The 52,090-nt window shown below is 37.1% G+C and overlaps 1 protein-coding gene across 1 annotated transcript; it reads left to right on the forward strand.

The window, feature by feature from the left end:
• Window positions 1-1,173: 1,173 nt before the first annotated feature.
• Window positions 1,174-32,279, forward strand: LOC104507209 (A-kinase anchor protein 6-like). The gene is given in 4 exon segments (XM_010148418.1): window positions 1,174-1,281; window positions 23,159-26,070; window positions 26,072-26,614; window positions 31,761-32,279. Coding segments are annotated over 3 exon segments (3,522 nt in total). The 3' UTR covers window positions 26,574-26,614; window positions 31,761-32,279.
• The last annotated feature ends 19,811 nt before the right edge of the window (window positions 32,280-52,090 follow it).

Raw genomic sequence — 52,090 nt, forward strand, 5'->3', positions numbered from 1 at the left:
GTGCCTCACTCATGTTCTGGAGAAAAGCCATGTCAAATTGTTCATCCCGTTTAGATACGAGAGCAGCAACTTTTCTGGCAGAGTCCCCACTAGTAGATCTTTTTCCTTTCAGTTCACTTACTCCTTCCTCCAGGAGAGAGGCAGGTTTTTCATCCCACTTCCTCATGTACTGGCTATGGTCTCTCAGATAAAACCACAGGGTACCCCATGAGGGATACCTGTTGTATTCCCTTCTTGGAGGAGAGGAGCACTTGCTTTTGATAGCCAAGACACTGGCCTATGGAGTTGGGGAGCAGAACATCTACTCATGAAGTTACTTAAACTCCTGAGACAGTCTCTCCACAGCTGAGACATAAGCCTGTATGGGGGAGGAGAGATTTTGCTCATACTCTCGGAATCGGCGAATCGTCTCATCTACAGTTGGTGCCTCATCCTCTCTCTAAGTTATTACTGAGAGCACGCTAGAATATGAGGGTGGTGCACTCCACATATCAACTTTTGCCACATGGGTCTAGTGTAGTAAACTTCTTCTGGGTCAGTAGATGCTCCTGGGTTGTTTGGGTCTCGGTAAACAATCTCCAGCACCGCTAGTTCTCTTAGATACTGGCTGCTTTTCTCCATGCTAGTCCATCTGTGTAGCTGTTGTGGCACACTATCTCTAAAAGGTTACCTCTTCTTCACACGGGTTAGGAGTCGTTTCCAGAGGCTGATGTTTTGTGGCCTACATCCAATTGCTTTATCAGTGCCTCCTTCTCCGGCAAGTGATCCCAGCTTTTTAGCTTCTCTCCCCTCCAGCTCCATACTACTGGCTCCATTATCCCAGCAGCAGAGCAGCCAGGTCATATGTTCAGCTGGGCAGCAGCTGAAGTGTCTATGGATGTCCTGTAGCTCCCTCAGGGATAAAGACTGTGTGGTCACAATGGCTTCATCCTCCATCTCTGACTCTTGAGACGGCCTAGCTCCCATCCCCTTATTATTTGTTTCTGTCACCCGGGATGTCCCTGCTACCTCTTATCCTTGACTATGAGGGCTGATTTACATGTGTATTTCCTTTTCTGAACTGCAGCCACTGACAGTAGTTGACCCTGGCAATAGCACACAAAAGTCTGGGGAAGTGAAGCTGCTGTGGGAGAGAGTCTGGCCGTAGTGGGAGGCGGTGACATTGATGCAGGCATGGTGGAGGGTGATGCAGGCATTGAGGGTGATGATTCAGGCATTGGAGGCAGTGATGCAGGTGTGGTGGACTGTGATGCAGAACCTGGGGCCAACGTAGGTGTGGACGTAGGTTTGGTTGCAGCTGTGGTTGCAGCTGCGTGGGCTTGGGTTACCTGTGCTGGTCCGTGCTGCCCCCTTGAGCATTAAAGTGACTCGGGTGGCTGCACAAATTCTGCGACTGCCCTGGGCACTGGTAGTGGATGGGCAGCGTTTCCAAACATTTCCTTAACTTTACCCAAAGCCACTAGAACATTTACTAGCAAGCTGATCCCTCGCCACAGGTCACCCCAATGCCATGAAAAATTTCCAAAATACTCGTATGCCTTTGCCATTGGACCGAGAGGAGAGGGAAAAAATTGAAAAAATTTTCCCACATCCACCCCAGCACCAAATAACCTCTCCTCTATTGGCTGTGTCCCTGCGGTGAAAGAGGGAGAGGTGTAATTGTGGAAATCCTCCAGGAGATAAGTCACGATGTACCAGGGAGCTGACAGTATTAAGTACAGATAGAGTATCCCTGCCAGCATCAGCAGCACACAGAACAGCCTGACCAAAGCCCTAAGCCCAGCTCTCACATAAAAAGTCAACATAATCAGTAACACATAAGGTAGCAGATCCTGCTGTTCTGTCAGCAGCCTGGAAAGCCCCGAACTCAGTGCCTGGATCAGCCACTATCACATTGTTTTCCCAGGCTTGTCACGCACTGTGATCTGTTTCTTCTCTCAACTCTCTCAAGCCCCATGTTGGGTGCCAAAAAGAACTGCCATGGTTTAGCCCTGTCTGGCAATTAAGCACCACCAGTCACTCTTCTACTCGACAAACACCTCCCCGTACTCCCAGTGAGGAAGGGTCAGAGGGAGGTTTGTAAAAGTTGAGATAAGAACTATTTAATTATATAAATGAAACTTATGGAGTTACTGACAATGCTATTGCTAATAAGTAATTAAAAGAACAGAAAAATAGAACAAATGATACAGGATCTCACCACCCGTGGACAGACACAGCCAGGTTCCAGGCAAGGCAGAAAAATAAATCCAAAAACCTCGAGAAAGAAAATAAAACAAAATGGAGGGAGAAAAAAACCCAGGAGCTGAAAGCAGGGAGAAAAAAAAATACCTTCCAACCCATCTCCCTGACAAATGAGACTCCTTCTGTGCTAATCACCCACCACAAGGTCTGAACAAAGACCACGTTTTGCTGCTGGCTGGAACCCACAAGCCGAACCGCACACACCTTCTGGGTCATGCCCACCTTGCAAAAACTGTGCACCTTGCAAACTTCCCCTCCCTACCCCACCGGCTCCCAGTTCCGCTGGTACTGGGGTGATACCAACCACTCAGCTTGATGTATTATGGAGTGAAGCAAAATCTTATAGGCTGGCCCTGGGAGAGCAGCTCATCACTGCCTGGGACTAGGACAGGGGTGTACCATTCTTTCTGCTGAGAAACAGCAGCCATTTATAGCAATCACATTGCTCATCTGATTTTCACTGTGGACTGTTTGAGTTTGGAAACTCTCATCCTCTCATGCCCTCAAGGGCAACAAGAAGGGATTCTGTAGGTACACAGGTGATAAAAGGAAGATCAGAGAAAATATGGGCCCTCTACAGAAGAAAATGGGAGAGCTGGCTTCCCAGGACATCAAGATGGCCGAGGTGCTCAATGCTTTTTTTGCCTCAGTCTTCACTGGCAAGGGCACAAGCCATACCCCCAGAGTCATGGAAGACAAGGGCAGGGATTGGGAGAATGGAGAGCCACCCATGGTTAGAGAGGATTAGGAGCACTTAAGGAACTTAATGTTGCACAAGTCCATGGGACCTGATGAAATACAGTGTCAGGTCCTGAGAAAACTCGCGGATGAGGTTGCAAAACCTCTGTCCATCATATTCAAGAAGTTGTGGCAGTCTGATGAAGTTCCCACTGACTGGAAAAGGGGAAACATAACCCTCTTCATTAACAGGGAAAAAAGGGGGATGCAGGGAACTACAGGTCAGTCCATCTCACCTCTGTGCCTAGCAAGATCATGGAGCAGATCCTCCTGGAAACCATGCTGAGGCACATGGAGAATGAGGAGGTGATTGGTGACAGCCAACATGGCTTCACCAAGGGCAGATCATGCCTGATGAATCTAGTGGCCTTCTATGATGGGGTAATGACCTTGATGGATAAAAGATGGGCAACCGATGTCATCTACTGGGACTTGAGCAAAGAATTCGACACTGTTCCACACAATATCTTTGTCTCTGAATTGAAGAGGCAGGGATGTGACAGATGGACTGCTCAGTGGATTAAAAACTGGATGGATGATCACACTCAGAGAGTGGTGGTCAACTGTTCAATGTCTGAGTGGAGACCAGTGATAAGTGGTGTTCCTCAGGGGTTGGTGTTGGGACCAGTGCTGTTTAACATCTGTGTCAGCAAAATGAATGATGGGATGGAGTGCACCCTCAGCAAGTTTGCCGATTACACCAAGCTGTGTGCAACGATAGACATGCTGGAGGGAAGGGATGCCATCCAGGGGGACCTTGACAGGCTGGAGAGGTGGGCCTGTGCTAACGTCATGAAGTTCAACAAGGCCAAGTGCAAGGTCCTGCACCTGGGTTGGGGCAATCCCAAGCACAAGTACAGGCTGGGTGGAGAGTGGATAGACAGCAGCTCTGAGGAGAAGGACTTGGGAGTACTGGTGGATGAAAAGCTGAACAGAAGCTGGAAGTGTGCACTGGCAGCCCAGAAAGCCAATCGTATCCTGGGCTGTATCCAGAGAAGCATAGCCAGGAGATCAAGGGATATGATTGTCCCCTTTTACTCTGCTCTCATGAGACCCCACCTGGAGTACTGTGTCCAGCTGTGGAGCCCTCAACATAAGAAGGATATTGACCACTTGGAGCGAGTCCAGAGGAGGGTCACAAAGATGATCAGAGGGCTGAAGCACCTCTCCTGTGAAGAAAGGCTAGAGAATTGGGTTTGTTCAGCCTGGAGAAGGCTGCAGGATGACCTTATTGCAGCCTTCCACTACCTGAAGGGGACCTACAAGAAAGCTGGAGGGGGACTTTTTACAAAGACCTGTAGTGACAGGACAAGGGGCAACAGGTTTAAATCGAAAGTGGGAAGGTTTAGATTAGTTATCAGGAAGAAATTCTTCATGGAGAGGGTGGTGATACACTGGAACAGGTTGCCCAGAGAAGTTGTGGATGCCCCATTCCTGGAGGCCAAGCTGGACGAGGCTTTGAGCAACCTGATGTAGTGGAGGGTGTCACTGCCCATGGCAGGGAGGTTGGAACTAGATGATCTTTAAGGTCCCTTCCAACCTAAACCATTCTGTGATTCTACAATCCTAGGCTTGTTTATAATAATATGATTCTTTGAAGTATGTCAGTATCTACAAGTTTCTCCTGTTGATAAAATTGTCTGTATTTTCAGCATTTAAAAATGCCTCAGCCACTGCAGGATTCAGGTTTCTTTGTATTCCCTGGACTGATTTGGCATGTTCTAACCTTCCTTTTCACTCAGTTCCTGTGTAGTCATTTCTTGGGTAGGTACCAGGACTGTTTTTTTCTGGTTCCCTATCTTTCTGTATTTGATGATGTGCCAGTCTTGGCACATCATCAATATCCCTTGGTAACAGGTCTTTATTTGTTGTTGCCCAGAAATTACTGTAATTTATGAAAACAAATGAGATGGTTTTTATACCCTTGTGGCATCTTACTCATTCATGGCATCTGACTTGCTGACATAAGATAACCCAAATTATTATATTGCCTCATATAAGTACAAGAGTCACTTACATCTTCTACTGTCTTCCTAATTTGTGTACTGTGATCTTCTTTTGTCATGATCTGCCCTTGTTACATTCAGTCACTTATCTGGGTCACTTATAGAATTACAAAGGTATGCTGGAATTGAACCATAGAAGGCTTTTAGGTTTCTTTTAAATTTTTTTTCTTCATTGATGGTTTTCAGCAATGTTTACTTCTACTCAACTTTTGGAATAACGGGCACCATAGGTTTGCGAATAACAAGAAGATATTAACATGCACTACAAGCACCTAAAGTCTGGTAAAAGATGTCCTTCTCATAAACGGAAAGTTATGACTAGAATGTGAAATTATCAGTAAGAATCACTCCAGAAGGATGAAATGGGGTTAGATTCAGTAGGTTAATCTAGCTTTAAAGATTGAAGTATTCATACAATGAAAAAAATATTACTTTTAAAAAACAGTAGGACACTTGTCTGTTACTGGAAACAGTCCTAATCTATTTTAGTGAAGGAGGTTTTTACTTTCCTCATCTGTTATCATCCCATAGTTTGCTGATATGATGTTATATGTCACCTAAATTTTACCTTCAGAATTACACAGATGCCTTATTGTTTGCCTAACAAGACCCTGCTGGCAATCATCTCAAAAGAAAAAGAAGTCTGTCTGGCAATTGCAACAGCAATAACTACAATCTTCAGTCAACTAAACCCAAAATTGCAATCTAAAATTCCAGCTCAACAGCTGGAGAGGCCTTACCTCACTATGCACTTTCTGTTAGCAGGTCTAGTCTACTTGAAAGACTGGGCAATTAAAAAAGAATTTGGGACAGACTCAGTCATGGTCATGCCTGCAAATTTACAACAGTCAAAGTGAGAATATGTAGGTGGTTTTCTGTAAATTTTTTTGATCCTTGCTCAGCCAGTGGTATACACAGTGCAAGTTGTGTGTTTAGCCTTAGCTGATTATTCCACCAGGTACACAGTTTGGGGATGTCCTGCCCAGGTCAGATATGTCTCTGTATAGAAAGCTACAATGAGGTTACCATGGAAATTCACTTTTCTGGGACTGCTTTACCAATACTGGAGCATATAAAACTCTTGCACTGCCATGGCTGAGAGAGAGCAAATCTCTGGATTTTATTTCTTAAGTTGCAATTCAACATTCCTGCCCTTTTGGTGACTGGAGAAACTGCTTTTGCTCCAGACTGCTCATTGATTGAATGAGAATCGTATCTGTTTTATGGAGCAGACGCTCTCCTTTCTTATTCAACAGAGAGCACTAATTATTGAAGGGGCAGTATTAATCATGATTTTAAAATGGAGATTTTGAGCTAAGGCAATTTGGGTTAAGGTGCTTTAATTCTCACATTTCCCTGAAAATGCCTGAAGTACTTATTTGTCTGATCACTAAGCTCACTACTATGCTTCATGAACAAAACGCAATATTTTTATTTCTCTTGTTCTCCTGAGTCATCGCCTATGTACACTGCACTGTATGTCCAGCAAAACCCCCACCTGTATTGCCTTGAAAGTATGCTGTATATCCAGCCACATAATTGAAAATAATAAGGCCTCAATAAATGGGATGGCCGTGGGGTATAACACCCAAGGGATTCAATTGGTGTAGCTTTGCATCAATGTCCATGCATCATGGTAATTGAGGTAACATAACCAATTACCACATTTTAATTAGAGTTGTAAGGACTTGGGAAAACCTGCAATGGTGAGGCAGCTGTAATAAAAAAAAAAAAAAAAAGGCACCTCCCTCTTTTCCACAAGCTTGTTTCTTAGGAGGCAAAAAGCCTGCTTAAAGCTCTGCCTATGATTTTTTTCCAACTTCCTCTTGGTTTCATTCTTCATAAAACACTTTGAAAAACAAGTTCCCTAAAAATATTATATTGCTTCTTATCTTGTATCTTTATCCCTTTTCTCTATTTATCTGTTTCTGCAATACTTTCTGGAAAAGTAAACAGTTTTTAATAATGCTAGATATGTGGTCTCCTCTTCATTTCTCAAAATTTAATTCAATATTGGTGCAATATTTTTTCAAGCCATGGACTAACACTTATTCTAAGCTGAAAAAAAAAAGAAACAAAAAACCTGCTTTCAGAGGTAAAAAATTAATTTGTCATTGTTCAGTTAGTTAGATATAACTGAACAAAAACTTGGTTCCTAAAAGATTCTTATTTTACCACAAGCATTTTGTGGGGTGGGATCTAGCTATAATGCTTGCATAAACTTTAGAAGTTCATTAGAAGTACCTAATACAGCAGAGTACTGAGTGATGATTAATTTAATTGGCTGAGGAGGGCACACTACATATTGTAAGTTCTGAACATCTATTACATGATCTAGCCCTCACAATGTAATTTTTTAATGACTTACGTTTGAACCTTTACAAATTAGGTTTTTTTATTATCTATCAGAAGTAATTTTTGGTTTGATATTGGACATCTTTGTAGTATAGTGTATGATAGTAAAATCTCGATTGCTTGTATTTGTTTCTGTCAATCATTTTTATTTGCTCATATTTCAGTACTGAAGACTCCTCACTTTGGCACTTCCTTAAAATATGTAATTTTTTAAGTGAATGGATATTTGATTGTAGAGTCTGCAATGTGATGCACCATCCTTGTACTTGAGGTGCATGAGCTTCTGGGTTGCATTGCATGCCTATTTTTGTGACATGGAATAATTATCTAAAATGGTAAACATAGGTCTAAATTTTTCTTGGATTTAATTCAAGATAGGTGATATGCCCCACATTCTTGCAAGGAATTCTGTGTTTCTCATCGTTTTCTTGAGGACCAGCCATAGTTATGATGGCAGCCATCACGGCAGTATGCAGTCTGGATTGTATGGCAAAACTAAAGCTGGTAAATTCCTTTTTGTTGATTAGATCTTGGTAAAAAATTGCAGACCCAGTGGACTTTAGTAAAAATTAATTAAAAATTCAGATAAATGCTCTGTTAATTCTTGAGAAAAACTCCTGAGTGGTCATCTGATGTGGTAGCTTTTTAGAGCGAATAGAAAAAAATCCAAACATTTAAATCTTTGCACAGAGATATCTTTTTCGTCCTTAGAAACTGCAAAACTTTCTGTCAGAACTATCTAACAGTTTATGGCAACAATGCAGAGGTGAAATATTCTATGTGATGTTACCAGTCTGCTAAATTATTCAACTCTTACAGATGTTGTCATGTTTTGCCATGTCTTTGTAAAAGGATAGGAGGCCCAAAGAATATATTTAAACTCATAACCCCAGCCAAACCAGATCAAATTCCAGTTCTTTGGTAGAGCCAACCCTCAGAGGTGGTCTTCCAAGCTCACTGCCATCAAGTCAGACTTCTAGCTGTTGCTCTAATTTTTATCACCTTATGTGACTCTTTAGTTGTTGGTTGGATTAGACAAGAAGAGGTTATGGTTAATCCAGACTCCTGAGACTAAGGAGGCCCTATTTCACTATTTCACAACCTCTGTTAAACTGAAGTAAGTCTGAGCTCTCCCCCTGGAAAGGCTGGAAAGTCAAGGTACATACTCCTAACTTTGACTACAGTGCCAGAAGATGATTTAAGAGTAGGCTGAACTGTTAAGGTTGAGCATAAATGTACTCCCTGATTGTACCCTGTTGCTTGTGTGACCCTTGTTATTTTCTCTTAATGAAAAGTAAGCACTGCATAAAAAGTCTTCATGTGTAGCACAGTATCAATATGGACTATGCTAGCAATAGACCTTCCTGTGGAGCCTCTTTCAGTGGAGTTTATCTTTGCTCCATAAAGTGAACCACGTAGAACAGGAAGAGTAGTTCAGCATTCTTGTTCTTTCAATCATTTTCTCCACACTGAAATTTCCAGACATACAACATTTCCTGCTAATGTTGATGGTCTTGATTACATACGAATGTGCAGTTTCCAGTATAATAGAACCTACAAGGACATGTCTTGTAGCTTATTCAGCCACAGTCCTACAGTAGAAAGTGTCATTCACCATCCACCTCTAATGGACTGAACATGCTTCTTTGAGATGCATGTTTCTTTTCTGCTAATTCTGCAGACACATTTCGTTTCTTTGCCCTGCCTGGAGTACCCAGCAAACTTTGTAATGAGAGGTGAAAGTTACTTTCTTTGTTGTTGGAATGAGCACAGGAAGATAAATGAAATTACATTAAAAGTAAATAGTTATTTTAATGAGAAAATCAATTGCTGCAATACTTAATTACTCCGAGCCCCCTTTGATTTTTTTTCCCCTTGATGAAGCACGCAACATGTCAGTGTAGTGTTTGAAATTTACTTGCTTTTTTAGAAGATAGTTTTCTTTATGATACTTGGAAAGCTTTGTAATGGCTGATTGCAGTTTTCAACAAAAAGTCTACAAAAGGAAAATAAATAAAGCATATATTCCTCTATCATTTTTATACTAAACATGTCTGTTTGGTCATGTATAGCTACTACCCACAGCTCGTACTACAGTGTAAAACTGACTTCAGGTATCCAAAGCAGAAAATATCAGGATTGCAGTGTTACAAGGCTAGATTCCTGGTGTTATAATTATCTCAATGCATGATGTCTGAATTGGGTGTAAAATACTGTGTCTGTACTAATGATTTTAGTAGTATCCTGTGAGCAGTGTGTTTGAGTGACTGACAAGTCATGTCCTTAAATCACAGATACTTTGATTTTTTTTCTCTATTAGAGTCTATTATATTAGGGGAAGAATTACATAAACTTGCTGGTATAATGTCACAGATTTTTGTGTATACATCTATATATATTTATATTTTAAAAGGATTACTTCTTTGGGCTTCTTTTGTATTCCTTTTCTGGCTAATGTGTTTTATTCTGTTCAAATATATAAATTCAGATAGATGGAAAATCGATGTAGTTTAAAGTTGCTTAAACACTCTAAACACATCTCAGGATGTTTCAAGGCTGGTCAGCAGTGCTGTGTCACACAGTGAGAAGCTGCAAATCTTTTCTTTTGGGGATATACAAAGCTTCTGTGTTCACCCACGCAGCCGGAGGGTACTTCTGTTTCTCAGCTATCTACTGTTGACTGTGTTTCAGATGGGTGCTGTTTTGGAGTGGAGTGAGAGAATATCATAAATGGTAGAAAGCTGGCAATACTTCTCTGCTGTCTCATTTTTTAAATTGGTTGTTGTTTACAAACTCTCAAGAGATTTTGAATGCCAGGAAGGCCTTCAAAAGTGCCACTTTATCACACTTCCCTCTAATTCATCAGAAAACACTGTTCTATATCTTATGGATAATAGCATTTGACCTTCACTGGTGATGTATCTAACATTCTTAATTTCTTTGCATTTATAGATAACTACAATATTAGTAAATCAACTTGCCACAATTTTTTTAAGAAAGTATTCAATGAATAATTACAAAAAGTTAGGTTTGGGGACAACAAATTCAATCCTATAAAATCTAGGTATGTGAGCTTTATAATTTTAATGGGAAAAGCCAACAGCACAATAGCAGGTTTAGTTCTTTACAGCATGGTGGCAGATATTCTACCAACCATTTGTCAGTCTATTAATCTTTTTTTCTCTGCTACAAATTACGTAATGGTTGAAAGAGTTTGAGTAAAACATTTGGATAAAAAGACATCCTCTGCTCCTGAAACGTTCACTATAACTCTAAGAAGTGTAAAATCTTCAAGTGATTTCTCAAGAATCATCAGTAGGAAAATATGTAATATTCAGAAATTGGAAATCTGATGTCTCCACTGCATGCAGATCATGAAAGAAGTGTCAAACACCATTTAAATGACAAAACTAGCTCACTAGAAAGAAAGATAAAAAAAGGGGAAGGTTTTTTTTTTCAAGGACAGAGGCCTTATTTCTAAAGAACTCACTTCCTGTTTAGGCACTTAAGTATAGGGCCAGATATTTAAAAGTACTCAGCAGATAGTGACTCTCATTGCAGTGCATTGTGTTCAGATTGCAGGTTGAAGTCAATGTTTTATTCAGATTCTTAATATCCACTAATCATAAAATCATGACTCAGACCAGCATTTTTTAAAAATTAGAGTTAACAGAAATACAAAAGTCACAAACTTGTGATTTTTTAATTAATTTAATGACTTGTTGCAGTGCATCTCTAATGACCCCAGTTCTGCAAGGAATGATATGTGACTGTAATTGAAGCTAATTTTCTGATACTTTATTTCAAGAGTTCTCAAACAAAACAGTTTTTAGAAAGAGAGGAAGAAACCTTATTTTCTAACAGCTTGTACAGCAGTTATTTACATCTTGTAAGGGTCTTCTACATTGGATGATAGGGTTCCAGTCATCCAGCCATTATGAAAATGTATTTGCAGGATCTTCAGTAAGTATATGCATAATCAGTGTTTCATTGTTCAATAATATAGGATGTTCTAGGAGCTACATCATCTGTAAGCAGACAGGAATACAATAAAAAACTGTTTAAAAAATGCATGAAAATAAATAAGGTACAATTATTCACTGTTTTTCTTAACACACAAAGTAAATGGTACCGAATTAAATTATCATGCAGGAGATTTAAAACAATCAAAAGGGAATACTGTTTTCATGCAGTTGATCTCACCCAAAATGACAGATGCTTTTTGAAAACACCTGAACTTGCAGATTTGAAGGCCTAGCTTTAGTCTATTTTATGTACAGCAAGGCAGTTTTAATGAATGTCTAGAGAGTTTTCATTGTATTTGGAGTTTCTTTGCTATTTCCAAATAGTGAGATGTGGTCATTTTGGTAGTCTGCTTTTACCAGAAGAAAACTTTGAAAAATGTGCCCACTTGACAATTTTTCAAGATATTTCTAGCACCTTTTACAGTAAAATACACAGAAAATATAATACATACATCTACTTAATATTTAAATATGTACATAAATTTATGTGTCAGAAGTACTATAATATACATTAAATAATAAAATTATTTAATTAGAAATGATGATCTGAATTTCAGTTCTCCTTACATATAAGACATTTGTATCATTGTTGTAGCTCTAATCCATATTCAGGTCTTCATGTTTGGTGTGCTGTAATATGTAAATTACCTAGCCAGCTGCATTAAGCAGTGTTTGTTTATTCTATTTCTTTTGGCATAGCATATAACTGAATTTCTGCCAAAAATGTGGCTGCTTCAGGGAACACTGTTTGAGTAGAAGGAAGTTTTGAAAGGAAGTGCACATCAGAAATCTTTACTGTATGAAACAGTAAAATCAAAACAAACTTTCTGTTCATAAAAATATCTGTATTAATGTAAAATGATGGGCTTGTAAAATACGGTGAGTGAACTGAATATTTTTAGAATGCTCTGTTTACATTGGCTTTGTAAACAAGAATACAATACTAAAAGGCAGTGATTTTTTTAATATGTGGGAAGGGTGACTAAAACTGGTTAAACATGAAAATGGAAAGTTTAAGAGAAATTATTTTTAAATGGCATATTAATTTTCTCTAACACATAGCATTTAAATGCATTTAAATTTGGAAAGCAGCGAAGTTTAAGTGTTAAAAAAATTACATTAATGATGCATAGAGCTATCTACTTATGCTGGCAGCCCTTTCAGTCTTCCAGTCTGACACTTCCTTTTTTATCCAGCCAGCTAATTTCCCCTCTTTTGTGAGGAGTAACTGTTTTCACACTGGTGCTTACACAGCAAGCCTCCTCATTGTTTCATGGTTAATTATCTTCTTGAGCTTCACCTTACTGAGTGAAAGGAGAAAGACTGAGCCTCCCCACAGCTCTAATGAAAGCTAGGTTTTAGAGATGCACTGTGTGAATAAATGCAGTGTCTGATCTAGCAACATAATAAATGAGTTTCTAAACTTTATGGAGTCACAGTTCATCTAACAGCTTTACTGAACAATGCAGAAAGATGCTTTATTTTAAAAATTATGTTTTACTTTTAAAAGGAGAAGAGAATATTGCTGCATTGTGAAACCAAATACCATAAAGTGTTCTAAAATCTCTAAGCATTACACAAAAGGTGTATGTCAAACATTCAGTTTTGGTACAAACCTGAGCTGCTGCATGAAAGACTTTGAACTTTATACTTTAAAGTTGCATTTTAACAACATTTACACTAATAATGTTAATGCTAATGACCCCGTGCAGATCAGTTATTACACCACTTTTTAAACTCTTAGTACTCATTAGATTTTTGTGCCTCACCAACACTGAAAACAGCCTTTGTGCATAGACTTAAATCTCCCGTTTATGTTCCAAGTTGAACCCAAGTTTAAACTGTGTAACATTTAAAATAAACTCTCCTGTAATAGAAGAAAGTTGAAAAATGGCAGTAGTTCTTTTATAATAATGAGGTGCTCCCCTTTGTAATTTTGTACTCAGCCAAACTAAGGCTGTCAGATATAGACCTCTCACCATAAAAGATATAGTTGTCCATTACTTTGTCATCTTCTAAGTGAATTTCTACAAAATGTACTTGTATTAAGTAATTTCTCAAGTGGCCAGACCAAAATGTGCATATAGCACTGGTACTCAAAACATTGAACAGGATCCATTTGAGGTACTAGATTAGATTGAAGATTCAAATCCTTTTTCTCCAGCCAGCTTCTGGGCTGTGTTGGCATCTATTATGTACAAAGAAAACTATAATCCTTGCTTACCAGTGATGGAGAAAAGAAAAAAATCTGGAAGATCAAGGATGATCTTACTGAAAAAGCTCTGCCTGGGGACCTCTTAAACTGAGAGGTAAGGCCAGTGTTTCAATGGTATGACATTTGAAAAGCAGTTCTTCTTAGATATAGGCAGTGTAATGGCAAGGAGCAGTTGCATTGTTGCAGCCTCAAGGTGCTTATCATTGTAATTTTGATTCATCACCAGGAGAAATCTGCCACTTATTGGTGGTGTTTACCTTAATGCTTGAGAACCCCTAGGTAGACAGACTGTACAAGTATTTATAATAGGCAGCATTCTTCTAGCCTTTGACTTCACAATACTCCCTTATTGACTCCCCTCTAGTCAATATCCCAAATTTACAGATAATGAATCAATGACTTCAGGAGGTGCCTCATCTGAGATTACAAAGAAATTCTGTTGAAAATTTAAATAGGGGCAAAAAAGATTCTGTTGTTATTGAATTAGGCTAAATTTGGTAGTCTCTCAACTGCATCATGAGGAGGAGAAACTGATGATAGAGCCAGATATTTTTCATGCAGTCCTATTATTGATAAATAATAGATAAAGTCTCCTTTTCCAGTATACAGGAAGAATTTTTATTTAGAAATTCAAGCCTCTCTCCTCCAGCTCTCAGCGTGAAAACTTTATTTCTGGGTTTCTCCTAAGTTCAAGCCCCCAAGGGCTTACGTCCTATTCTTTTGTACCTTATGTCTGTTCCTGTGGTGATTGTCACTCTTTAATGTTTCCTACAAATATTCATTTCTCCTGAATCAAAGCTTTTAAAAACTATGGTTCCAGGTATTCTGATGTGTCTGTTATACGTTGGAGGTAGCTACTGTGTCTACTGAGTCCATTCATAGTGTCTATTGATTTCTACTGGTTTAATTGGAGCATACTGTTAAAGAAATACCAGTTCCCTTGTAAATGATACTAAATTGAAAGTATTCTTAACCAGTATGCAGACCTCTTAACTCATACAAAGACAAAACAATAATGACTTTATTATGTCCCTGCAACTTTTCCAGTACAATTTTGTTCATGGGCATCTGAATGCAGAATGCACCTCATTTGCCATCCGTACAAACATACCAGTGAAGAATTGTGCTGAAGTTCTGCAGTGTAGGCAAGCAAAAGTTAAACCTGTTTAAACATCGTTGGTTCCACAGATTTCCTGGGTTTAGTGTACTTTTTTTTTTGTCAAGAGTGATCTTTGTTTGGGTCAAATTCTGAGACTTGACATGGATGAACTCCCACCAACTTACATGTATCTGAGGTAGAGTGCCAGGATTTGCTCTTTTCTGAACTAGGTGTGCATGGCCACATTTTGGGTTTGGGTAAAGTTAGGAATGCTTTTCTAGGAGTTTCATAAAGGTCTTCAGTTGGACTCCTGCACAAAGAAAATCATATATTCCTCTGAAGTAAAGGTGAGACCAAAATGATATTCAAGAGTGAAAAATCCTGTCATGTTAACCTCTTGACAGATGAAAACTACAAAGCAGCAAAACCAACAGTCGGCAAAATATGCCATGTAGCCAGGTTTTCTTATCACAAAATAAAGGAAAAAAAAGCCCAGATACACAACTTGGAATATAGGTCTGGGATTGTATGACAATGTATATTGTCTTGGATGACAATAGGATTAGATATAAAAATGTTACAGGTGTTGTTCTGCTCTCTAGAAACATTTAAAGGGCTTCTCCAGCATATTAGAACCAGAGATGTTAGAAAGCCATATGAGGATATGGTGGCAAAAAAGGAGGCCAGTGCTTCCATAGAGGTTGGAAAACAAATAATGGGTAGTGTGTTAACAGTGATATTCTGTGCACAGCACAAGGACTAAACATGTCCCTGCTTTTGCATTGGTCTGTGGTAGAAGTAAGAAGAAGGGTTCTTACGAGGATGCAGCTTACCTGTTCCAGTTTTAAAACGCTTCTACTAACTGTAGGGACTAATAGCTTTGATCCTCTTAAAATGGCATTGCAATTATTTTGTCTGTTGCTTAAAAGATGTGCCCACAAAACTGCTATCATGGTAAAGAAAATGGTCAGTTTTAAAACCTGGATATGACAATTCTATCCTCTAGACTTTCACTTCTGAACATTATCAGAGTACTTCAAACAACATCATAAAGACAGGTACCTGAGAAATGGTGGAACCTCAGTGCTTCCCATAAGACCCAGCCTGCACTGAAACTCTTGCAGGTGTCATCTGTGACTGCAGAGAGCAGAAGTGAAGTCTGTACTTCCTGTGGTATTGGAATCTGTACATACAACCGCCCATGTAGGATCCTGGCAATACCTGTAAGCATCCGTAATGCCTAACAGAAAAGCACAAATTCTGCATCTTATTTCATTGAAGAAGGCAATTATTAAATTGTAAATTGAAGCAAGAGAAAGTATGAACTACAGTTTCAGATCCTATTTTCTCAGGCAATAAACATGTACTACCTTCTTTTAACTGCAATTATAACAAATACATATGTTAATGATCAGTTTCTCTGGTGATCTGTGATAAAGCATACTGCTTCCATGTATTTTGAGACCATACTGTAATGTGTGGGTCACTTCAGTATTATGCACATGGAATCTTATGCATATGCTTATGCATATTAAGACATTGGTGTTGGGAAATGGGGAAAGTTTTCTTGTTGGCTATGGTATAGGGAACCCCATTTAGAAAATGAACCTAAGTGAAGCAGAGGTGCAGTGGCTACTGTACACATGACTATTTCCTTCAGCCGAAGCACTTGGCATGTTTGCATTTTTCAAAAGACAAAATCATGTTTGTCTTCCTTGAATGTGCACACATTCCTGGAGATGGGGGATGGTTTGCTTTCTTTTTCTTTCTTTTTCCCCTGGCCCCTCAGTGCAGCTGAGTTTGAATTATTTGTCCACAGCAACTGCAAGACATGTTGCAGAAGAGGGAGAAACAGAGTTTGTATTTATTATTGTAAAAGCTCTTCTTTTCACGTTAATTCTTTACAAAAAATATAATGGTACGCAGGGGCTAGATTACAGGCCTGTTTCATCAGCACAAAGTATCTCTACTGGAGTAGCACATGTAAATGAAGCTGAAACAGAGAACCATTGTTTAATAAAATTTGTTGCAGAAAACTCAAAACTATCTTTGTTTCAGCAATGGAAACAAATGAAAAAAAAAATTGACACTTTTTCTTAAAGAGTTCTGGGGTTGAGGAAATGTCTTTTTTTTTTGGTTTAATAACCTTACTTCTTCCCATTAACATTTAATTTTTTAACCGTTAAACACCAACCGTACAAGCATTTATGTGCACACTTAACTTTACTTATATGAGTTATCCCACTGAAATGAGAATACTGTCCTAAGCAAAGTAATTCAGGGTTCAAATTAGGAATAGCTAAACTGCTTAAAGCATCATGTTCAAATACATTAGAATTAATTCAACATTTCATTCTTCTGAGTCTGTAATTTAACTAATTCTTGGCTTAGTTATATTAGAAACTTTTCATACAACAGTAAAATATTCTTAGCTGCTGTTTATCTAGTGATAATATTTTAAAAATAGAAATATGTATAATATTGTGCATCTTTTTTTTGTTATCACATTGTTATTTATTACTTGCTGGGTCAAAAAAATTCACCTTTTACTGTGAACAATGTGACCATTGAGGTCTACTCTAGAAGCAATTGTATTTAGTGACTTCATAATTCACCTACTTTAAATATACCCATTTTTAGAAAGATGACATTGTTGTGGTTTAACTCTGGCTAGCAAAATACCATGAAGGCAGTCTCACAGATTCCCCCTCCCTTCCTCCAGCAGAGGGGGAGAATTGGAGGAAAAAGAAATAAGGAAGCTCATAAAATTGGGAGAAGAACTATTTACTAATTAAATTTAAACTAATATCTACTAGTATCTACTACTAATAAATAATTAAAATAATAGAAAATAAAACGTATGTTATGACTGCTCACCACCCACTGACCAATGCACAACCAGGTGCTGAGTAGTGAGACTCAGAGCCAGAGAGACTGAGAGTCATAAACTGAGAGTGATTGCAGCCCGAGGGCCAGAACCCAAGAGCTGTTGCAGCAGATTCCGAGCAAACCCTATCAGTGATAGTGCGACCGGGAAAACTAAACAAATCCACCAACTCCCTCACGAACGAGCCAGCACAGGAGTTAGCGAAGCAGCTAACACAGGAGTCAGGGAGAAGGTTAGCAAGTGTAGGGGAGTGAACGAGCAAGAGAGTAAGGGAGAGAGTAATGGCTCCCAGACCCCCTCCTCACCTCTGCCCCAAGCATGACATACTATGGAATGAAATACTTTCTTGGTCAGTTTGGGTCAGGTGCCTGAACACATAGTTCATAGTTCATAGTTCATAGTCCCCTACACTGCCTGTAGCGAGACAGCGAGAGCTGGGAACGCAGCTGCAGTATCAGAAGTGGAGAAAGATCTTGAATTCAGTGCAGACATTCCTCAGCGCCAGCCAAGACCTTATCAGTGCTGCTCTCTGCATCCAGGAACGCAGCTTTCTAGCAGCCACCTTAAAGAGACTTAACTCTTTTCCTGACTGAACCCAGCACAGACACACACAAACACACGTGTATATAGGCATGTGTATCTTTATACACATTCTTGCACATATGAAAACCAAGTTTCTAAATTCTGGGAAATTTAGTGCGATCAGTTACATCAGGTGGTATCCAAAGAAAACTCATTTTGCCAGACAGAATGGTACCTTTGCAGAATGTTTTCTCACAGACTTCAGCAAGGCCAGGACTTAAGAGTGTACAGGGCTCACCCCACTGGAATCTGAAGCTCTGTAGCACACTCAAAGCTTCTCTTTAATTGTAGTCTGTCTTACATGTGGAGATCAGTATGCCTTTCTGTGACAGACACAGACTTCTTGGGTATTAGTGGTTCAAGGATTGGTACTTCGAATGAGGCTAGCTAGAACATCCTTTGGAGTGTGTAAATGCAAATTGTTTAGGAAAGCCACATTCATCATTAACTGAAATGGGATAAAAAACATGGTGCAGCTCTCATACTAGTAAAGTTTTCCCAATAGAGGTTTGTCTGCTTTGTATAAAAGATGCATTGTGCAATACTATACGGTTCTTTGGAATCAAAATCAAGACAGACAAGAGAAGTAAAGGCTTTAGTAAAGCCTTTGACATGGTCTCCCACAGCATTCTCCTGAAGAAGCTGGCAGCTCATGGTTTAGACAGGTGCACTCTTTGCTGGGTAAAAATGTAGCTGAAGGGCAGAGCACAGAGACTTGTGGTATTCAGAGTTAAGTCTGGTTGGTGGCTGGTCACAAGTGGTGTCCCCCAGGGCTCAGTTTTGGGGCCGGTCTTGTTTAACATATTTATCAGTGATCTGGACGGATTGAGTGCTTCCTCAGTAAGTTTGCAGATGACACTAAGTTGGGTGGAAGTGTTGATCTGCTTGAGGGTAGGAGAGCCCTGCAGAGGGACCTGGACAGGCTAGATCGATGGGCTGAGGTCAATTGTATGAGGTTTAACAGGGCCAAGTGCCAGGTCCTTCATTTATGTCATAACAACCCCAGGCAGCACTAGAGGCTTGGGGAAGAGTGGCTGGAAAGCTGTCAGGTGGAAAAGGACCTGGGGATGTTGGTTGAAGGCCAGCTGAATATAAGTCAGCAGTGTGCCCAGGTGGCCAGGAAGGCCAACAACATCCTGGCCTGTATCAGGAATAGTGTGGTCAGCAGAAGTGGGGAAGGGATTGTGTCCCTGTACTCGGCACTGGTGAGGCCGCACCTTGAGTACTGTGTTCAGTTTTGGACCTCTTACTACAAGAAGGACATAGAGATGCTAGACCCTGTCCAGAGAAGGGCGACAAAGCTGGGAAAGGGTCTGGAGAACAAGTCTTATGAGGAGCGGCTGAGGGCACTTGGGTTGTTTAGCTTAAATAAGAGGAGACTGAGGGGAGACCTGACCGCTCTCTACACCTATCTGAAAGGAGGTTGTAGTGAGGCGGATGCTGGTGTATTCTCCTGGGTAACTAGTGACAGTACAAGAGGAAATTACAAGTTGCATCAGGGGAGGTTTAGATTAGATAGTAGGAAAAAATTCGTTACTGAAAGACTGGTCAGGCATTGGAACAGGCTGCCCAGCGAAGTGGTTGGTGGAGTCACCATCCCTGGAGGTGTTCAAGGAACGTGTAGATGTGGCACTTGAGGACATGGTCTAATGGGTATGGTAGTGTTGAGTTGATGGTTGGACTAGATGATCTTCTAGGTATTTTCCAACCTAAGTGATTCTGCGATTCTATGTGATTCTGTGAAGAAACAACACCTTTTTTTCCCAGTAAATTGAGCAATCAGAATTTGGCTCTGACACTACCTGGCACCGTTTGTACGTCCCATCCTTTGTATAACTCCAGGCAGAGGGTCAATTTGGGGAATTTTAAATGTTCTGTTGGCATGGCCTAATCTTTACTATCATGATAATTCTAATCCTCCAGCACCCTAGCTATGCATTGAGCAGCCTGATGAGGAGACATCTGACATGATTAAAAGTAGTCCTCAGAGATTCTTGGTTTTTACCTTGCTACTGCTGTCGGTGCACACATAGGCTGGAATGGCACCACCTTCCATTCTTCACACCAGAGATTTATTCAAGAGTCTATATGGTGCTGCTCTCTCCAACTACCTCAGTGTCTAAAGTCTTTTTCTTGTTTGAGCAGCTTGCTAAATTTTATAAAAACAGAAAGGAAAAATACATTCCCCTGCTAAAAATTCCAAATACAAAATGTTTTTGGCTTGAACTGAGTAGTTTGTTTTGAAGTTAAAGCTTGTTTTGTGCTTGGGAAGGGCTGCCCATGTATCTGATAACCACTACAGTTGTACTTCAAGGGACATGTTGCTTATAAGAAAAGTAGTAATTCACTGACACCAATTCAGTCAGTTCCTTGGAGAGAGAAAGCTATGCTGGTAAAATGACCTAATCTGAATAAGAGCCTTCGGAATTAGAGCTGTGACAATCAAAAGGGAAAAAAAAAATCAAATCCCTTACTATCATAGCTATGCCTGCATAACTTCTGAGTATATACCAGGCCTCAGAAAAGCATGTGCATTTGAAGGATAAAAAAATAGGCTTTGAAGTAAGGAGCCTTCAGTGAAGATGAATGGGCTGAGGTCACAACTTTACATGTTTTATTGTTTTAGTCCATCTGACCTGCAGAACAAACAAGGCAGCCAAGTGCTGATCTACAGGGCAAAGGTTATCTTCCTGACCAATAAAGACCACATGCTTTGGTTTTGAGAAACATAATCAGATTCTATGGAACATAAAAACCTTAGAACCTGCTGCTGATTTCTTGCCTTCAAGAACATCTTTTTGCAGCTGGCAGACGCTTAAAACAGTAAAATTGTGCAGTTTAGGAAGCTTTTCACAACAATGTCTTCCTAATATTAAGTACGACAGAGTCGTAAAACATGTCACAGAGAAAATGAGTAATTGTAGCAGATTTTTGTTTAATATAATAGTTTTCCAAACTAACTTAATTTAATTATTGTCATTCTTTTGCACCAGTTTTTACTTGCAGGTTGGTTAAGGGTCAGCTACAGGTGGGAAACTGGGTCCAAAGTACCAACCAGGAACCATTTTGAAAACATGGCAAACTGGAAAATCCAAATGGATTTCTGAACTCCACAATGTATAGAACTGATAGCTGATAGCTGCAGTTGTCAGTTGAGTGTTTTAGCCATTGGCCTACTGGACATACTGGGATGGGATAGCTTTCCATCTTGCAGAGAAACAGTGCCACTTATATCCATAATTAGACACTAGAGAAGGGCTTTGGACCTATCTGTGTCTCTTTCCAGTCAAATGTGCTGAACACTGCTCTGCATGATAAAATTCTCCCCATCTATCTATGACCCAATTAATATTTAATTGTTTTATGCAAAATGAAACAGGAGAAGCAGGCTTCTTTTCAGAACAGCATGTAGGTAGGGCTTCTCTTGAGAGAATGGGAAACTGGTTCATGTTCAGGCTGATAGTGTCCCATGCCCCAAATCAGTACCCTAACTATTGAGCTGTTGGAAAACATCCCATAATTTCTCACAAAAGTGCTGAGCAGCTTTAGTTCCTACTTCAAAAAGAGAGATGCCAGCTGAGAATTGTGGCCAGATATGTGCCTTCCCCTGCACAATTAACCTTGGCTGAGTTTTGATGAATCTAAATCAGTAACTAAGTTGTGTACAACTGCACTTAGTTGGCCTACAGCTTCATTTTATCTGTTTGTATTTCTGTAACTTTGTAAGTTTGTTGTGATTTAGATTGCTGTTTGGCATGTGATCAGTGGTGTATTTTAAAAACAAAACTTGGTCCAAAAAAGCTCAAGAGAGCGAAAGATCATAGTGGAAAGTGTTGGGTTTTTTATTATTTTAAATTGCCTCTTTTTCTGGATACAGTGATAACTGTTCATTTAAACTGAACAATTCTACATTAGCTAACAGTTCTATTACAAGAATTATTGTACAAGCAAAGTCTTCCCCAAAAGGACACCTCTCAATAAATAGAAAAATAAAGTAAAATTCATTTCTGCTTAGAGAACCAGCCCCAAAATCAGGAACCACTTCTGATTATATTGAAGGGTTTAAGGTGAGTTGGTACTGTGTGCTACTTGACACATCACATTTGAGTGAGAAAATTTGTTCAGGTGTTCTTCCTTTGCCACATGTGTTTCTAGAAGGAACAAATCTTGATACTATATATTCTGAGTCATAACAGCAATACCACTGGAAAGTTACTAAAGCCTAAAAAAAAGCAAACTAAGTTTAGCTCAATTATTTATCAGCCCTTTCCCAGAGAAAGGTGTTAACACAGACAGTATTTTAAATTCATGTAGTATTTGATTAGACTGATTGATTGTTCTTACAGCTGAAGATATTAACATTCATTAGTCTTACATACTGGTCATTAGTACGGCCGTTATTATCAAGTAAAGAATAAATAGAAATTCTAGGAAAAATTCATCATCTTGTGATTTCTGGTGCATTAGATCTGTTGTTTTAAGGCTGACAACACAGAAGTTTGTGATAAATATTTCAAAAGTCCTTTAATAAATTCTTGATATCTTAACTCTTTTATATCTAAGCAGGCAAAGATAGATTCTCATATATCCAACATAATAGTGCTAAGCACATATTTTTTATTAACACACTGCTATGTGATTCTGCAGAATGGTTAAAATTTGTTACGCATAAAATTACTAACAACAATTAATCTCTATTAAAGAAAAGTCAAATTTCTGTATTATATTTTGACATCAAATAAGAAAAAAACAAACAAACAAACAAAAAAAGAAAAACCAAAACAACAAACCAAACCCTAAGAAGACTAAGAAATCAGGCAAAATTTAACAGGGATCATTTTAATTGATCATTTTAATGGTACATAAAACATAACAAAATTAAAAGCCAGTTAGTGATCATTGTTTGAAAAATGCACTTTACTCCCACAATTTACTTACATGTTTTGAGTGGAAGCATATTTAAAGCACAGCTGTAAATATTTGTAATCTTTGACTTTTATTTTATAGGAGCCTCTGAACGTTATTGATCCCAGTTTGATGGATCTAAATGGTCCAAGTGAAGATGCATTAGAATGGGATGAAACTGATATAAGTAATAAGCTGATCAGTATTCACGAAGACTTACATGATCCTGATCAGGAACTCAAGAAGGATGATCTAAGCCAGAAATCTACTTCAGGAGAAGGTGCTGATAACAATGTGAATGAAGACAAAAGTTCCAGTGATTGTGGAAGTCCTCTCTATTGTCCCAGCATTACTTCCCCTCCAAATCCTCACATCTACCATGTCTACAGTCTCCATCATATTGAATTATCAGAAAAAAGCCACATGCCTTTTTTGAAAAAAACATCCAAACTCTCCAATGTAACCCAGTCTAACATTTTAAACAAAAGTCTTAGTAAAGACTCATCATTTTCATCTACCAAATCCCTGCCAGATCTAATAGGGGGGACCACATTGGCAAAACCATGTAACTGTATGTATCAGAGTGGAAACATAAGCAGGCGTTCTGAGAGTGAGAGTGGGATAGTGAGTGAATGCGATATGGAAACTACAAATAATTCAGAATTCTTTTTGCTAAATGAAGTTGAGAGCATTCAGAGTAATCCTGAAATTGAGCATGCAGAAACTCAAGTGGATGATATAGTCAATGTAATAAAACAAAAAATTAAGCAAGATGAAGAAGACCATGCTAGTCTCTCAGATGATTTCCAGTTGGCACCTTCTGCATGTTGTGGAAGTGAAAATGATGAGGATTTGGACAGCATTACCATGTGTAACCCTGTTTATCTAGATGAATTGCAAGAAAAACATGATGTGTTTACTTTTTATGATTATTCTTATCTTCAAGGCTCCAAATTCAAATTACCAGTGATAATGAAACAGTCGCAAATTGAAAAAGCACATACAGAGGGCAGTCTGTTTCATGACTTTTGTTTTGATAAAATACCTGGTAAATCTGAACATAAGCCTGGAGAGACACAACCAGATGGGTTTATTCATGACCATACTCTTGCAAGTATCCCTGGAGAATCAGATTTCAATTCCTGTAAATCTGCAGAAACTGTAAGAAAATTAACTGTTACAGAAAATACAAGACAGGTTCCAACTTTATCTCATAGTTCTTCATTAGAATCCCTGTCTGTAGTAGGTGATTTGTTCAGCTCAGGTACTTTTAAAAGTGCAGATGGTCTTCAGCGAAGCACCTCTTTGGAGAGCTGGCTGACTTCCCACAAAAGCAATGAAGATCTTTTTAGTCACCATGGATCAGGAGACATAAGTGCAAGCAGTGATTCTGTTGGAGAGCTCAGCAAAAGGACATTAGATCTTTTGAATCGCTTAGAGAATATCCAGAGTCCTTTAGATCAAAAGATAAAGCGCAGCATGTCTGATATAACACTCCAAAGTAACTCTCAAAAAATGTCTTTTATGGGACAGCTGTCTCTAGATATTGCATCCTCAGTCAACGAAGACTCAGCAGCTTCTCTTACTGAACTCAGCAGCAGTGAAGATCTTTCCCTCTGCTCTGAAGACAATGTACTGCACAGAAATAAAATACCAGATTCAAATGCATCATTTAGAAAACATCTTAATAGATCAGTAGCTGATGAGAGTGATGTCAATGTCAGCATGATTGTTAATGTCTCCTGCACTTCTGCTTGTACTGATGATGAAGATGACAGTGATTTGCTTTCAAGTTCCACCCTTACCTTAACTGAGGAAGAGCTAGGTATCAAAGATGAAGATGATGACTCCAGTATAGCAACTGATGAAGATATTTATGAAGAATGCAATTTAATTTCAGGACTTGATTATATAAAAAATGAACTCCAAACTTGGATTAGACCGAAATTTTCTTTGACAAGGGAGAAGAGAAAAAGTAACCTCAGTGATGAAATTCAGCGCAGTAAAGAAGTTAGCAATGACACATCGAAAGCCACAGATACATTGAGCATTGAAACACTTTTGAATGGTTCAGTAGAGAAAACATCAGAAAATAATGGCAATAGTAAGAATGTATCATGTGATCGTGAAAAAGGGACAAAGAGTCATCTGATGAAAGATATCTCTCAGGTTGTGAAGGATCAGCTTGTGGATGATATGGAGAATGGCAATGTTGAAAACACTCTTGGCAGTCAAAAGGAAGGTCTTGTTAGAACATCAGCAAGTCCCAAAACTCTTGCATCACTTGATGTTAAAGAAGCTGAAAATGAATGTTGTGTCTGTGAAGCATTTGCAGACACTTCAGACAATTCACATATGAGTGTCAAGGAGACTGTTCTGTCATCAGATGGATACAGAAACCCTCCAAAAGAATGTCAAAGTCATCTTCAGCCTGATTGTCACTCTGTTACTTCCTCTCCTGCTAAAAAGCCTTGTCTAGAATTTTCCTCAGAAATTAAATGTGTAGACATACAAGATACAACTTTACAATCAACCTTACCTAATGATCAACAATATAGAATAATCATTACTGAAAAATCTACTGATTGCTGTACAGCCTTGAAATCCAGTGAAGTGGAATGCAACAACTCAGCCAATGGTTCTGATTTGTATTGTCACTGTGAATCTGCTGCTTTAAATAAAAGAAATGTGGAAGATGGCTCAGTACACAATTTTGTGAGGGAGATAATAGACATGGCATCAACAGCTTTGAAAAGTAAATCACAACCTGAATGTGAGTCATCTGGTCCAGCTTCATTAGCACAGATCAAGGAAAAAGTGTTAGAGCATTCTCACAGACCCATTCAGCTAAGAAAAGGGGACTTCTATTCCTATCTTTCACTTTCGTCTCATGATAGTGACTGTGGAGAATTAATCAAATACATAGAGGAAAAGAGCAGCACTCCTGTGCAACTGGACTTCACAGATGAGAGAGAAAATACTGAATACTTTTTTGAAGCCTGTCCTGAGGAAGAGATTTTCCAATGGTACTCCTGAAGCAGGAGTTGAGCAGCATCAACTTATTGCTAGCCCTATTCTTGCAACATCTCCAGAGTCATTATGTGAAGTGACTCTAGAATTATTTGAAGAAGTTAAAACTTCATCTGAAGGTAGGGATTTATCTTTCTTATGTGATGATGACAATGATACAAACATCCCAAATCTTAACAAACCAAACGCATCAAACAATTTGAAAAATGGTGATGATGACTTGCTGATTTCAGATGGACAAACTGAAGGTGTGGAAAAGAATTCTCCAGAGCTTAGCACTAGAAAGAGTAGTACAGAAAAATCAAGTGGAACTGAAGAGCCCAAAGGATGTGTTGCTGTTTCTGAAGAGGCTTCAGCTATAGAGTTTCAGTTAAAGCCTGACCATTCAGTGAAAAAGGATGTTTTTCAACAGAACAGCAAAACTCTTACTTGTGAAGAAAATCTCCTGAATCTTCATAAGGAAAGACATATAAATATGCACAGATAGAATGTAACTCTCTCCAGGCACTTACATTATCCTAAGAACAGGTATGTACTCCATACTCTATAGGTTGCTCATTCTTTTTTTTTCCCCTTCCTTTCTTTCTTTTTTTTTCTTTTTTTTTTTTTCCTTTTTTTACATTTTTGTGCAATGAGAGGAGATAAATCACCATCTATCCAGGGCTACTGTTTTATGTGCATGGAATCATTGATAGTGTTCTATCATTAGTTTTGATCACACTATAATCCCAATTTACATGCCACTGATCAACAAATGCAGTGAATACTAATGTATCTTGCCCTTTGGCTTTCCACTGACTGGAACTGCTCTCTTCTGTGACAAATCTGCTATCTTGCAGAAGCTGGGAATTCTTCAATATTTATATTTCTGTATCAGTCTCCTCTTCCCTCTTCAACTGAGCTGTGGAACCAGAAACCAGCTCTACTCATTGATCCCTTTCTCTGCAGTCAGATGGCCTTATGAGGTGTACAAAAGCACTTGATGAAGATAAACTTCTGGTTTAACAATAACTTTGTGTGACTGTTGAGTTGGAGTTCTACAATGTTTCCAGACAAGCAATGAAGAATGGCTAAGCAGACTGGAAAATAAGTAGAGAGATAAGAAGTCATATCTTGATGTCAGTTTAATATGATTTAAGTTCAGTAAGCCATTATTGAAAACAAAATCATTACAACACAGTGTTAGGCCAAAAGCTGAGGTTACCAAAATAAGAAACCTTTGTAACACCATTAAAGAGTATAATGTGAGGGTCGTGTAGAATAAAGACCTGAACATCTAAGCAGATGGAAACTGATAGCAGTACTGAAAGCTTCAGTTCTATTTTGTGGTAAGCATTTTGAAGCTTAAGTATGATGGTGGAACATAAGATGAAAAAGTGGCTCTGATCTCTTCCAAAGTTTGAAAGTGTTTCAGATCTGAAGTTTCTGACTTCACATAAATGTCTAACAATAACTGCACAAAAGATCTACAAAACAACTTCTGGATCAGATCCTAGTGTGTAGCACTTCTGCTTTTAGGTCAGTTTGGTAACCCAAAAGCCAGCACAGCTGTATGAACAGGCCATTAGTCTTTGGAAACACTCCTCCAGTAGACCAGAGCCAGCATGGTAACTCCAAGTGCCACTCCCAATTTCAAATGCTGCTGCTTGCCAGAAACTGTAGCAAGGGAATTTCTAGTAAGACACTGCACTAAGCACAGAACCAGGTTTCCCCATGAAGTTCTGGAATCTCCATCCTTGGAGATTTTCAAAATTCAGTAGACATGGCCTTGAATAATCCTGTCTACCTTTCAAGATAGCCTTCCTTTGAGCAGGAGGTTGGACCAAATGACGTTCAAGATTCCTTCAACTTAAGTTAGTCTATGATTCCATGATGTTGCTAGGAGAAAAGGATATTCATCACAGCGCATGAAAATGACTAATATTCTTGCACTGCAAACTATGTAGCTGTATCAGAGGATCTGGGTCTATTTATACAAAATAGATTGCTCTGTTGCTATTAGGTATCTAACTTCTGCATTTCCTGATTTTGCTATATTATATTACTACGCTTGAGTCTTCTTTTGCACATATTGGTGGTTTACCCAGCATTCACACATTCACAAAGATATCAGTATGTCTAGCAATGTCTTTAGGTTATGACAGCAATATTCTACAACTTGCCACTATGTCTTTTGACACGTATATATTTGAATAATGCATTTTCTTGGAATCATCATAGCAAAGAGGATGCTTCTTGAATGGCTTTGACATGAGCTATCCTGACCTGTTGATTGCCAGTTAAGTTAATTAATACATAGACACATCCAAACAACTGGAGAAGCAATGGAAATCAACTGGGAATTACTAAACACATAGATAAGACAACGTATTCTAGAATTACATTTAAAAGATTATATGTATATGGAAGCCTCTATTTAGAAATTGAGTTGATGACAGAAGTCTGAGGTTGATAAGTGTTAATTATGTAAACATAAACTTTTCCTAAATTACTGTTTTATTAGTTTTATTTTTTCACTCATGTTAATAATATTAATCTGAGGAAGAATACTTGCTATAGTGAGTGTGATTTTATCCTTGTTCTCATTCTTTCACTGATGAAGATAATAACATGTCTTTTCAATTCATTAGTACTCTTCCTCTGAGAATCTCAAAATACTCTGTAAACTTTCCTTCACTCTCCAGATCTTCATAGTTACTTACATGGTATCCAGCTCTGTTTTTCAGAAGACTGGGATATGACAATATGCAGTTGGTGCAAGTACTGAGATTGGACATAGAGGATGGAGATATTAATAAATGCCCCCCAGTGCATTAAAATGTAGTGCAGAGTCTGTATGAAATAACTTGATAGGGTTATGTTATAGTATTAATTTCTGCCCAAGGGTTGTCAAATATTTTTAGCGTAACAGTCCTTCACACTACATCCCACTTTTTACATTTAGGAAGATACACTAGTTCTTGACTGACACATACAGCATTGCTTCCATGGAAATTACATACTGTATTATTCCAAGTAGTAACGCCCTAGGATACATATAGGTATGTATCTCTGGCATATGAAAAAATGAAAATACGAGCTACTGGATTTGGTTTCACTAAAGTCTCAGCTCCCTCCCCCCATTCACAAGCCTGGTGCTTTAACTTCATCTCTCATGCTATGGGGAATGAATTACAGAAGCAATCTATCCTAATTTGTTAACTTATTCAAATAACAGTTATTATACTTAACTATGCTAAAGATTATCTTTTTGGTGGCAGATTGTTTATTTTTTGATGAAGCTAATTACTGATTTTCCAAAGGTAATTTACATTTATTACTAATACATCTTTTAAAATGTGACAGATAAATGTTGTTCCCATAAGTGTATTATGAAAAAAGTTACTATTTAAAAACACATTATTTAATTTGAAAGATAAATGGCAAACACCATTATTTTTCCTGTAGCACCTGTGCTGTAAGCTCATTTAAATGTGTAATTTCATGTGTAGCTGCAATACTCAGAGAAAAATAATCTATAGTTTATGTGTACTGTAAAAGCATACTGATAATTCAAAGCTGAAAAAGGCATTTTTTCAAATGTAGTTTGAATTTATGTTTTAGTATTTGCCTTCTTGGCTGCACAGGAGAATAAAATTAATAGTGAAAAAAGTATTTTTACCAAATGTTGCAATTTTATTGTTTAGCAGTATGCTACCAAAAATTATCATTGTAGGAAAATAATAACAATTCTATAAGCAGGCTTTAAAATATCTCTGTCAGCACTGACTACTCATTTGTATGGGCCAACACGGAGATATTCAACAGAGGTGCTCATAATGCAATGCTGATTTTATTTCTCAAGTAGGGGACAGCTTGAAAGAACTATCTTTCTGTATATGAGATCATGCAATCTTCTGCTGTCATTGTGACCCATGACTGACCAATAGTACGGGAATATTTAGTCACATATTCAATATGTGTAGAGATCAATACATTAAGGAGTTTTATGTGATGTGTCCAAAGTCTTTTCTAGAGGATATGTTAGACTTCTGTCTCTACTAGTTCGTAAATGTTAAGTCACAAAAACTATTTCCTTCCTTTTCTACACAATTTGTAATTTAAACTTAAGTTTTAACTTAATTTAGGAAAAAAAATTACTTGGGCTTAAGAAAATTAAATTGGTTTTATCCGAAAGTGCTGCAATGTTAGCCAGAATATCCTGCCTCATATTAAAGCCTGGAGAAACCCAGAGCTGGTACTCAGAAGGCCTGACTGTTATTTCCTGCTCAGCAGAAGATTTTTTTGTATGGCTTATTCCTTCCTTGCCTCAGTTTCTTTAGCAACAAAATAATGAGAATAATGATCAATGGGACCTGCGAATCATGATTTATTAACTGAAAAGTGTTTTGAGATCCACAGATAAAAGATTATCCATAAATACAAAGGACTATTAGTTAATTATTCATTACAGGAGAAAAATAATATACAAGTTTATAGTAGCTAATATGTAATAATTTACTTTTAGAGACTGGAAATACAAGAATAATTGAAACATTTGCTTACCGTTTTTTTCCTAGATGTTTTTTATAGGGAGATAGATACTATAATGTTTCTTTATAGAGTTTAAAACAGTTTGACTTTTTAGCTCCTTTCAGTAGCTCACTTTAAAATAATGAAATAGAATAAACAGATACTTTCATATTGTCTGAGTTACATAATTTTTGAAAAACCTGACATCATTCACCAATGAGACTTTTCTTACTATAGATATGTAGAACTCATGCCAGAGTTGTAGAAACCTTTTGATACAATCTTCTCCTTTATTCATATCAGTTCTTCATTAATTTCTAATGAAACTGTTGAACTTTTCACTGTTTTCATATAAGTATATTTCTTCTATAAATGGGGGGGCGGGGAGTGTCAGCTACAGGAAATAAGATCAAAGGAGAGGTAACTGGGTAGATCCAGATATTCCTGCTTAATTTGGAAGGCACATAATGCATGTCTGGAATGCATACTAGGAAAGAAATGCCAATGAGATGCACTTTGCACTAATTTTTGAGCTGTATTCTGTCATTTCTTCATAATCCTCATCATAAGCCTATGCTCTTTGATGAATAGTTTAACCCTAAACTCTGAGCTGGATAATTCTATAGTATGAAAATTTACCTCATTGCTAGTACTAGAAGTGTCTAAATAGTTATTTACAATTTAAAAATAAAGTGATGAAACTGCCAATTTTATTCATGGACCACTTCTGTGACAATTCTTTCTTCCTCTCCATTGAAATCTCATTCTATATGTTTACAAAAATATTAAAATAAGTGATGGGTATATCTATTTGTTGCTTGCCTTTTGAAAATTCCTTTGTTTTCATTGATCGGTGCACTTTTGAGTGTGCTGAAGGTAAGTTCGCAGGTAAGGATGAGGACAGAATCCAGGAAAAAGGTCAGATTTGATGACTTCCCTTGTTTCTTTAGAAACAAATTCTTTACAAAAATCAATGAGCTTTTTACACCAATACAATTTTTTACACTAACTTGTACCTCAGGCTGTTAAAAGTCATTGTTTGCCTACTGTATGCTTCTGCATTAAAGGCTCTGGCATGTGATCATTTAATGACTGTTCTGGAACTGCTGTTTTGCAAATAAAATTTCATGTAACCTTCTATTACTTTTTTGTTTCTTTTTAGACACTTGGCTGCAATTCAGGTGCAGGTTCATCCTGTAAACCCTGGGATGACCTCCAATTCCATTGTATCACTGCCTTTCATTACACTGACTCCCAAGATAAATTTTCTTTCCAAATGTGATTTGTTCATGTTGGCTCTGTGGTCAGGCTGCATATGCTAGTCCTATTTCAGTGATCATTTTGTATTGTAGTAAGGCCATTTGCTTTCTTATGGATTCCTCTCCCAAGCTACCTCTAATGAACTCCCTTTCCTAAACTGGATGCTCCTGTAATACTTATCACTGGTTCTGTTCTTTAAGTTTTGAAGTTCCACAGAATTCATGATCAGCCTGGTTCATCTTTTCAGAACAGTGCCTGTTAGTACTCTTTTGTTTTATGTATTAAATTTAATAATTATGTGTATAATGCATAAGTTTATTGAAACTATTTTACTTTTAAAGCAACAATTTTATTGGATTGCAGGAAAAAGCAATTAGCCCTCCTGATTCAGTACATCTAAAATTAAGCAATTAAAATAAATGTCATTTTATTTATTTAATTTTAAAATTTAATCTATGCAACACTTCAAGAAACAACTACATGGTGTTGTATATTAGTAACTGTTGACATTCTACTGAATTAAGTACAACATTTTGGGTTTTTATGCTTCTTGAGGTAGTAATGAGAAAAAAGTTTTTAAAAAATGTGTGCCTTGCTGTATTTCTTAGACCATTTATTAAAAAGCTGCTTTCACAGTAAAATTATGTTAGTTTGAAAAGAGGAAATAGCAAGGTTGAGATGTGTGAATAATTTCTGTATATATGTATAACCAAGTGCAAACATTGATGTATAATGACAGTATAAAGTGCTTTCATGTTTGTGATGTCCAGTGATGTGGAAAATATAAGCCTTAAAACCATTAGCTTGCATGGTAATTAGAACTGGCATAATAAACATACTTTATTGGGGAAAAAAAGCAGAACTGTTGATCTGTTTTACCTTCTTGCAAGAACAGAATACTTTATCAAAGTATGGAAGAATATGCTTTTGAAGCATATATATAGCTGGTGAAGATTTGTATTACCTGGCTCAGAAGTAAAGAACTTTTCATTAAAGATTCTGTGGGTCTTTTGGGACAAACAAGGAGACACAAATATTTAGTAGTTTAAACTAGTACACTGCCAACTGCAGTGGTGGCAATGATCGTGCACACTTCTATAGCACATTTTTCTTTGATTATCATTAACAGTTTGTTGTCTGATTCCTAACATTTTGATCATTTGCATAATTATATTGAATAAGTTTATATATATTTATATAGACACTTTTACAGTTGGCTGTTTCAATGACTTAGATTGTACATTTTAAATGTTTTTATCTTGTGCTAAAACTATATTGAGTGGCCAAAACAAGCCAAAGAGCTTTATAACCTATCTCTGCAAACATGGCATTCATTGCTTAAAAATACTATTGGGAAGGCATGTCAGGAAAGTTAAAAGACAAGGAATGATCTCTCATACAACCTTTAATTATTGTTTTTCCAAGTATATAAATGTTTTTTACAAAATGTTTCAACATTCTTCTTCTTTTACAAAATGTGCATCAGTTTGACAATCTTAGCTAGTAGCTCAGAGGAACTATACTGACCAGTTGATATATTCATACAACACTGAAGGATCAGGTCATTAAAGAAAATTCTTGTGTTTTCAAAATTATTAACAGTTTCCTATGACTGCAAGAAGCAAATTATTTCTCTCTCAATTTAAACTTCTACTGCATAACATTGGGTAGGCTATGTTGTGTCTAGGGCAGCAGAAACAGCTCTTAGCTTAAAGAAAAGTATAAATAAGAAGAGGCAAATATTAATAGAGCCTTTTGAATCTGAAAAGTTTCCTGCTCTCACATATCTTGTATCATGTACAAATCTAATAAGTTACTGTATAATTACCTAAAAAGTATAACTATATAACTGAAGATCACTTTAATATATTTTAAATATTTTTTTAATTATGTATACAGTAACTCAGAATATAACTGCTAATTTTAGAAAAACGTTTACACTAATAGTTATGTTCATTTACGAGTTATTCCAGAAATTATTTTTAAAATGGTCATGATATGAGAATTGAGTTTGGAATCATTGTTTTTTGTCCCTAGCATTTTCTAGTTTATGTTGTACTTTTTCAAACTTACTTTGACTATAGTCATACCTTACACTATGATGACAGGAAAACCAATAAGTCAGAGGCTTTTCAGATCTGTCACCTCACCCAACAGACTGCAGAACTCCATCAGTTACTTGTACCATTCTATTAGGCCATTTGCCACAAACTCACTTTTATCCTGAGGGAAAATAGCAGTACTTGTCAAACCAATAAATCACATATTCATCATACAATATCTGGAATAATATATGCCCACAACTCAAATTTTGGTGGTTTCCTTCTAAGAGATGTTGAATATTTTTATTTAACTAGTATTCCCAGTTTATTATTTAGTCTCATGAGATAAAGTCATCATTTTTATGAATGAGATGCAAGACCCATCGTTATCAACAATTCCTTGCATAGGAGGGAATACAGCTTGCTTAGAAGCTTTACCCTTTTTAATTTTCCTTCTTAGAATATATTGGACTTTGTTGTTAATAAAAATTGATTTCTAAAGGAAAGGAAATCTCTGATCTCTACAGGATTTGTTCATGTCTTAGGATAACTCATATGCTTATGGCCAAATTGTGCCTAGAACTTGCAAGAAATTCTAGTGTTAATTCCCTAAAGAAGTATAGTGTAAAATTAATGTTGATGTACCAATATTACCCCTAAGATCAGCCCATACATAGATTGCTGTATACATCCTGTTCCCAACTGGTGAAATTCTCCTGTGGTGTAGAAACAGGCTGTAACTTTTCTGCAGCATTTATCACCACCTAAAATTCCACAGGCTGCTATTTATTCCACACACTCCCTGGCTGATGCTTGAACAACATCTGCAGTGTGTGAGGAGGCTATTTGACAGCAATGGCCCTGATACTTGGATCTTCCTTTCCTGCCTGCTTCACATTCCTACCCAGGAGAGACAGAGCTCTCCAGCTCTAAGTAAAGGAAATGCACACTAACAGTAGTGGTAAAACACATGACCAGGACTATGATTTAAAAGGTATTTTGGCCTAACAGTAGTTTTACATATGCCTAGCCTTGTAAACCATGTCCCCAGTCTTTCTCACTTAAGGGTTTTTGTTTTTCCCGAGGTAAGTTGAAGAGTTTTCATGGAACAGTGTCTCTGCACCTTTGTTACAGTAAGAGAAATTTAGATGGCACTCCTATGTCCTTGTGATTGTTTGTGTTCTTCACTGTATATGTGTGTACATGTAAGCATACAAACATGCACAGGAGCAAAGATACTGGAATTGTTCCTGTTTGTTTCACAGACAGAGTCACTATCAATTAGATGGCATCTTGACCTTCCTCCTTCAGAACAATGATGGGATACACAAATGACACAGTCTCCTGCATCACGTATTTTAGAATTTTATTCCAATACCCCCTGTGTTGAGCAGAACAACATATTTTGGACAAAATATATCTAGTAAAGGGGCTGCTGTCTGGTTTGGGTTTGGGTTTTTTGGGGGGTTTTCTTTGTGTGTTTTGTTTTTGTTTTGTTTTGTTTTGTTTTTTTGATGGGAGGTAATGGCTCGAAGACATCAGGAGCAATGTCATAAAGGTTCCTGTGCAGCAGTGCACAGAAAAGGAGTTATTAATGTTTAGGCCAGACTATACTCATACTTGGCTTGAGAGGATTAACGGGGATGTCAAACTCTTAGCCAAGTCAGTCTCCATCACTGACAAGTTTCTACAAACTTATTACTAATAATAACATCACTTTGAGGCAGGTTTGGGCCAACAAAGTACATCTGATCCATTGCCTTCAGTGCTGTGTTTCTAATTTTTCAGACTCACCCTGTCTCTTATACCTTTTCTACCAATCTGGATTGCTTACATTTTTCATGTGACTACCTGTTTGCTTAGTAAATGCCTGTTCATCCTTGATTTCAGAAATTCTTTTAAGGAATGGGCCATAAATAACTTGGCATCACTCACGTCTGTGCACTGGGTGAATTCTAAATGCTTCAGTGCTTTAAAAAGGGAATTTCTTATGTAATAGCAAGTAATATTACTTTATTTCTGTGGAGTGGGGAAATAAGCTAAGTTAAAAGTAAAGATAGAATTGTATAAATCAGTAATTTTAGTATATAACTATTACTGGGATATCGTAGTTATTGTTAAACTAATTAAAAATAAAGGAAGTACAGGGTTATATTATACTTAAAATGAAATTATACAGTAGGGAGAAAAAGAGTTAGACAAGTAAATGGCTTATATTGAGCTGATGTCTCTGTGACATTCTGGGTTTGCAAATGGAAGTGAAAATAGTTTCTAAAAATGCATGTAATTTTTAAAAGATGTTTCTCTTTCTTGTAATTACTGTGAGGATGTTCTAAAGGCAGAAAGAATCCAGTTACAGCATTTTCCAAAGTAGCATTATGAGAGTGACAGGGAAAGGGAAACCTATTTCACAAGTTTTCAAGCAATAGTGTAATAACACAAACCATTCTTGATGCACTTAATTTACAGAATGAAAAAAACCCCAGACTCTGGAAGAACTGATACTGAGTATCAACCATCTACCTTCAATCTAACCCCTTTTTTCAGGAGTTATAAATGCTATGGGAAATAATGTGCCCTCAGGCAAGGTGGTATGGCAATTTCTCATACAGGCTGCTGTGCATATGTACCTGAACTTCTGCTCTGTAGGTCTTGAATCAAAAGTCTCATCCCAGAATTGCCTTTAGAAGACATGGGTTTTGTTGTTTCTTCATAAGGAACAGGACCAAATTTGGGCTGAGAAACATCTGCCTCTAATAAGCTTGAAAATAAAGTTGTAGCAAGAAGATTTTAAATAATATACAATGGCAGACAAAAAATTACAAAAGAAAAACAAAAACCCCAATGTTTCTGTATATCCTAGTGGTCCCCTGCCAGTAGTTTAATCATGAATACTTTAAGCTTTGTAGGATTACGATAGTTCTATTAACTGATCATTATTTATCCTAACATACTGATTGAAGACAGATCTATGTCTCTATAGTTTTTGCTTTACTTACCTCAAAGTAGGGCTTTTCAAAGGGCTGAAAATTTTATGGAAATGTCTTTTCAATGGTTAAAATTGTGACACAAATCAAAAAAGAAAAACAAAACCACAAAATCAACAACGCCACAGCTCTCATTGCTGAGCATCTGTGCCAGCCCAGCTGATCAGTGATGCTTTTGGCCATATTTTGTGGAGACATAGCCTTCAAAAAGCTTTTCATGCACATAGAACTCTATTTTCCACTATTAATATGACTGCTAATGAAAGCTTCCTCGGTAATGGGATTTTGCCTTAAATGAGAATATATATGTTTTCTAAGCCTGTTGCTGTTCATTTCACGTATTCCTGCATCTGTTATCCTCTGGTCTTCTGAGCTGAACAGTTCTCCACTTCTACCTTTTCTTCTTGCACAGTTCAGCAACTGAAGGAAAGGTCTGCAGCTTAAGTTTGTAACAGGCAATTTACAGATAACGTTTGGAGAGGTGAGCAAGTGGCAGGTAGAACAACAGGGGCTTGGAGTGAAGAGAAGGTGGCTGGTAGGTATGTAATGCTTCAGCCGTGCCAGCTACACTGGAGGGAGGATTCAGATCTGCGAATGTCATCCTGGCTGATGACTGAAAAAGAAGAGAGAAGCAGAGGAGGAGATAGAGCTTGAAGTATGGTTGATGGGAACTAGCTTGGGTTAAAATATTTGTGGAATGAGAGGAGCATACACTGTATTGAAACAGATTTATCTCTATTGCTAGACTTATTGCAAACTGTGAAGTGATGTTATTCATGAACACTCATTTTTCTGAATCAGCTGTTCAGTATGCCAAGCATATCAATCAGATGTACCATTGTCAGTTAATTAACATTTGATTGCATTGAAGATGAGGTTTCTTCTCAGAGGGGGAGGGGTGTCTATGTGTGAGTTCTTTAGAGGGGTAAGGATGTGATCTTAATAATTACTGTCAATTGTGAGTAAAGTCAAATTATAATCTGTGTGTACATATTTCTGTACCAGTCACCACTCTTATGGCCAAGGTAAGGGGGGAAGAGAAAGGCAGTAAGTACACCCCCATCCAAAATATTGGATTCTCATACGTAGAATGACATTTGGAAATATAAAGGTCATCATATTAGCCAATTGTAGAAGTAAAACTTGTGGGAGAGGAGAGGGAGAGGAGAGGAAGTGAGTGGTAAAAATATATGGAGGAGAGAGAGGAGAGGAGAAGAGAGGGGAGGGGAGGAGAGGAGAGGAGAGGAGAAAAATGAAGAAAGTGTGAGATGGAAAGTTGAGTTATGCCTACAGGATGTATCTGTAAGTATTTGATAACATTTTGTAACACTAAAGACATGATAGTATTCAAAATAATGAATGCTTTCATTAAGGCAAACCTGTCTGTCTTCTTCTCCCAGCCACATAATACCAAGTCACTCATGGAAATGGATTGGTGGTGAATTTAGACATGATAGAAGAAGATACTGTACTCCTCTGCATGATATATAATTAATCCGTGGAATATCATTTCTACAAGAAATTACTGTGTCAAATAGCTTACTGGGATTGTAAAGGAGTCTAAATATAGAATAGGCAGCTGTGCTCAGATAGCAGGTTGGTTCAAACTAATGACAGTGGAGAGCAAACTTCATTCTCCATGATGAAAGCTGTTATCCAGTGAAAAAACAGGAAATTTCCCAAACCCAATGCAAAAATGGCCAAAGCAAGATGGATAATTTCTGCCTTTCTCTCAGGCAATCAAAAATCGGCCACTGACAGACACAAAGTACATAAAAAAAACCATAGAAAATGCCTGTGTTTCTTTTATTTCCTCTTTGTTCCCCTGTTGAGAATGAAAATGTGATGTCAGAATGAAATTATTTTAATTACTTGGCAAGCTATTTTGCTGCAGCATAAGAAATTATTTCAATATGACTTTGCAGATAAGTGTAACCAGCTTTCCTTATGCCACGTGTAATATAAACATGGTTACCTAGAAGGAGTTAACTGTGATAATTTTTTTTTCAATAAAGAAAACACTCATATTTCAGGCCAGTTGGTATTTCAGAATAACCCTTCTTTAATTACATATTTTGATGGAGGAATGTTCATAGGCACATCAGCACAACTTAATTCTTTCCATGAGGAGTGACATGTTAAACTGCTCTACACAATGAATCACCTTGTCAAATAAAGTGCAAAATGGAAAACCTCTTTTCAAACTCATCTGATATAATGACATTTACAACAACATGTTTGAGGTGATAAGACAACAATAATAATTATATTTCTCTTAGACTTCCATTGTACTTTGAAAGTTTTATGCAATCATATGTTGGTTTTTTTTTTTCTTCAAGACAATTTTATACCAGGACTTTTACTTTATAGGTCTTTAAAACAAGCCAGGAGGGAAATCACATTTTGCATACAACTGTCACTCTTAGCATTGTCTTAGAAGAAACTATATAGTTTCAATTGCAAGCCAACTAATATATCCTCATCCAAAGATTCAGGAGGTTATTTTAGAAAATGATACACATTATAATTATTCTCTTATGGTTTCTCAATGGTGATCAATAATATTTATCTTTACTGATCCTTATTATGACAGTAAACACACTAATGAAATATGTCTGAATGTATTTTTTAAGTATTTTCAAATTAAAAAGATGATCTTAAGAAAATTCATTATAATCTTAGAAATCTACATTCTAATAATTATGTTTTATCATATACTCATGGAGTTTCTGGAAGGATTAAAAAAAAGGCATTTTCAGAAACATCTTTCCAGTCACTCTTGCCACTACCAGAACAATGTTCTTGGCTTGTCCTGTCTCACCTACTACAACTGGCATTTCTGAACAAGGCTGAGATTTTATCAAGAAAGATCTGCAGCTGAACCTTGGCATCTGTGAACAGTGGCTGAGATTTCATCCAGCTTTTCTAAAAAGATGGTTTGACGTGACATTTTTTGAGGTATTAGATCTGCAGATATTTAGTGTCCGCAACAAACACATTTAGATCTGATGCTGTAGAAAAATGGGTGTCTGGAAAAGCTTGATTTTCAGTGCTGAATATGTATGCTGAGCTAGAAAACAAAGGCTTAAGAATATGGGATAAACTTTCCAGACACTGGTGAACAGCAGCTGATAGTCTTTAATAGAAGGAATGAAATGACAGATCAGGTGATGGAGAGTAGAATTTGATAAGTGATGTATATGAGCCAGCACATGAAGAAGAGAGGATTTGATGAAGCTTCTGCACAACCAAGAACATTTCTCAGTGTTGTAGTTACAGAATTATTGTAACTGCCAGTTATATACTTGCATCTAAAATGTACTCAGTAAATATTTAATCTTTAAAATGTTATTTGCTGAAATACTAGTTTGGATAAAAATGTCTTTATCTTATGCTTCATTATCAATGGGACCTGATAGTATAATCTTGAAATGAACTTTAAGTTATTTTCCCCTAGGAAATAGTTGCTTTAAAAGGCAGTATTGTTACAATGTAAAAAAATGCCACAGTGACCCAAAAATAGCCATCTTTATCCAAGATAATTTTCCATTAAATAGATGGAAGCCAGAAGTAACTAATATGAACTCATTAAAGTGCTACTAAAGTGGGATGAATCTGCCTATAGAATCAGAGGATCAGCACCTGTTTGAAGTGTGTCAAATGTTTGGAAAAAAAATTGCAGCACCTTTCCTTGGCCCAAAGGCTGTATGTTCAAAAAAAGGCATAGTGATTTCTTTGTGCTGTAGAAATTTCAGCCAGGCTATACTTCATCATGTGTCAGTACTTTTGGTTAAGTAACAACCTGGCATTTTAAACATGATAAGCTTGCTGCGGTGCTGCATATTACTTAATAATTCTATACTGGACTGGGTTTTTGTGGTTTTTGGGTTTTTTTTTTTTTACTATTTCATTCTGGTTATAGAAAACTGTTTCAAGGTCCAGTTAGAAATAGAAGGGTTTTAACTCAATTTATTTCAAAACCAAATTTTACATTTTACTGTTGTAAATATCTTTGGAAAAAGCAAATAATAGTTGTTTTGAATCTGAGTATTATTTTCTATTAAAAAAATGCACACTCCAAAGAAAATACAAATGTCTGTGTTCTGAAGTAATCCTACCAGTTAAATAATACATTAACTAGCTATATTTTTATAACTGCATTGCAATATGGGATTATTGCTGCCAGTACAAGATTTTGCAGAATTTAGATCCTTTTCACATTGCTAAGTGCACAGTGCCATAGCACATGACAAAGTGCCCTTTAGCACTGGCTAATGACAGAGATGCAGCTTACTCGTAGCATACCATGTGTCCTAAAATATAAACATGGAAAAAAAGTAAAAGTAATGACAGGAAAAGACCTTTAAATTGATCACTCAGATAAATTCCCTAGATTAGATGATGAAATAGTGTCTGGATTTGAATTCCTGGCCACTTTTGTGAGACTAAGTTTTTAAATTTTTAAGACAGAATAATGAATAGGTATTGCAGTATTAATTTATTTTTCAATCTATGAGTTAAGAGTACTTATGTAAGACAGTGCTGAAAGGCTTAGTTTTTATCAGTGTAAAACTAAAAGCTTTAATGTTTTTATGTATTTAATACTCTATGTGGTTCTAGTGCTTTTACGTGAACACTGGGGAGCTGAATAATTTAGTGGTTCCCAAAACTGTGCACTTACTTTTCCTGTTTCAAACAGTACTGGCATCTTTGGTGTCACCACAGCTAATCAAGCTGATACTTTTGCAGAGAACAGAAAACACTTACCCACTCCCTTTTTAAAGGCACAGAAAGTTGGGTGTAAACACTGAAGAAAGTGTAAAGAAAAGTTCATCTCAAAAAGGGGACTAGTATGGGGGCTACACAGCAATAGCAGAAGAATTATTGTCTTTTCGCACACTGGAGCAACCTTGAATTTTCTTAAAATCAAGTCCAATAAGGCCAATATCCAAGTTCTGAGGTTGCCCAGAGGAAAAGGTTTATCAGACTATAATCTTTGTGGAAAAGTTGTTCCTTGACCTTTTTTGCCACTGTATGTCTACCACGGCACAGGGAGGTCAAAAGTGCACTAGCTGTTAGCACCGAAGATGAAGCTTAACCAGACGCTGAGAGCAATGATTGTCAAACGGCTCCATTTGCAAGACAAGAAGTATATCCTTAGCAGAGCAAGGGAGATGAAAGAGATTATTTTCTAGGGGTCACATTTGTTCTTCTTTTCTGACCTCTCTCAAGATTGCAAAGGAAGAAGGAAGAGTTTTCTATAGCAAAGAGGTGCTACAAAGGAAACGAGTCTGTGCTTTCCTCATCTCTTCTCTGCTAGTCTTCCAGCCATGGTTAAGCTCTGTTCTGCCTGCCTTTCTTTCTCTTTCCTAATAGTCTAGTGAAAGCATAATAATTGAATAGAGAAATTAAAAGGACAGTTTCAAGTGCCTGTAATTTTACATTTTAAAACCCTTCTTAGAACCTGGAAATGAGTTTGGGCTATGATTTGGAGCTTTTGTTTCTTGTACTCCTTCCACATTCATGTTGCTAGTACCAGTACAGCAGCAGCACCTAGGAGCCTTAGCCATGGATCTTTGTGATACGGCAAATAAATATGCTGTTTCTGCTTTGCATTTCCAGCCTCCTTCAGTTTTTTATTGACTATAGCTTGAAACGAACTTAACTGATTTAATCCCTGATTCCCATAAACTCAACTCCATTCAAGGTGTCAGAACACTTCGGGGAACAGGTGGGTTGCAAAGTCATCATTGTGTTGGCAGGCCCCCGCTCAACCAGGCTACAAATAAGAAATCTTGCATGACAAGAGACTCTTTCAATAGGTACCCAGAGTTCTGAAGATAAAGCTATGATACCATAGCAAATTATAGAAGCATCTTAGCTGATTTTAAACTACTTCTTTGGTTCTTCTTAGAAGCAGGCAAATCACACTCAAAAGCAACTCTAGAATGTTGAGGTTTTGAACTTGAAATAAAAAATTAATTTTTCACCTATTGTTGAAGTCTTCAAACTATTGATAAGATTAATTATTTGTCATTAAAATGTATTTGCCTTTATTTTGTAAGTAGTGAGGATGGAACTCATCACTTCTCAAATTTTTACTAAAAGATCAGGATGGCAGATAAATGAAAGATTATAAAGCACAGTGTGTAGTGGACACTGATTTTTGTACTTCTCTACTGTGATCTAAAAATCAAGTTTGTCCTAATTTTTTCAAGATCAAGGAGGGGGAAAAGAGATATTCTATGCAGAGATAACCTGGAAATATGTATCAAAGCAACTGACTGGAAATATGGGATAAAACTCCCTAAGTTACTACAAAAAAAAACCCCAAACAAACAAAAAACTAAACCAAAACCAAACTATTGATTACATTTTTGAATGGTCCCATCTTGGTGGAGTAGTTAACAATCCAGATGTCACTTGATAAACATCCCAATATTGGGAAGCTCTAATTATGGCCAAACACTTCAAAGCTATGCAAAATTTTTTAAAAATGCAGTAAGTCAGAAGGATATAAGACTAAGAAAAGAAGAAAAAATCTGACAGTAATGGGCTACATTGCTTATCTTCAAACGGGATTCCATGTACCTTTGCAAAGTTCTCTATCATAGCAATGGGTTCTGTGATAATTTTTTTTTATTACTTTAATTTATGTTTTACTGTCAGTCATCAGTGCTTGTTTAACACGTGGAAAAGTTTTATTTAAACATTCCCTCAAGCTATTTGGCTAAACTTGCCATCAGTTGGGTGCCTCAGAGGATAAATTATTGAAATCTAAGCAGATTAATACCTCATGCTTATTCCCATGGCTTATGCACAATTTTGCAATTGGAGTAAGAGTTTTAAGCCAAAATTTTAAGCGATGGAAAATTTTGCCTGCCTTATAAAGTAAACAGGTTCAAGTCAGCTTTTAGTTTGGGAGGAGCCCTTAACAACCCCTTAATGTGGGAGGGATGGGCTGGTAATCCCTCTGAGCCCATTGACCAGCTTTTCAATAACTAAAACTCAAGCAGGGCAACTCAGTTAAAAGGATAACCTAGGAATGGAGAAGATCTTTAAAGGTATTTCATCTTGTTCTTGAATATCTTCACATAAGGTAATGTTCTTCTGAGATTAATAAAACATCTTTAATGGGACAAATGGTCACTACTTTATTCTGATTTCTGGCATGATAGTTATAAACTTTCTTTTAATTTATGTTACTTTCTATGAAAAAGTATCTTTATCAACAAGATAATGATGACAGTTATATAAAACATTTTATAGCTAAGACACAGCATCTTTCTGTTTTGTTTAATCAAAGATATTAAATGGATGTTAAATGTTTTCAGTCCTGTGGGTGCCACATTTCCTTGATTCTATTAACCCTTGCCCTCTCTAACAATTGTACCTTACTTCTTCCTGTCAACAGCTACTATTTGTCTAATTGCTTACAATTCTTGTCAAAAGCTCTTAAGTTACAGCTTTTGATATCAAGGCTGACAAAAAAAAAAAATCTTTTTCTCCCTTATCCTAGATCAGTATCTTCCAAGAAGTTTTAGAATTTCACAGTACACCCCCGATGTCTTGAAACCCCCTTATAAATATGCTCTCATTTCACCTCTAGGAAACAGGGGGAATTAATAACAGAAACTAGTCCATTCTTACAAAACCAAGATCTAAAGAGAGAAATACCTGTGCAGTACTGCTGTAGGCACTGCTGCTTCCCTCCCCAACCACTGCACCCCTAAAAGCAAGAAAAAACATGGCGATCTAATGCAAAATAATTGAATGTAGTTCTCAAAATTTGGGAATCTCAATCCTTATCTGAATCTTGAAACAAGAGAATTGTTTTTCAGAAATTCTGATTAGCCCTTATTTAAATGACAGCTTTCAAATTAGGCTATGTGGATTGAATTTAGGCTCCTAAACATGAAATACTTAATTTAGGTGCCCGAAGTCATTAAATCTGATGATCTGAATGCCTTGTAGAGCTGTCAGAAAGCTTTTAAGTATCAAGGACAATATTAAATATAGCTTTCAAGGCAAAAAATTACTTGTGCCTCTGCCTCTCCTGTTCTTTCTCACTCTTTCTACAGTTTTAACTCAAAGATCATCCTTCATTTTAGCGATGGAGTAAGCAAAAGTCAATACGTAGCTCAACACTACTGTAATACAAACTGTTGTTACATGGATTCTGCTTCCAGAAATTAGTACAAAATACTGTGCTTAGCACATTTTTTTTTTGTCCCTCTTCTCTTAAATTTTCTGCAAAGCACATTTTAAAGAGCAGGCATGACCTGGCTCATTGTGCTCAGCATCTTTTATAAACTCAGCAGAGCTGTGGAGAACAAGTACAAAATACTTGCTTCTGCCTTGACATATCAGAAAGAAAGAAGACAACCACAGAGATTGACCTGAGCATTATGGATGTATGGTATGGACCAGAGCCAGGATGTGTGCTAGGTTAATTACCTCAGAAAAAGTTGAGTGACAAATAGTAACAATTAATTTAATAGAAAAAAATTATGCAAAATGTATCAAACTTAATAAAGGTCTTATTCCAATTATTTCCTTGTGCTTGCTAAATCTTTCAAGATCCAGATGCTTTTCCAATAGTTAATTGTATAGCTTAGCACACTTCTCTGATTTAACTTTTAATTATTTCCTTTGGAGAAAGGAAGTGCTCAAGTTGGTTTGGGTTTTTAAGTGCAACAGTAGTGTTTCAAATACAGATGTTACAACTTAAATTATCTTTTAATTATACATTACTTCTAGAAAGTAATTAATTCCATAAAACTCAATATAATGGGGCATTCTGCACCCAGGAAGGTTACTGTTGGAATGACTAGATGTACAGTAGGCTAGAACTGCAGTATGTTGCCCAAATAATACAGATTTCATGCAAAGAAGAAAATGATCTGGTTGGTATCTATTATGATGACATACTCCTAAAAAATTAAAAGTATAATATGATTCCAGGAATGAAAATGATAAGGCTTGCTTGTTCTTAAGATAATAATGGCATATGACTTTGATACAATACATATGTCTTGCCTGCATATGAACAAACTCATCAGCTATAACCATTTACATAACTTATATTTACAGGAAAGACTAAGAAAACAAAGAATGTGCATTGTCTTCATAGAAACAGATGCCATTCAAATTTCTAAATCATCACATGATACCAGGTGATGTTGACATTATAGATAAAACATGCTTGGACCTAACTTAAATATTCAAGGTGGTTTTGTTATAAATTCAGTAAGGATGAAAGTTCAGCTTTAAAATCCAGGAAAAAAACATATACTTTCACTTCATTCTTGATGCAAAAGGCTGAGGGTTTAAACCCAGGTATTTTGTACTACATCCCCACACAGTACAATAAATGTCTTAACTGATGCAGGGCTATGCTCAGTCTTTGTCCCTATGAATACTTAATAATTCAACAGGCAGGACTAACAAGGATTCCCCTTCCAGAGTCCTTGTAGACTTGTGGCTATAGCATTAGTCAAACAGTTAAAAATGAAGGTTGAAGTCTCCACAGGCAGAATAATTTAAACTGTCTTCCATACATGAAGAGTGCTCTTGTCACAAAGATGTTGTAGATCAGGTGTTGTTTTCTTCTGAAAGGAGACCAGTCATCACAATGCTTGTTGAATCTTTAAGGGAAAAAGCAGTTTCCAAACATATCATAAAGCATCTTCAGTTTAGCAGGGTAATGTTTAAAACTTTCTCTCCCTTCTTTTGGGAAGACTATTTGAAAGATATTGCTTCAGTTATGTGGCCAGGTTATTTTAAAAAAATATTACCAACTTCTTCTTTAGAATTACGTCATTGTGATTATTCTTTCACCAAAATTGATACTACATATTGTATCCATATGGGATAAACTATTTTTGGTGGACAAGTAAAAGAAAGAACTTTCCTTTTCTAGTAATGTGCTGAAGAGTTTTGTTTTGGTGGGTTTTTTTTTATTTCTTTGTTTTAAAGTAATTACTTATTCTGACAATGCTAATAGAATGGAATCTGTCTTTCTGGAATATTCGAGAAACACTATGTAAAAGATTTTATAGATTGCTTTGAAATTCCTATTCAGAGCACAAGCTCATATGCAATGGTACACCATAACAGTATCCAAAAAAGACACTACAAATAGAATGATCTTGCATCTTAATGAAACAAGCAGAAGTTAATCATCTGACTAAGCTGATGGCCTACCTAGATATAAAAGCTTCTCATGGAATTTGTATATAAATTCCATATTCCCAGTACCGGAAGAATAATATTTACTTCACTGCGTTTAGGCCTCTTTAACAGAAGGGGAAATAAAGCACAGAAATTGGCACTGGGGAATGAACACATGAGCAGTTGTACTGAATCTATATGAGGTGAGCACTGACAGAACAGCTATAAACAATGCTCAGTAATAAGAAGAGTTTTATGTTAATGTTTCTTGGCCTGCTTTTGAGGAAGGCTATGTCAACAATCTTAATGGAAGATTTAGTCTATGCTCTTGTAAATCACCCTTGGCTGTAAATAAGAATTGGTCTGTGTAGATGTCTTCACTGGATTGGGACCACTAAGTCCCGTATTTTTGCTGGAAAGATCACGAGACGCTTCAAACTGTAAATCTGAATACATTCAGATACCAATCAGGCAGTTCTAACACCAGCAAAATTCTTGCTGACTTGGAGGGAGTTTTGTCTGTGTAGAGAACAGGATGAGCCCCTCCATAGTTATTTCTTCAGAGAAAATACTATTGGAATGAGACATGATGCATTTCTTCTGAATTTTACATTATTTGCTCAAAATAGCTTTCTCCTACTTGGTATTTCCACATCTGTATAAACCGTTGGTGTTACCACATTCATCTTAAGTCCATTGACTTAAAGTTCTTCAGTCTGACTTTAATCCTACATCATACAGAGCAGATGTTGGCTTCTGATCTAATTTGACACTATTTCCCAGATTTTTTTATAATGCTATTAATTTATCATTAATGACAATAATCCACATCACAACAGCTGTGTCACAGCTACTTCCAAAAACTGCATGCTGACAATACTTTAAGTTCATTGGGTGAGAATCTTCACAGATTCTGTACAACTACTCTATTTATAAATGATCGATGTATCTCCATTTCCTATATGGAGAACCAAATGAAAAGAACTAGTATCTTCCTTAGCAGTTTAATTCAACAGAGTCTTTTTCTAGAGTGAGAAAATAAAAGCCATGATAGAAAATATCTGATAATACAGGTTAACAGCTTTTGTATTTGAGCCTTGTGCAGATAGAGAGACCAGACAGAACTAATAAATACCATAGGAAAGAAGAATTTTTAACTCCAGCAATAATCTTAATTTCATACATACATGAGGAATTAAGACTTAACATCATGGCTTTTATTCAAGTATATAAAGGACAGAGCAACCATTGCAAAAGTCTCCAATCTGAATGCCAGTTTTACTCTGAAAACAGTCAATTCAGTGAATTGGACAAGTGATAATGGGTAAAATTCGACAATTGTTACTAATTTTTCTATGCAGAGTAACAGAGGATTTCAGACTCAAATTTACCTTTCAAAAGTGCTACTTTAGCATGAGAACAGAAGATTTGATTTGCGTCATGCTTTCAGAAGAGTAGGTAATGGGAAAGCTGTAGAAATTAGGAAGGAAAATGTTTTGAATGCACAATGGCTTTCCTACATCATGACTTATGGCTATATGCACTCCCAAAACGTGACTAACAAACTAAAAACTAATGAAAACTTAAATGAGTGGTTGCATGTGCACCAAATTCTAATGGTGTAGTATTTATTCCTGCATATGCACCAAAATCCTATGCTTAATTTACTCTATCAAAGATGTTTCTTAGAGCAAAATTAAGTAAAACTAAATTTAAAAATTGCTTTATATGTACAGGATGAAGAATAAATTACCTGTAATTCTCCCCCTTTTAAGAAAGTTTTACCTCCGCCAGAAGTGCCTGTAACAAGTCCCTGCTTGTTTCCTGTCCAAGATTCCTGAAAATCTTAGTTGCAGGCCCACTGGTTTCAGGAGAAGTGCTATTACTTCGTTGTCTGAGGACAGACCCAGAAAAAATACTTGAACTTTGCGTCATGCTGCTGCAACATATACAATCAACACCTACCATTGCCCCATAAGCCTTACTCAGTTTCATTGTTTCATCTCTCCACCCTGTATTACTATTACTTTTATAGTGCATTTTCTTCTTTATGTGGGAAAATAATTACATCATGCTAATATTGTTCTTCTGGTGCTAGTCACTTTATATTTCTGTTGGAATTTCATGAGAAGCAGTGTAAGCACCAGCCACAATTATTGAAAGTATTTCTGTGCATTAACATTACTTAAAATAGTTTTCAGATGCTTTGAACAAGAATTTAGACTGACTCTTATGAGATGTCTGTCCTTGCATAGTCTAGCAAATGCTATTTGCTGAAGGGTTTTGTGACAAAAGTAAACTGCAGCTAAAAAAGCCAGTACTGACTCTGGTTTAAAATATATATATTTATTGATTCGCTTTTGGTTGTGGCAAGAACATTGCACTCGCGACAACAAGGGCCTAATAGTATTTGCACCACATATTCTTTCCTGCAATAAATTCTTATGGATGGGTATTATGGCAGTTATGTCCAAAAAAACTGCTGGACTGGTGATCTGTGTAGACATGTAGTCTTATGTCAGTCTTTCTGGTACTTCTCATCTTTCTGAAATCTGACCCAATGTGTTGTGAGGAGTGACTTGGTATACATGGAGTCACAGAGAAATTCTGAAAACAAAAAACATGTAAATGGAGTTTTCTTTTTCTCTTTCTCTCATAACTCAGACACAGAAATCTTTGTGTCGTCTACATGTAGCAAAACCTTTCACATAAATGAGATAAGAAAGCAAGGAAAAAAAAGAGACATGGGGAAAAGTGTGGAGAAGAGGCACAAAGGTTACAACTGGTCAGAATTTATGTACAGATTAGGACATATTACACATCCCTTGCACTTCATTCTTTGGATATCTCAGAATTACTCTCTGAAATCAGGTCCACAGTAGTTTTATTACAGTAATCAGCACTGCTTCCTCATGAAAACATCAGCAAAAATTTTATACAATACTCCTGATACGCAGTTTAGAAATTGAGACATACCATTCCATGTCCTAAACAGGTTTCTAATTAATTAAAGTGCTAGACTAGGTGGTGTTTCATCACACTATAGAGCAGAATCTAAATAGAATCTCAATTAAACCAATTCTACACCAAATCCATCAACTCCCACAATTTGAATAAAAGGAAGAAATCATGAAAGAGACAAAAAAAGAGGAACTCGAAAGAATGCTAATACAGGGAACATAAAATGTGAGTTTGCAATAACATAAAGAATTTTCTATAGTCAGTGTCCTATGACAGACTCTTATTGACATCAAAAGAAACCAAATCTGCATTTAGTAGTGCTTATATTACATCGAGGAATATTTCAGAGGCATGATTTCATGGTTGCAGCATTTATGAAAGAGTTGTTTATCTTTCTGGAGACAAATGCATGATTAGTACCATGGTTTTCTGTGCTCTCACACATTTCCTGGTCAAAAATTAGCTGCTATATCTCTCTCAGCTGCTGAGCATAACTTCCCCTACAACTGTTATAGCCTCACTTTGTTGCAGATCATTCTTATTTAGGATGATTTATACCTGTACTAATGTCTTTGTATTAACTCAAAGTGTGCTTTTGAATGGCAGCTTGCAATGACTTCCACTTCCATTGGTTCTCACTGCAGATGGTGTGAGAGCATGCGATCTGGATTGCTCTCAGGTAAACATTTTAAAAATTATGCCCCAACAGTAATGAGCTTATAGGATTAGTATAGGAGGAGTTTTAATGCACAGCTCTTATGCAGAGGACCCCAAGTGGATATATGTTAGAAAATGTATGGTATGGATGCTGGGTCCACAGCACCAGCTGTTCTCCTCCACAGATCTGACTTAGATAATGTTTACATGATGAAGTGGTGCAGCCAAGAGAAGCAGATATGTAGAGAAAAACAATTCAAAACAGAGCAAGGAAGCTTCCAATTTATATGATATTTTGGTGGTTGATTTGACTTTTACTGAAATAATGCCAGTCTCCCCACTGATTTGAGTGCTGATTCTCTGTGTCTACTGAGCTGTAATTAAAAGCAACAAATACCCTCCTCTCCCTCTCCGAAAACATGCCTGTCGCTCATTTGAAAACTTGCTCTTCTGAATTTAGTAATTATTTCTACCATATTTCATTATTACTTTTTTTGGTCAAATAAGCATTGCCAAAAACTAGGAGGCTGTATCAGTCTCAGTGGCAAGATATTTACAGGCTGCTTAATCTGCTTTGTAATGTCAAAAGGACAGTTATCTGACAGCCACAGAGAAGACTGACGAAGTGAGTATACTCTTGCTATTCCACACAGTATTGTGTGAATATTAAAAAATCAGCTAGGACTTGTGTCCTGAGCAAGAGCATCTGCTGATGGTAGGGGAGTCAGCCAAACTGACACTCAGAAAATCCGAAATTTTTTCTCACAGGCTGAAAGTTAAATAATCTGTACAGAACACTATACTCACATCCAGTAAAACCATGTTCTACAATAGGTTGTTAAGTAATGTTGCTTTCTTGCTTGTTATTTAAATGCATCATATACATTTTTCATGTGTCCCATCTTACAAAGAAAGAAAGAAAGAAACCAAACCACACTAGGAGGACTAGCCAACCATTTACAACAGGGTGCAATATCCCCTGCTAGCATGGATAAAGTTTAGACACTGTCTTGTGCTCCCTTATTCCAGACCTCAACTTCAGTCACTCATTAGGATGCCTATGTAGATGTGACTGAAGTTTTTAACTCAGCTTTTAATGCTACAAGGAACCTGGTAGAAAAGACTGTGTGCAATCCTCTGAGGTTTTGCTTTATCTTTTTGGTTATATTGTTTTGAAGATCCACAAGCAGTCTTTGTCCTTTCAGGGTTGTTTTGACTGAAAGCTATTCACCAGGGTTTCTTGAGTTTATTTCAGTTATTCTTTCAGCTGATATACCAAGTGTCTTCTTTCTTTATTTTTTTACAACAAAAAAAAGAGCCTACTTCTCAACTGCAGGTGAGTTTCCTAATGATCTAAGTGGAAGCTCTGTGCGTAAAATAAGAGAAGTTATTATGGGGGGTGGGGGTGGGGG

The sequence above is a fragment of the Eurypyga helias genome, unplaced genomic scaffold (assembly GCF_000690775.1).
Source record: "Eurypyga helias isolate BGI_N326 unplaced genomic scaffold, ASM69077v1 scaffold3723, whole genome shotgun sequence".
Lineage (NCBI taxonomy): Eukaryota > Metazoa > Chordata > Aves > Eurypygiformes > Eurypygidae > Eurypyga > Eurypyga helias.